The 57,841-nt window shown below is 49.3% G+C and overlaps 1 protein-coding gene across 3 annotated transcripts; it reads right to left on the minus strand.

Annotated features, from left to right (window-relative positions):
• Nucleotides 1-363: 363 nt before the first annotated feature.
• BCL2L1 (BCL2 like 1) lies at nucleotides 364-57,300 on the minus strand. 3 transcript variants are annotated; one of them, XM_028735576.2, is made up of 3 exons: nucleotides 57,131-57,300; nucleotides 50,227-50,897; nucleotides 364-3,240 (listed from the first exon to the last, which is right to left on the minus strand). In XM_028735576.2, exons 2-3 carry the CDS (start codon nucleotides 50,770-50,772, stop codon nucleotides 3,103-3,105), a joined length of 684 nt encoding a protein of 227 aa, XP_028591409.1. In that variant the 5' UTR covers nucleotides 50,773-50,897; nucleotides 57,131-57,300; the 3' UTR covers nucleotides 364-3,102. The 3 variants fall into 3 exon arrangements, with proteins under 3 accessions (XP_028591409.1, XP_028591410.1, XP_028591411.1); XM_028735577.2 differs by lacking the exon at nucleotides 57,131-57,300 and adding an exon at nucleotides 52,374-52,530; XM_028735578.2 differs by lacking the exon at nucleotides 57,131-57,300 and adding an exon at nucleotides 51,181-51,342.
• Nucleotides 57,301-57,841: the final 541 nt, after the last annotated feature.

Here is a 57,841-nt window from a genome sequence, read left to right on the forward strand (position 1 = left end):
CCAGCTGTTTTTGGACTACAACTCCCATCATCCCTAGCTAGCAAGACCAGTGATCTGGGATGATGTGAATTGTAGTCTGAAAACAGCTGGAGACCTCAGTTTGGGAAGCATTGATCTAGATTAATATCCTAAGATTCTTGGCTTTTGCCTTTCATTTAAGTTCATCTGCCTGCAAAGACATGGGAAGCCATCAAAGGCAGCAGAATGGGACTTTATGACCTAGCACAGCCTTCCTCAGCCAAGAGGCCTTCTCCAGCCATTTTGAACCCGAGCTCCCATCAGCCCCAGCCAGTGCAAGGGGCTCTCAGGGGAAAGGTGATATAAGAGGCAGCAGGAGAATCCCAAAAAGCAAACCAGGCCAGGTAATTCAAACACCACAGTTTTATTGGTGGAACTGAACTTTCATCTTCAAATCAAACTCTTTCTCCTAATAGGGGGTGCAGGTGGGGCCTGAACACAAGAGGGATGGGCGGGCGAGCTCCAGGTTCAACATTCACGCTTTAATTCAAAGGGGCCAGAGAGGGCGAGGTGGGGGGAGGCTCCCGCTGCCACATGCGTGGGCCCCTGCGCTCCCTTGCCCAGCTCCCGCCACGTCCCGTCCTCGTTGGCCGGTTTTGTGAAAAATGAGGTTAACTGGGAGGAGGGGAAGAGCACAGTCAACACACATAAATACAGACATACAGTTAACAAAAATAGTATTATTGTATTCACAACTGAATAAAAACTACTCTCCGATATATACAGCCGAGCATGTACAGGGTGGCGGGGAAAGGGGGCAGGCAAGCCGCACAAGGGATTCGGACAGGACAGGCGGGGACTGTGAGGTTATGTCATAAGCGGACTTGACGTTAGAGCAACCCAAGGGGTTCAAAATGGTGCGACCCACAGAGGGAGGGACCAGGCATTTTGCAAGGGGCCTCCACCCCACTCCCCCCCGAATCAGAACCAGGAATGGGAGCTTGCGCATACCCCCCCCCAACCAAGCCCACCCCTCCCCAATTCCCTTGGCTGCTGCAGAGACCAAGAGAGAAGCAGACTCCCCATCCCCAAAGGAAACATCGCTTTCTTTTCCTCTCCCTACGGCCATTTCTGAGTGGCCTGCAGAAGCGGCTTCTGAGCACAGCTGGCTTTGAACACCCAAGGCCCCCCCAGGGCCCCATCCGCCCCCTTCGACCCTGCGGACCAAGGCCCCATGGCCGCAGCTAGGAGAGGGGTGGGCGATGAATGTAAAGCACTGAGGTGGCGCCATCAGGCAAGGCCCAGCCTTGTGCCTGGGGCTGCCCTGCATCTAGAACACCCACTCCCCGCTCTAAGGAAGCCCACTGTGCTAGACCGGCCGCTGCCCCCCACCCACACAGCTCTCCCACTTGCAGGGAGGGAGAAGAAAAAGTGCTGGCGTGCGCACGCACACCAGCTAAATCTGGGGTGGCAGGCAGGGGGTGGGAGAAGCAATTTCTGCCACTCTCTGCAGAGCCTTGGGGAAGCGGACGCACGCCCAGGCAGGCAGGCAGGCAGGCAAACACACACACAGACAGACACAAACCACCTCTTCCCATCAAAAACACTCTCTGCGCAGCCTGGTCCAGCACACGCTGTTGATTTTTGCTCTTACTGGAAGTTCTCTGGGCTGCCGCCAGGGAGAGTCCCCGGAGAGCCAGCCTAGCAATTAGCAGCTGATCATAAACACCTTCCAGAGGCTGCTCCGGCTAACGGACTCTCGTCTCCCTTCCTGGCAGCCGGTCTCTCTCTCTCTCCCCCCCCCCCGCCATCTTGCGCCTGCTCTTTCCTTGTAACCGGCAGAGGACGGGCTTCTTCTCATTGCAGAGGACGGGAGGGGAGGCGTCTCTTTCGAGAGAGGGGGGCAGGGCCGGGGAAACGGAGACGTGGGCCAGGACCGTGCCCAAGGGGCCAGTGCAGCCATCCCCCAGCCACACTGGGGACTATCAGCCACCCCAGAAGGCCGAGCAGGACAGACGGGGATGGGGGTCATTACTGAGGGCTTGGGAGGGAGTGCTCTGGGCGTCAGTCCTCACTGCCAAAAGCTCCTTCCAAAGAAAGAGGCTTGTCCGCCCCCCTGCACATGACTGGCCTCCATTTCCTTCAGGTGTGCAAAGCAAACACTGGCCTGCATCCTGTGAGGTGCTGAGGATTAGCACAGGGCTGGGGAGACTCCCTTAGAAATAAGCTCGGAAGGGATGAACACGAGACCCTCGGCAACATTGAGACCCCTCTTGACCGTCCACTGGGAATAAGGGGAGGCGGATAGGTGGGGAATAAGAGGTTGATAGCGGATCCTGCCTTTGACTGTTCCCATTCCAGGTCTCCCATGCACTTGCCTCATCCTTCTTCCTGCCCAGCTAAGCACTGTCCCACAGAACAAAGGGGTCCCTCAGAGGGGGCACCCCCTTCTCCTACACTCACTGCAGGGTCCCCTCTTTGGTCATGGGAGGGGAACCCTCAACGCACTCCCACATGCAGGAGGCTCCCACGCAGGTCAGCACAAAAGGAGTCTGTCTCCATCGGACTTGCTGACCTGGGAGGGTGTTTGCAGCGCTAGAGCTTGCTAACCCAAAACGACCCACGTGGCAGAACACACACACACACACACACACACACACACACACACACACTTCCTGGAAGTAAAGCAAACAAGAGCCAGGCCTGCCTTAGGGGGGCTTTAAAAAATAATAATAATCAACCACCAAACGAAATACCAGGAATGTGAGTAAAAGTGATTAAAAGGAGCAAGGGAAGGCTGCTCCTGGGGGCGGGGTGGGGGTGGGGGTTTGGAGGCACAGCACCCAAAGGTGAGGTGGGGAGGGATCCAGGTCCCTACGCATTGGAACAGTAACCTGGGGTTGCTTGGAGGTGTCTGTGGGGCAGGAGGCACCAGAAAGAGGTCTGTGAGTTGTTGGGGGGAGGGAGAGGATGACACCTGGGGTCAGAGTGGGGGGTTTGCTACACGGAGGCCCAACCCCCCGTCTCCACCCCCCCTGGAATGATCGCAAGGCTGAGGGACAGGATGCACAGCGCGTCCCTCGGCGACGGAGCGCAGGCCGAGGTGGGTGGTGGCGGCGGCGGCAGCGGAGAGTCCGTCTCTGGCTATTTGCGGCTCAGGAGGGAGCCGAGGAGGACGACCCCGGCCACGGTGGCCCCCGTCCACAGCCACTTGTTGAAGCGTTCCTGGCCTTTCCTGCTCTTGGCCGCGGCGTCGTTCCCGTAGAGGTCCACAAACCTCTCCTGGAAAAGAGAGAGAGGGAGGGGGAAAAGAAGAAAAACGAGGGTGAGATGTGAAGCAAGGCAAAAAGTTTCACTGACAGCTGAGATCATGGGTGACAGAATGAGACCAGGAAGGGCAATAGCTCAGGGGCTTCACCTGCAGAATGCCCCAGGCTCAGTTAACAGCAGCACCTCCAGGCAGGGCAGAAAGAGACCCCCTGCCTGAGCCTCAGGAGAGCAGCTGCCAGTCAGTGTAGGCAGTACAGATCTGGAGAGACCAATGGTCTTACTCAGCGCAAGGCAGCTTTCTGTGCCCTGTGTTCCAACATGCATGAAAACAAGGTTCTTCCTATGTGATCAGGAGGCGAGGAGGACTGCTCTGGCAGCTCAGCAGGGAAGAGAGCCGTGAGCAGGACTGAGCTGAAGCACCACCTCAGGTCTCCAAATAGAGGAGGCAGAATGATATGGTGCAATTTAGCATGTGCTCTCAAGTGGGACATGGTGAACAGGAAGCCCAGGTAAGGCTCTGTCACAGCACATCCTCAAGGAACGGACAAGTGATGCGCAAAGTTTTACAAACCACTATTCATTAAAAAAAAGTATCAGAGAGGTTAGCGACATTTGTACATGAAAGCATACGGAAAGTTGGAATCAGAAATCAGCAAACTGTTGTGGAAAGATGTATTCTTAATGGCCTGCTTAAGCCTGAGAATCATAGAGAGATGAGACAAGCCTCCGTCCACCCACCCACTTCACATTTCTTCATCTAAAGGTTAAAAGAAGCCACAGTCGAGAGCCTTATTTTCTGGAGTGTGGCTTTAACTTGGGTGCAGCTGACAGCATAAACTGTGTCGTTAGAACTGCACAAAACTCACAGCAAACAAGTACCGAAGAACAGCCTAAGAGAAGCAGACAAGAGGCTGCAGTGAAGACACCCAAAATCCCGTCTAAGGTGCCCTGGAAATCTCCTGCGCTGACCAAATAAGAGGCATTGATGGCCTGGAGAATCTTGGTCCTGCATTCCCTGATTTGCAAACTGGCCTCTAACAAGCAAATTGCTTAGGAACGTCGAGGGGACTCTTGAAGGATCCTTCCTCAGTATCTGTAACGATATCAACAGCACTTCTAGCCCCTGATCCTACAATTGCGAATTATCTGAAACCAGGATTCACTCTACTTGCCGTATTTTTTCGTGTCTAAGATGCCCCCGTGCATAAGACGCCCCCCCTATTTTGGGGGCCCCAAGTTAAGAAAACACCCCTCAACACTACCCGTGTATAAGACGAGCCCCAATTTTAAACCTAACTTTTTGGTAAAAAAAACCCTAGTCTTATACGTGGAAAAATACGGTAAGTTTTATTTTTATGTCTCACATTTGTCACACTGTGTGTGGTGATGGGAGAAGGGCAGGAGAGAGGAGAGACCTCTCCAGACATTTGGAATACGGTCCACCAAGCCAGGGCCAATTGCATTCCACACATCAATGACTGCATGGCCTAATAAGCACATAATTTCCTCTGACTGCACAACTGAATATCCTGCAGCATCTCAGTTTCCTTTTTTCTGCTTTTTTTTTTAAGCTTCTAGTCCTTAAGCCTGCAGAAATTTGAAAACTTGGGCAGTGCTTGGTGAAAATGCCAGAAGCTATGGGGAGTTTGAGCAGGGCTTCCAGATCCTTAAAGGTTCAGGGCTGAAACAGATGCAATAGAGATGCAATAAGCCCACGTCCCTTCCCAAAGCCAAGCAGAAATTGTACAACAGAATAAGCAAATATGGGAACATGCAATCTGTACAATATATGTGGGACTGAAGGATCTGGGTTTTGCCCCCACTGTCTTTTGGGTGGGCACAATCCTTTCCCTTAAAGTCCCTGCGCAACCCTTTTCGGCAAAGCCATCCCAGGGGAAGCAGTTTGCTGCGGAAAACGCTTGCTGATTCTTTTGGATCAGCACTGCAGAAGGGTGCTGGGCGGGGAAGAGACAGGGAAGTGACATTAGGCAGTTTCTTAGCAACGGCTCAGAATAGATGCTTTTGGTGCTGACATAGTCTATCTCTTCAGGCCCCTTCTGCCCCGTCATTGGGGAAGGAAATGACTGGGAGTTTGCTCTGCGTTTCGCAGGGGTCCGCTAGGCAGACTTGGCGTCTGAAGGGAACCAAAAACCACCAAGCCCAACCCACTGCACAAAAACACAGGACCCCCAAGCCCCGGAAAACCCAGGCTCTTAACATATGATCAGTAGAAGGATGAGGCATGTTTCTGGCCCCCTGGTGGGAGTGGGCAGGTTCACTAACACAAGCGGTACCATGCCCCCCACCTAACAGAAGGATGTAACTGTCTTTTGGGGTGAAGGATGAATTTCTGCCGTTTCCCCTAATGGATATGAATTTGATGACTCTGCATTTTTATACAGAAAGTTTCAAGTGTTCAGAAGACTTTGCATCCCAGTGATCCTTGCAAGGTTAGCCAAAAAGGGCTTCCTCTGCTGAAACCTGAAGCAGTTGTCCGGAGGAACTTTACGGAGGGATCAAGGAGCTGTTATCATCTGCGGGCAGAGCAATAGGGCTCTCTGGAGTCTGCTGTGAATTGTCTGCAAGACTCTTGAAGGACAAAGTCTTCCGCTTCTGCGGTGACCTTCATGCCGCAGTGACTGCAGAATCGGCTGAGGTGTCCAATGTCCGCTCTGAGCGAGTGCTGTGGCATCAGTTTCAGTGGCACGGCGATGATGTAGCAGCAATGCATCCGCCAACGTGAACGCCTGACCTTTGCCCCTCGTGGCTGACTAAAACTAGCTGGGTGCATGTGTGCTTGGCCAGATGGGCCCAGGATGTGCTTAAGGTGCCATTATGTGAGCCGTCTTCGAAATTCCCGAGGCGCCAGGCACATTTTGCGAGTGGAGCAGGTCCAACTGCAACCATGTGGAGATCTCTGCATGCCAGGTTGGCAACTGACATCTCCATCTAGCCGGCCCTTCCAGCTTTTGTAATCAGGCAAGCAGGAGAGCTTATTTATTGCACTTATATCCCACCTTTCTCTACTAGGACTACCGTATTTTTCGCACCATAGGACGCACTTTTTCCCTCCTAAAAAGCAAGGGAAAATGTGTGTGCGTCCTATGGAGCGAATGCAGGCTTTCGCTGAAGCCTGGAGAGTGAGAGGGGTCGGTGCGCACCGACCCCTCTCGCTCTCCAGGCTTCAGGAAGCTATCCGCTAGCCGTGGGAGACCCAGCTCTCCCACGGCTAGCAGAGCGCTGCATTAATCCCGAAGCTTGGGGCGTGCGGAGCTCAGCGCGCCCCAAGCTTCTGGGTGCCGGCAAGGTCTCCGCTAGCCGTCTGCAGCAGTTCCCCGCAAGGCTCCCCAAGCTGTGGATAGCAGCCTGCCGCCCAGCGGGTGGGGCGCCCTGAAGCAGAGCGCCCCTCGCGCCAGGCATACATCCGCAGCGTGGGGAGCCCTGCAGCAGTTCCCCGCAAGGCTACCCAAGCTGCGGATAGCAGCCTGCCACCCGGCGGGTGGGGCACCCTGAAGCAGAGCGCCCCGCGCGCTAGGCAGACATCAGCCAGCCCCACAAGCTCGGGGGACAGCAGGGAGGCGCAGCGCCACTATCCCGCTGTTCCTCGACCTGGTTCGGTTTCCCTGACCTGCTTTTGGGCGGGAAATAAAGGGAATTTTTTTCCCCTTTATTTCCCCCCCCAAAAAACTAGGTGCGTCCTATGGTCCGGTGCGTCCAATCGTGCGAAAAATACGGTATTCCTCATGGTTCGCTTCCCTTAGTTATTTCCTACAATGACCCTGTGAGGTAGGCTAGGAGGATGTAACTGGCCCAAGGTCACCCAGTGAGCTTCATGGCTGTGAGGATTTGAACCCTGATCTCCCAGGTCCTAGTCTGACACTCTTAACCACTGCACCACCCTGGCTTCCTAGAGTACTTCTGCTATGAGACAGCTACATAAATAAATATGGGGAAAGCAAAATATCACTTAGAGATGGATCTGAAATATTTTCCTTGAAGCTTGAATTTGTTTTATTCTGGATTGTTTTATTTGATGTTTTAATGTGTTGCAAACCACTTTCAGATTTATTTATTTTTAAAATATAAAGCGGTATAGAAATGAAAAGACTAAAAATCACCACAACAATAAATTCAACTAGTGAGGGGAAATGGCACCTAGACATTCCATGGTGGTGACCGCAAACTAGGTTTAAGGTGCATTTGGCAATGAGCTTGTATATCTAAGTTTCTAACACTGTCATCTGATGAGCAGGGATTTGGTAATTCTGCTGTTTTGGCTGTGCAATCCTGTTCCCTGTGCAGAAAAAGCAGAATTAAACCCATCAGCTGGTAAAACCAGTGGTGTCAGCTGACAGGTGGGTGACTATGGTTTGGAGAAAATGGCCTCATGAGCCAAACTGGACTCCCTGGCAGGCCAAGGTTGGACCACAGGGCAGCGATTCCTCACCACTGATGCAAATGGACAATTGCCAAGAAAATCCAACACGGTCACATCTGACTTCCAAAGAGAAAGCTTCCCAAAAGTGAGGGGACTGGTAAGAAGGAAACTGAAAGGAAAAGGACATATATTTTTATATTACACACACACACACACCATTGTGTGAGTGCTTTGCAAAGAGGGACCTGCAAAGCAAAGTGCTGAAATGACAATCCCTAGTGAGTGACTTCATACAGCATACTATGTACCAGCCTTCTCCAATCTGGTGCCCTTGAGATGTTTTGGACCACAACTCCAATCGACACAAGCCAGCATGTCCCCTGCAAATGTACCTAAATACTCCCCAGTTCATTGTCTGCAAATGGGTGAGAGGAACGTTTTGTTCCGCACTATCAAGCTGTCTTGATTTTATGTACATGCTGCTGTCGTTTTAAATTGTTTTTATGTAGGAAGGATGAAAGTTGAATGTCCAAAGAATGTTTTCTCCCTGAACATTTGGAATATTTGTGAACATTCCAAGCTGTCTAATCAGCTCAGTTGCTCAATATCGCTAAGTGGTATACAGAAAACTGAAGCAACAACAGATAACAAACAAAAAATATTACAAAAATTCACAGGTACATATAAAAATGTCTACATTAATATAAAGTCACTAATACAGTGGTACCCTGGTACTCGAATGACTTGGCTCCTGAACAAACCGGCTCTCGAACACTGCAAACCCGGAAGTGATTGTTCCAGTTGTCGAACATTTTTAGGAAGCCGAAAATCTAACACAGCTTCCAATTGAGTGCAGGACGCTCCTGCAGCCAATTGGAAGCCGCGCCTTGGTTTCTGAACCGTTTCAGGAATTGAATGGACTGCCAGAACGGATTAAGTTTGAGAACCAAGGTACCACTGTATATATCAGGCTTCCTTAACCTCAGCCCTCCAGATATTTTGAGACTACAATTCCCATCATCCCTGACCACTGGTCCTGCTAGCTAGGGATCATGGGAGTTGTAGGCCAAAAAACATCTGGAGGGCCGAGGTTGAGGAAGCCTATTATATATAAATCAATATCAATTCATTATCCATCTGGCACACCCTCCTTCCCAGCCTCCGCGTTCTTACCCAGGGTGCTAACAATCTCCCAGCTCACCCACAAAACTCTCACAAAGAGAAGAGTTCCTGGAAGTAGTGGACATCACCCTAGTCTCTCACTCTAGACTTGTTTTTTACAGGCAGCTCAAGGTGGAGGATACTTCTTCAGGCTGCCCACAGCCGTGTCCCATTCAGCTGCCGTTCCAGGTACAGTAGGTTAGCTGAATTTCCCAAGGGGTCCAATATGTGAATTAATGCCTGCAAATTATTTATTCCACAAACGAGGCACAAAATCGGTACAAACTTTGAAGTGCTTATAGACACAGGCTGGGGAAGCACAGTACAGCCTGGATTTCAGGACGGAGGATGCAGCTACCGAGAAAAGGCAGAAAGGCTACAGGCACTTGGAACACAAGACCCATCACGAGTGGGGCAGTGGGAGGAAAAGGCACAAGCTGGAGGCAGGAGACACACCACGAGGCCTGGCCGTGCCGAAAGCAGACAAGCTGTGCTCAGTATGAGGTTGCAGGGAAGAGAAAGCGGCACTTTGTTCTGGCCGAAAGAAACACCCGCAAGGCATCTGACCCACTTGCCAAGCTGGGGGGCGGGGAAGACCCTGAGGACAAACACCACATGAATCCAGCGCTAGGACAAGTCACCCCTTAGTCCAATGATTGAAAGATGTGCCAGGATAGCCCACCAGAAACTGTACTGCACACCCCTGGCCCCACTGAGATGTTCACCACAACCCTGGCTGCCCTACAGGCGCGTCTTTTCGCAAAAAGCACAGAGGAACGAGAGAAAGAAGTGCAATATTATCCAATTAAAAATAATAAAATAAAATAACAGCCAAATTACAATCCAATTTATTGGATTATGGTTTGACGGATTTGTTAACTGGATGTTCTTATTGGAAAACTAATAAAAATGATTTATAAGAGAAAGAAAGTGCAATATTATGCACCCTGCTGATTTCATACATCCCTTGAGCGTTTGATGAAGCCTTCCCTTGGCCTCTGCTACCAAGCGCCTTCAAGCCTTTCTGCTGAGGTTCTGCAACCCTCTCCAATTTGGCAAAACGATTTATTGAGTCCGGGGCCCATATGCGAAGGGCTGGTGCAGCCCCAAGGAGGACAAGGCCCATGACTTCATCCCACAGAGGATATGGTACTTCTGCTAACGCAGCCCAAAATAGCCAGGCCTGTCGCCTGTCCCATCCTTCCTTGCCACAAGATCTGTCATATGTCTGGCTCATTCTTAGTTGGTGATCTTTTATGACCCCCAGATCCTGCTCAGCAGCTAAGGTCTCCACTCTCAATCCCCGGTCGCCACCGCTGTTGGCCAGCTGCACATTTGAACATTGCCTTCAAGTTCAGCAAACAGTCAAACGACAGCAGAGCGTTATCCTCCTGGCAGCCCAGCGCTGTTATCAGTTCTTCCATGAACCCGGCGGGGAGAACAAAGGAGCCACAGTGCCGTCTCTGGGGCTTTGCCCAGCCTTGGGAAAGTTTCCCAGGATGGCATTGCAGAGAGCAGTGGGGTCGATTTCCTTGGCTTTCGCCAGCTCTCCTGCCGAGGGACGGAATGCAGAAGAAGGTGCAAACCTGGGCGGTTCTGCAAAGCCGCAACAGGCAGAACAACAAGCTGACTTACGATGCATTTTCCGGGAACCAATCTTGGAACAGGGAAAGCAATACCTTAAGGGAGCCATACTTTGCGGAGTATGTGCAACAGTGCAACATTTGTTGTTGTTTAGTCGTGTCCGACTCTTCGTGACCCCATGGACGCCAGGCACTCCTGTCTTCAACAGTGTAACATCCTCACAGTCAACTAACACAGAGCCTACACTCAAATGTCTGGATCTGGGATGCGTGCTGCACGCATGTGTGTCAAAAGATGTTGCTTCTAGTCAGGTCTCATTCGTGACCTGCCATTGGAGAGCTTCACCATCACCCCAGCCTCATATTGCAAGTGAGAGATGGTCAGCAGCCCTGGGCTTTCTTCTTTTCTGAAGTCCTGACCACTTGAGGCCAGCTATGGATCCCCCCCTCTTTTATGCCCCACCTCCTCATTTAGGAGGTCAGCTTGCTTCAGGCTAGTGGCGATGGCTGTTACCTGAGATGGCCCCACTTCTAGGAATTTCTGTGCCTACAGAAAGAGACCTGCCTGAGTCCTGCTCTGCAGTCATTTAGCAAAGTGGCTTAGAGCTTCTTGCTGGGCCCTCGGTGAGAGGCTGTTGATGCAATGAAGCTGTGATTTGGGGCTGTTGGGCTTTTCCAAATAAATCCTATGCTGTTTTCATTTTGGTTTTAAATGGCTTTTATGCCCCCTCTATAAGCTTTTATGCCTGCCTGAAAGACAAAGTGTGACTCATCAGATAGGAAGGTAGGTAGGTAGCACCCAGGAACACCATTCACACTGACCTCTCACCTGCCCTTAAAGTAATTAAAGTTAAGAACATAAGCACATGAAAAGAGCCTCGCTGGATCAGGCCAATGACCCATCTGGTTCAGCATCCTGTTCTCACAGTAGCCAACCACATGCCCATTAGGGGAAACTTGCATGCAGGATTTGACCTTGCTTCTTGCAAGCAGAAGCATCGAGCCTCTAACTGTGGAGGCAGAGCATAGCCATCCTGGCTAGTAGTGACTGACAGACCTCTCTTCCATGAATTTGTTTAAAGCCATCCAAGTTGGCGGCCATCTCTGCCTCCTGCAGGAGCGAGTTTCATAGTTTAACTCTGCGCTGCATGAAGAAGTCCTTTCTTTTATCTGCCCTGAATCTTCCAGCTCAGGAGCAGAAGCACCTCTGGCTGGGTCCCTCTCCAGCCTCTGAGCTAGGCAGGCATTATTGGGATTGTTCCCTGGGCAGATCAAGGGCAGCACCCGTCATTTAACAGACCTGGAAAAGCAGGGATGTGCGCTCCATATCTCCCCCTCCTCTCTCCACCGCTTTCAGAAACCCGCTCCCCCTTTGCAAGACCAAAACCTCAGCAGGGTTCCCCGGGCTTCCTGCAGAACTGCCAAAGAACTGTGCCACACACAGCAAGGCCACCGATGACATCAAGAGCTGCAACCGTTGCCAAGGGTGCTGGGAGGTGTTCCCAGCCTTGAGGTCACAGGGGCGACCGACAGACAGCTAGCTCGCCCAATGGCTTGTGTCCAAGATCCCCACTTCGGAACGCACAGAACTCCCTCCCTTTTGTTGTCATAGCATCCCCGAAGCATCCCAGCAGGGTCTTCCGCCATCATTTGGTCCCAGCCCACTTTGGCAACCCATGTGAACAAGAGGCTGGAGCCCCTTCCCTGGAAGGAAACGCTTAAAGGATTTGGGGCATTGGGCTTTGTAAAAACATGACTTTAAAGAGCGTGGGCATGGCAGAATTTTATAAAACTAGGCCTGGTGTGGAGTAAGCAGGCACAGTTTTTCTCCCTCTCTAAAATATACCATCAGCATCAGCAACAATTTAGTTATTGCCTTCTACACTGTCATCTCAAGGTCATGCACAATAAAAACAGCAAAAAGAAAAGTTTGAAACTCAAATAGTACTAGAACTGGGAGTTATCCAATGAAGCCGACTGACAGGCGATTCAGAATAGTCCAAAGAAATAATTAACTTGTGCACAAGAGGTCATGATGACCAATAACTAGGTGAGGTGGTTTGGGGGGAAAGGCTAGGCCTAAATTCTCCAACCTGGTGTGCTCCAGAGATTTTGGACGACCACTGGTCGCAACGTCCTACACCTGTGCTTGCTGAGACCGACTGGAGTTGTGCTTCAAAACATCTGGAGGGAACTAGCTCTCAGCTAGGAACGTTTGTGGAAGCCAGGTCTTTCAACAGCTGGTAGCCATGATAGGGAAATGGAGCCTCCACACTCAGAAACTGGCTACCAGATGCTGGGCACAAACCACAGCAGAGGCCTATAGGCTGCTTGCAACGTTTGTGAGCCTGCTAGGGGCACCTGGTTAGCTACTATGAAAAGCAGGATGCTGGGGCAGGTAGATGCCTGATGCAACAGGGCTCTTTTGCAGCACTTCCCGCCTCCACTCCAGCTTGCTGTAATCCCCCAGATCCAATTTGGGCCCTCTTCCACCTCATCACTGGTCACAGCGCCGGTTCCTCAAGCGTTGCCAGGCCAAGTCATGGGGGTCTGCGCTTTCAGCAATCTGACTCAAGCAAGAGTGGCTGCAGGGAGCCCCAACTGATGCCAGCCCTGCCTGCGCCCATGTGCTGCTCTGGCCATCTGCCTCAGGTTGCCAGGTCTCCATTTGGCACAAGGAGGTCTGAAAAGAGCCGTGTCTATGGCGTTGCATGACACTCGAAAGCCCCCTAAGCCCAGAGTGAGCCTGGAAATGACAGGACTCTGCGCTTCTCTTTTATCATGCGCATGATGCTTTCAACCTGCTGTTTTAATAAGGCTCTCATTGACAGCAGTTTAGTAAAATAAAGCACTACCATTACAGTTTTGCTGGTGAGGAGCAGAAGCTAAGAACTGCTTTGCAGGATAAGAACAAGGGCTTCAACAGTGTGGGCAGATCATAGCCATTCTGGCTAAAGCTATCAATGGCCCTGCCTTACTCCATAAATGTATCTGATCCTCTTTTAAAGCCATCCAGGATTGTGGCTGACACTTGTCTCCTGTGGGAGGGAGTGCCATAGTTTGACTATTCCCTACTTGAAGAAATATTCCTCTGTCCTGAATCTTCCAACATCCGTGCACTGAAAAGACATCTTAGGTGGATACTTAGGTAAAGGTAAAGGTAAAGGACCCCTGCCAGTTAAGTCCAGTCACGAACGACTCTGGGGTTGCGACGCTCATCTCGCTTTACTGGCTGAGGGAGCCGGCATTTGTCCACAGACAGTTTTTCCGGGTCATGTGGCCAGCATGACTAAGCCGCTTCTGGCGAAACCAGAGCAGCAGACGGAAACACAATTTACCTTCCCACCAGAGCGGTACCTATTTATCTACTTGTACTTTGACGTGCTTTCAAACTGCTAGGCTGGCAAGAGCTGGGACCGGGCAACTGGAGCTCACCCCATTGCGGGGATTCGTCTAGGGCAAATCATTATCTCTCAGCCTCAGACCTCTAAGGAGAGAGCAGCAAACTACCCCTTTGGGCTGTTGTGAAGATCAGTTCACCATATAACACTCCTGGGTTCTGATTTAAGAGGCACAATCTGTACCTCCATCTTCTTCTGTAGCTCCAGAGAGCGCTTACAACACAGCTGAGCTGGTATAGGTGCTGCACAGCTGTTTGTGCATCCTGTGATTTTTCAGATCATAAAAGGGGACAAGCAGATGGTTTTCTATGAGTATTCCCCCCACCCTGCCCTTTGCACCTTGGCCAATGTTGCAGGTGCTTCTGTGGGAAGCGAGCATTTGCATCCCACTCTTCAGCCAAAAAGTCTCCCAGAGCAGCTTACATACGATCAAACTGACCACTGAGCAAACCAGGACGGCACTTTTGAAGCAGATATCCTGACTCTTCTCTTCCGATCTTACCCTGCCCACACTCACACAGAGTGTGTACACAGAGTTGAGATACCATTCCCACCCATATAAAGCAGCCTCCCTCCCCACCCACTAGCCTGGTGCCATCCAGATGTTCTGGACTACAACTCCCATCAGTTCTGGTCATAATAATAATAATAATAATAATAATAATAATAATAATAATAATAATTTATTTGTACCCCGCCCATCTGGCTGGGTTTCCCCAGCCACTCTGGGCGGCTTCCATAGAAACCAAAAATACACTAAAATCACACATTAAAAACTTCCCTGAACAGGGCTGCCTTAAGATGTCTTCTGAATGTCATGTAATTGTTGATCGCTTTGACATCTGAAGGGAGGGCGTTCCACAGGGCAGGCGCCACTACCGAGAAGGTCCTCTGCCTGGTTCCCTGTAGCTTTGCTTCTCGCAATGAGGGAACCGCCAGAAGGCCCTCGGCGCTGGACCTCACAACAATGGGGGTGGAGACGCTCCTTCAGATATACTGGGCCGAGGCCGTTTAGGGCTTTAAAGGTCAACACCAATACTTTGAATTGTGCTCGAAAACGTACTGGGAGCCAATGTAGGTCTTTTAAGACCGGTGTTATGTGGTCTCGGCGGCCGCTCCCAGTCCCCAGTCTAACTGCTGCGTTCTGAATTAGTTGTAGTTTCCGGGTCACCTTCAAAGGTAGCCCCACGTAGAGCGCATTGCAGTAGTCCAAGCGGGAGATAACCAGAGCATGCACCACTCTGGCGAGGCAGTCCGCAGGCAGATAGGGTCTCAGCCTGCGTACCAGATGGCCATAGTAATCGTTAAAGAAATTGGAGTTCTTGTTGAAAAGAAAAACGTGTATATTCTGCTAAGAATAACTGTTTGAAGCTAATAGTAAATTTAAATACAACGTGTAAGTACGATAATTTTAAGGCAATAGTAAATTTAGATACAACGTTTAAGTGAAGAAATAATGTAGTTTCAAATAGTTTATTTGAAGAATATACACGTTTTTCTTTTCAACTCTCGAGTAGGAATTATTCTTTCTATTGAAACTTGTGGCCAGAGCTCTTGGTATATCTTTTTCAGTGCGTACCAGATGGAGCTGGTAAACAGCTGTCCTGGACACAGATTTGACCTGTGCCTCCATGGACAGCTGCGAGTCCAAAATGACTCCCAGGCTGCGCACCTGGTCCTTCAGGGGCACAGTTACCCCATTCAGGACCAGGGAATCCTCCACACCTGCCCACCTCCTGTCCCCCAAAAACAGTACTTCTGTCTTGTCAGGATTCAACCTCAATCTGTTAGCCGCCATCCATCCTCCAACTGCCTCCAGACACTCACACAGGACCTTCACCGCCTTCACTGGTTCTGATTTGAAAGAGAGGTAGAGCTGGGTATCATCCGCATACTGATGAACACCCAGCCCAAACCCCCTGATGATCTCTCCCAGCGGCTGCATATAGATGTTGAAAAGCATGGGGGAAAGGACAGAACCCTGAGGCACCCCACAAGTGAGAGCCCAGGGGTCTGAACACTCATCCCCCAACACCACTTTCTGAACACGGCCCCGGAGGATGGAGCAGAACCACTGTATGACAGTGCCCCCAGCTCCCAGCCCCTCAAGACGGTCCAGAAGGATGTTATGGTCGATGGTATCAAACACCGCTGAGTGATCCAGCAGAACTGGTCAGCGCAGCCTGCAAAGGCTAAGAGATGCCTTTCCCCACAAGGCATGCTTGCAACCTGGGGACTCAACCCTGATTGCGTTTACAGTGAGAGCAGAAGCCTCCTCAGCCCCCTAACACCCAAGATGCTGAGGGGTGCAGGTACGGCTCTCGGATTTCCAGCCCGGGACCAGTTTCCAGGCAGGGACCAAAAGCGTGGCACCATGTCTGCAAAGCGGCGAGACATGCAGGGATGCACATTTGCAGAGTACAGGCTGGGGAGGGGGGAGGAGAAAGCGGGATGTCAGCAATGCTTAGGTTTCAGGCAGGCAGGGAGATGCTTTCCCTGCAGAAGACAGATGGATAGAATCACGTTGTGTTGAAGAGGGAAACGGAAAGCAAGGCAGCCTGTCTTGTGCTGCGCATCAGACAGGGGCTGCCCTCGCAACAAGCACCCCACCATCTTGCTCTAGTCCTCCCACTTTCATATAGAAATAGACAAAACCTGTGTGATGTCACTGCATCACACTCGTGGTTCCCCTCTCCGCAGCAGGGGCACAGAAACTCTGGGCAAGGTGGCCAAGGAGAGCCTGGCTGCTGGGTCAGGCCAACGGGGACTTGCCTGGCGCAGCATCCTGCTCTCCCAATGGCCAACCAGATGCCCCAAAGAGAAGCCTGCATGCAGGACCTGAGCACAACAGCACTCTCCCCACTAGTGATTCCCATCAACCGGTATTTGGGGAGCCACCACTGAAAAGTCACCACCCTCCGCACGTCCCTTGGAGGGTGCCTAGAACAAAGGGGCTCAGATGATGACTGTGGGGCCCGAGTTGCTTCATGTGAGTAGAGGCAGTCCTTGTAGTATCGGGGTCCTGGGCTGCATAAGGTTTAATAGGTCAAAAGCGGCACTTTGGATTGGGACTGGAAACTAAGGAGGCTTTTCCTAATAAATGAAGAACCAATCTGATCATTTCTCAAATATGAGTATTTAAACTCCACCTACCAAATGTAGGCATTCCATCTTCACTCGATGAAAACCAACTGCTCTTGTTCACCTGGCAGCCCTACTTTGAGTTATTTTTTGCAACTTTCTGGTTGAGTGTGTGTGTGTGAGATAGAGAGAAGGTAGGCTGAGAAGCAGTAAGGAGCAATACTGGAAATAAGAATGGAAGACAAAATTGTGCATGTTCCCATATTCTCGTACTTAGGCTGCAGTCCTGTACCTGCTTAACATGGGAAAAGAAGCCCCACTGAACTCAAGGGGACTTACTTTTGAGTAAACATGTATGGGATCCTGCTGTCAACTTTGCAAACTGTCATGTGTGCTGCTTGTTGCTAGCATCCATTTGTCCTGAAAGACAATGGAATGTGCCTCCTCTGCTTGATAAAAATAGAATTTAAACGTATTCTCTCTACAGGTAAATATATATATATATATATATATATATATATATATATATATATATATATATGCAGGTTTTGGTGTCCTCGGGTATCTTCCCGTGTAAAAGTTGGGGTGTCTAGGCGACGTTTCGACGAGGTCTCACTCGTCATCTTCAGGCTGGTGCTTTCGGCTTCTTGTTACTGGAACAGAGCAGGATCTCAGTGTTTGAGTTCCTATAAATACTGTTGAGGAGGTATGGTGTATAGCCTCCAATGTTCTGGGCAGAGAGGAAGTTCCCAGGCTAGTGTGCCTTTTCTTCTTTTGTTCCTTAATTGCTTGAGGGATATCTTGAGTGATTTCTTGAGTGATATCCTGAGTACCACTTAGGTGGGTCATTAGGTGTGGATTAGTTGCTAAAGCCTTTGTGTCTTGACCTCTTGAACTTTGTGAAGAGTTTTTCTGAGAAGATGGGTGTACTACATTTAGTTGTGCTCTGGCTTGGCTTCGTGTATAGGGGCGAGCTGTGGTTTTGTGGCCTGTGCCAGCCAGATCTGTGTAGGGATTGCAGGGGGGTGCAGCATCCGGAGGTGCCACCATGGTTTGGCTACTGGATGGTGTCTGTAATTTATCTGTGGAGAGGGTCTGGGTTTGGGTCTGGTGTGGTTGATTGGTGATGGCGTTCTGTGTGCCTCTGGATCTGGTGTCAGTTTTTGTGGGGAGGGCTAATTTCCAGATGTCTGGCAAGCGGGATGTGTCGTCACGCTTGTTCATGTTGTGAGGGTGTTTCTCTATCTCGATGGCTTCCATGATTATTCTCTTGTGGTGATGTTCCATGTTAGAGAGCAATTTGGAATCTGCAAAATTAATTTCGTGTCCTGTTTCTTTCATGTGTTGGAAGAGAGAGGAAGTTTTTTCTTCTTTTTTGACGGCATTCTTGTGTTCTGCGATACGTGCATTTATTCGTCTGTTTGTTTGTCCAATGTACGTGGCTGGGCAGACTTTGCAGGGTATTTCATAGACCCCTTGGTTTTCCAACTGGATTTTATCCTTGGGGTTTCTGAGGATATTGGCTATTTTTTGGTTGGCGCAAAAGGCTGTTTTGATATTGTGTTTATGGAGGATTTTGCTAATTTTATCTGTAGTGCCCTTGATATAAGGAAGGAGGGCCATGCCATTGTTTTCTTCTGTGTCTTGGTTTTTGGGGGGTGTTTCTTTTTGGATTAGCTTCGTAACCCTGTTTTGCTGGTATCCATTGGCAATTAACACATTTGAGAGATTCTGTAACTCAGTTGTCAAGTGGTCTTTGTCAGCCAGGCGTTTGGTTCTGGAGATGAGAGTCTTGGCTACGGAGTTTATTTGTGCAGGGTGGTGGTGTGATTGTGCATGTAAGTAGCGGTTGGTGTGTGTTTTTTTCCGGTAGATAGTGTGTCCTAGGGAGCCATCAGGTTTTTTGTAGATTAGGACGTCAAGAAAGGGAAGTTGGTTGTTGGCTTCTATTTCCATAGTGAATTGTATTTTGGGGTGTAGGCTGTTGAGATGTGTGAGGAAGCTGTCCAGTTTTTCCTTCCCGTGTGGCCAAATTACAAAGGTGTCGTCAACATATCTGAGCCAAAGTTTGGGTTTGTGTTCTGACTTGTCTAAAGCATTGGTTTCAAAGTGTTCCATGTACAGGTTTGCGATGACCGGTGAGAGGGGTGATCCCATAGGTGCTCCTTCTATCTGTTTGTATCTTTGTCCATTGTGGATGAAGTACGTGTTGGTTAGGCAGTGGTTGGTCAGGTCCAAGATGTATTCGGGGGGATTGTATTTGTTTTGAATGGCTGTCAAGGCTTCATTAATGGGCACTTGTGTGAAGAGAGATACATTTGAAGATGACGAGTGAGACCTCGTCGAAACGTCGCCTAGACACCCCAACTTTTACACGGGAAGATACCCGAGGACACCAAAACCTGCATTCCTGTACCCGTGAAAATCTACGAAAGCATATATATATATATATATATATATATATATATATATATATATATGCAGGTTTTGGTGTCCTCGGGTGTCTTCCCGTGTAAAAGTTGGGGTGTCTAGGCGACGTTTCGACGAGGTCTCACTCGTCATCTTCAGGTTGGTGCTTTCGGCTTCTTGTTACTGGAACAGAGCAGGATCTCAGTGTTTGAGTTCCTATAAATACTGTAGAGGAGGTGGTGTGTATAGCCTCCAATGTTCTGGGCAGAGAGGAAGTTCCCAGGCTAGTGTGCCTTTTCTTCTTTTGTTCCTTAATTGCTTGAGGGATATCTTGAGTGATTTCTTGAGTGATATCCTGAGTACCACTTAGGTGGGTCATTAGGTGTGGGTTAGTTGCTAAAGCCTTTGTGTCTTGACCTCTTGAACTTTGTGAAGAGTTTTTCTGAGAAGATGGCTGTACTGCATTTAGTTGTGCTCTGGCTTGGCTTCGTGTATAGGGGCGAGCTGTGGTTTTGTGGCCTGTGCCAGCCAGATCTGTGTAGGGATTGCAGGGGGGTGCAGCATCCGGAGGTGCCACCATGGTTTGGCTACTGGATGGTGTCTGTAATTTATCTGTGGAGAGGGTCTGGGTTTGGGTCTGGTGTGGTTGATTGGTGATGGCGTTCTGTGTGCCTCTGGATCTGGTGTCAGTTTTTGTGGGGAGGGCTAATTTCCAGATGTCTGGCAAGCGGGATGTGTCGTCACGCTTGTTCATGTTGTGAGGGTGTTTCTCTATCTCGATGGCTTCCATGATTATTCTCTTGTGGTGATGTTCCATGTTAGAGAGCAATTTGGAATCTGCAAAATTAATTTCGTGTCCTGTTTCTTTCATGTGTTGGAAAAGAGAGGAAGTTTTTTCTTCTTTTTTGACGGCATTCTTGTGTTCTGCGATACGTGCATTTATTCGTCTGTTTGTTTGTCCAATGTACGTGGCTGGGCAGACTTTGCAGGGTATTTCATAGACCCCTTGGTTTTCCAACTGGATTTTATCCTTGGGGTTTCTGAGGATATTGGCTATTTTTTGGTTGGCGCAAAAGGCTGTTTTGATATTGTGTTTATGGAGGATTTTGCTAATTTTATCTGTAGTGCCCTTGATATAAGGAAGGAGGGCCATGCCATTGTTTTCTTCTGTGTCTTGGTTTTTGGGGGGTGTTTCTTTTTGGATTAGCTTCGTAACCCTGTTTTGCTGGTATCCATTGGCAATTAACACATTTGAGAGATTCTGTAACTCAGTTGTCAAGTGGTCTTTGTCAGCCAGGCGTTTGGTTCTGGAGATGAGAGTCTTGGCTACGGAGTTTATTTGTGCAGGGTGGTGGTGTGATTGTGCATGTAAGTAGCGGTTGGTGTGTGTTTTTTTCCGGTAGATAGTGTGTCCTAGGGAGCCATCAGGTTTTTTGTAGATTAGGACGTCAAGGAAGGGAAGTTGGTTGTTGGCTTCTATTTCCATAGTGAATTGTATTTTGGGGTGTAGGCTGTTGAGATGTGTGAGGAAGCTGTCCAGTTTTTCCTTCCCGTGTGGCCAAATTACAAAGGTGTCGTCAACATATCTGAGCCAAAGTTTGGGTTTGTGTTCTGACTTGTCTAAAGCATTGGTTTCAAAGTGTTCCATGTACAGGTTTGCGATGACCGGTGAGAGGGGTGATCCCATAGGTGCTCCTTCTATCTGTTTGTATCTTTGTCCATTGTGGATGAAGTACGTGTTGGTTAGGCAGTGGTTGGTCAGGTCCAAGATGTATTCGGGGGGATTGTATTTGTTTTGAATGGCTGTCAAGGCTTCATTAATGGGCACTTGTGTGAAGAGAGATACAACATCGAAGCTCACAAGTAGGTCATTGGGATGTAGGTTTTGCTTCTTTATTGTTTCTATGAACTGGAAGGAGTTTGGAACGTGTGAAGAGATGGATTCTGCATAGGGCTGAAGTTGCTTGGCGAGAAATTTAGCGAGATTTTGTAGAGGTGAGCCTATGGAGCTGACTATTGGTCTGAGTGGTGTTCCCTCTTTGTGTATCTTGGGGAGGCCGTAGAGTTTGGGGCATCTGGATGATTTTTCTCTGGGGATGATTCTTAGCTGGATTTCTTCACTGATAGGAGAGGCTTTTATTTTGGATTTGGTGGTTTTTTCCAGATAGGTGGTGGGATCTGTTTTTATAGGTTGGTAGGTAGGGTCTTGGAGTAGATTTGATAGTTTTGCTTGGTAGTCCGATGTGTTCATCACAACAGTGGCATTACCTTTGTCTGCTGGGAGAATGATTATGTTGTTGTCTTTCCTCAGGTTGGTGAGTGCTTTCTGTTCTTCTTTGTGTAAATTGCTTCTGGGTGGTTTGCTGGAGCAGAGGATGTTGGTGACTTCAAGTCTGATTTTATTGGCTTCATCTGGGTTGATTTTGGTACAAAATATGGAAAGCAAGTACAACTAAAATAAAGAAGGTCTGGCTATAAGAATAAAACAAGTATAACTACTTTAACATGGTTTAGGGGTCAGATTTGCACTATTATTTCAAGAACAAAGAAGTATCAAAGGAGAACTTGTTTTAAATAAATGATTTAAATTGCCTCTTTCTTCTTGCTGATTTAAACCAATCCACCCTGTCTCTAATTAAGCAACGTGGAGAGTAAATGGAAAATTCTAAAGTCAGGAATAACACCTATCCTGAAATCATTTGGGGTCAGTTAATGTGACCCATCCTCTCTTACAGATTTTGGGGTGCTGGATCCAAATGTTAATGCCATTTGGCCATCTGACACTGCCTTTTGTGGGAAAGAACTAAGCGCTTTCATATCTTCAGAGAGAAAATAAGATCCACAAATCATCTGGGTTGCAAACACATGTGAGAGAAGTGACTGATAAAGAATGCAATACCTGTTTGTTAGGGTTGGTTTCTTAAAATTTGACATATGTTAACATTCACACACACACACACACACACACACACACACAGACCCCACAATGCATTTATTACATCACAAAGGACTCCAGGGTCATATGTAAGTGCTCTCACTGTAGACCTTGTGGCTAAAATTACAAGGAATTGTGAAGTTCCCTGCAACTTCCTCTGAACTCATCAAGTTAATTTCTGAAGAAATAGTGGAAGGATGCCAAAAGACTGATGTAACCCTGTCAAAATACATATTAAAGGCACCTGAAAGGAATATATGAAAAATGACCAGTCTACATTCATAGGTTCTCAGAGTAGACTTCTTATGACATTTCCCAACTGCCACAAATGATATCAACAGGAAGCAAAACGTCTGATGTCATCATAAGTGATGACCAAAACAATGCTTCAGCCAATCAGGAAGGAAGGGAAGTGCATGTTTCATAGTAAAGTGGCTATTTTCCAATAAAAGAAGAAAGCACTTCGCCGAAATCCGGAAGAAGCTGACTCAAGAGTTATACCATATGCTTTACGTCAGAAGATCCTTGTGTATGAGCAGCCAAGGAAACGTTTTTTTGGAAATACCTATGATTAGACAGACATGTGCCCCATGTCAACTGAGTCTAACATTACACATCCACCTCTCCAAATACCTGTGCAGGCTCTGATGGCTTCCCACAACAGCAAGGATTATTGCTGGCTTTCCTGGACACCATGAATGGAATAAGGATAGGACAGTGAAATGCGGCCAAAACATGTAACTTTATTATTATGATTTATTAAATTTCTATACCACCCTTCAACCGAGGATCACAGGGTGGTATACAACAGCGTTCCCCAACCTTGGGTCTCCAGCTGTTTTTGGACTACAACTCCCATCATCCCTCACCAGTGGTCAAGGATGATGGGAATTGTAGTCCAAAAACAGCTGGAGGCCCAAGGTTGGGGAACACTGGTCTACAATATAAAAACACAAAAATACATACCATAAAAATAAAAACAATAACCCTCCATTATTATAATTATTTTTTAAAATAAAAATAAGCTTGATGAACAGACAAAGTTACTTGATGGAAATAAATAAACAGCTTCAGAAGACTTATTAACCTTTGATATTTGGGTACAGAGACCCAAGCATTTTATCAAAACGAGACTGGTCACAACCATTCATGAACCAGGTGAAACTAACCTAAGACTACGGCTGGGCTGGACCAAAAGCTTATCTTTCTCTGGTTCCCATGCACAAGACTCTTTTGAACAAAACACAGGATATGGGATGAATTTAAAAAGAAAAGGTGTCCATCAACACCACCAACTGCAGCTGTACTATTTCAACCACAGTTTAAGAAAAGCGAGACTATAGAATGATTTGCCAACTGGCATAAAGGAGGTTTGGAGAAATTTGCTGATTGGATTGTGGACAATCAGATAAAGTCCACAAATCAAACGAAGGAAGGTTTAGGCCAGGCATCCCCAAACTTGGCCTTCCGGATGTTTTGGGACTACAGTTCCCATTATCCCTGACCACTGGTCCTGTTAGCTAGGGGTGATGGGAGTTGTAGTCCCAAAACATCTGGAGGGCCGAGTTTGGGGATGCCTGGTTTAGGCAATATGGAATTTATATTATTTTAGTATTTTCGGATTAAAGACTTTTGAAAAATCGCTGGATGTGAATTCAAAAGAAGGATTAAGGCAGTTAAATAATTTTGAAAAATTAATATGGCAAAAAGGGACAAAAAAATCCCAAATATATATGGGCCTAGGACACAGAAAGAGAAAAGATTACTGGGACATTAATCCCAAAGGATATCTGGATTTTTTTCTTTTAAATATAAGGTAAAAGGTAAAGGTACCCCTGCCCATACGGGCCAGTCTTGACAGACTCTAGGGTTGTGCGCCCATCTCACTCTATAGGCCGGGGGCCAGCGCTGTCCGCAGACACTTCCGGGTCACGTGGCCAGCGTGACAAAGCTGCATCTGGCGAGCCAGAGCCACACACGGAACGCCATTTACCTTCCCGCCAGTAAGCGGTCCCTATTTATCTACTTGCACCCGGAGGTGCTTTCGAACTGCTAGGTTGGCAGGCGCTGGGACCGAGCAACGGGAGCGCACCCCGCCGCGGGGATTCGAACCACCGACCTTTTGATCGGCAAGTCCTAGGCGCTGAGGCTTTAACCCACAGCGCCACCCGCGTGCCTTCTTCTTTTAAATATACTGCATTATTAACATGGAGAGATGCAATTAAACTTTGGGTGGTGTGGTATCTAATGTCATCTCAGATATCTAGAATATATATATGACAGGAAGAAAGGACAAGATGCTTGAAATACGGAACAGATAGAGCAGATTTTATCCACCGCTGGTGGAATTGTTCCGGGGCTAAAAAGTATTGGTTTGAAACTGCATCTGATATAAGCAATAGAGAAGCATCTCCCCTCCTCTGCGTGTTGCAGCCAGGGAAACTGCTGCTATGGAGCAAAACTGTGACCCTGCAGGCGGCTCAAGCTGGGAAGTTTTCTCTGGCTCGGAACTTTATTTGCGCCAGAGTAGAATTCAGGGGTTTCCAGCGCTTGCCACTCCCTTTCAGAGAAGCATCACCAATCCCCTGAAGCTTATTTCAGGGCCTTAGCCTGGTGAATTTCACTGGCGTCTCCACCAACTCCCTTTGCCCTGCGATGGCCACCCTGCTGTACTTTCAAAGGCAGGGCTTGTCTCCGATGGGAGCGTCCCGCACTGCTAGAATCTGCATCACCACCCAACTGTGACAGACATGCCATTCACGCTATGCTTCAGTGTTTCGTATCCTACCCCATGCCTGTACCTTTGGCAGGTATGCCCGCACGCACACAAAAAAGATCCCAGGAGTTTTTTGGGGGGAAAGCAAAATATCTGTAACAGCTTGGCTACTTATATTTTGCTTTGTTTGTTTGCTTTCTGCCTCAGAAAAGAGCTCTGCCTTGTGATACAAATAAAAATCTCCTGCGCGTTCAGGTTAAGCAGTGGGGAAATGAATGGGTCCTCACGCAAAGGCCGTTCCTCTGCATCAGCTGACCCCGCCAGAACAAAGCCGTTTGCCTCCCAGGTGCCCCTGTTTGCCTTTTAGTTGCTGTTGCTACTGACCAAGAGGGTGACTCTTCAAGGACACATCCAGCTCTTCTTTGTAGAGGCACCTTCTTCTCTGTTCCCTGACTGGGCTTGCAAGGCCCTTCTGCACCCTGCATCCCAACAAGCCCCTCCCCACACCAGCTCCCCATACACTGACATCTCTGCTTCCGAGAGGGAAGCTCCAGTCCTTTGTTCTCCGTGGGACCAATAGTCGATAGTCTGTGGGACAAAGGAAGGAAAGGGAGGGAGGGAAGAGGGAGGAGAAGACCCAGGAAAACCCTTCTTTTTTGAAGCAGCTCCTTCAAACAATAGCCCATTGTTCCAGAACCCATCCGACCTGCCACACCCCAAATACCCTTTGGCTGCTTGCTCCTGAGGAAGGGCACACACAAAAAAGGAATCACTTGAAGGTTCAGGGCCAGAGCTGATGACTCTGGAAAGCAAAGACTATCAGAGCTGCAGTACAAAGCCCTTTGGCATGGCCAACAGTGCTTCTTCCCATGAGCTGATTCTTCTGCAAGGAAGCTGTCACTCTACTGCTGCTCCAAGCTAACTTTGTCCGGGCACCCGCCAACTTTGCTGCCATTACTGGGTAACCATTGCCTGGCCGGGGAATCGAAGAGGGGGTTTCTGTATCCACATAGTCAGTAGTAACCTAATGCTTTTTCCAGGCACCCGCCAACTTTGCTGCCATTACTGGGTAACCATTGCCTGGCCGAGGAATCGAAGAGGGGGTTTCTGTATCCACATAGTCAGTAGTAACCTAATGCTGACAAGCTTACTTCAGCGCCTTGTCTCACAAGTACAAAAAATATTGCTTCCATCAGAGAAGTGTTGTAGCCCAGTGGAAGAGAACATGCTCTGCATGCAGAAGATTCCAGTTTCAGCCAACGACCTGATTCTGTTAAAGGCAGCTTCCTATATGTTCCTATGCTCCCAGAGGAAGCTAAAGGGAAGTTTTTAATGTATGATAAAAAGGTAAAGGTACCCCTGCCCGTACGGGCCAGTCTTGTCAGACTCTAGGGTTGTGCGCCCATCTCACTCAAGAGGCCGGGGGCCAGCGCTGTCCGCAGACACTTCCGGGTCACGTGGCCAGCGTGACAAAGCTGCATCTGGCGAGCCAGCGCAGCACACGGAAACGCCGTTTACCTTCCCGCTAGTAAGCGGTCCCTATTTATCTACTTGCACCCGAGGGTGCTTTCGAACTGCTAGGTTGGCAGGCGCTGGGACCGAGCGACGGGAGCGCACCCCGCCGCGGGGATTCGAACCGCCGACCTTTTGATCGGGAAGTCCTAGGCGCTGAAGCTTTAACCCACAGCGCCACCCGCGTCCCTATGCTCCCAGAGGAAGCTAAAGGGAAGTTTTTAATGTATGATATTTTAGTGTTTTTTGGTTTCTATGGAAGCCGCTCAGAGTGGCTGGGGAAACCCAGCCAGATGGGCGGGGTACAAATAATAAATAATAATAATAATAATAATAATAATAATGGTGATGGTGCTTTAAAGATGGGGATAACAGTTGGGAAGAGCAAAAGGAAATTCCAATTTCAACTAGCTCCTGTGCATGCTCTCAGCCTAAGAATCATTTACAGTGGAGTCTTGTGATCATGCTCTGTGTGCGTTGAAAATGTGGCAGTTTGCCTTGCCATGCAATAATCTTCAACAGGAAGAAAGCTCCCATGTGAAGAGATTATTGCCATACCAATGAGTTGTTTACAGGTTATCTGAAACCACAGTTCATTCAGGCACAGAAGTGCAAAGTCTTAGAAGTTTATTTCTTTGGGGGATTTTCGCCATATCAGTAAGACTGTCCCCACCCCATGGCTTACAAGCTAAAAGGCATGACACAAAAGGAGGAGGAAGAGGAGGAGGAGGAGGAGGAGGAGGAGGAGAAACTAACTCAGGCACTGGTTCTTAGTTACCAAGTTCTCAAAATGACCAGTTGGAATGGAAAATAATTTCAGGGGAGGAGAAGCCCAAAGTTCTTGATCTCAGCCAAGCCGACAGAGGGGCTGTGTTTTCCTTTGTTGCAGCCTGATGGAATGGAGTTGCCTTCTCAACAGAACTGATGGTGGCCATCACTTCCTCTACTACAGCCTGAGGAACCTGATGCTGAAAAGGACTCCTACTGAACTATCAGTGGTGAGGTGGTCCTAGCGACTGGGGAGTCTAATGAACTTAGCAGAGGCATCCTGAACAAAGTGGGGGAGAGCAAAACCCACTGAAAAGGAGATACGTAGCCAAGCTGAAAGATAGCAAGCATAATGGGCGAGGGTTTGCACAGGGGGCCTTCTTCCTTCATCTTCACACTGCTCCTCTTTCCTCACTCTAGGCAAGTACTGTATTGCTTCCGTGGGTCTGCCCAGCGCCTAGCACACAGTTGGCACTAGATAAATGTCAAAAACTTTTAACAGCTTGGGAGGGGAAGAAGAGGGGGCATCAGACGCAGAACACTTCAAGGCACAAGAAAATGCTGGGGAGCAGCCAGCCGGCTTGGCTTTGTACAAGTTTTTGATTCTAGATGGTACTCGCGGAAATCAAGTTCCAAGAAAGTTCTCTTTCTGAGAAACAGAGCTCTTGCTGAGTGGGAGATAAACGCCTTCCACCAAGAGCACTATCAAGAGCCGCCAGCTCAAGGGACTGGGGAGGGCAGAGCTGCGCAAATGACATGCCCCCCCCCCCAACTTCAAAACTAGGCAACATGCAGGCAGCAGGCTGCCCCTTGTGCACACCAGACAATGTCCCAATTCTATTTTCTGTGGGTTTGGCGGAAGGGAAGGCCCATTCTTACAATGCATTTCCCTTGCATCATCACCTCTTTCCTGGATCCGTGCTGATCTTCCCTCCCTTAAGGCTTATGTCCACATAAGGTTGGGCAATGCCAGGGAGGCTGAGCATGGGGGACAGGGCTGGCTTACGTGTCGCACTCCTCGACAAGAAAAGCAACACTCTACTGTCATTCTGCAAAGCAGTACGCACGCTGATGATGCACTGAGGACAATCGCAATAAAGCGGAGATTGTGCAAAAATAAAAGGCACCCGCATGCCAAATTAGGCAGGAGCTGCATAAGGATGCACAGCAGGGGGGCAGCATTTCAGTCCGTGTACATTTTTATAGTACAGAGCCGAGGCAAAGCAATTAGCCCCACTTTCAACTAATGCTACTTTCAACACAGGTAGTAATGCTGTGCCCATGTCGCTTCCCAACAGAGGTGGTTTGTCACGAGACAACCTGGGAAGGCTGCCTCGGGTGGCAGATTTGGGGTGCCAATAAAGGTGCTATCCATGAATTCACCTGGACAAGTTCTAGTGCTCAGCATCTTTCCATAATTGTCCTGCTCTTTGCTTGTGCCACATTTTCTGTGGGGTGTGAATGCTGTGCTGTGTATAATTATTTGCAGAGACTAGTTGGGAGGGAAGCTAGCACAGCCATGGGTACCTTTACTGCTCTAGGATTCCAAAGCACAGCCACTGCTAATATGTGCTAGAAAGAGCAATAAAATAAAGTCTGGGATAGCTCCCTGAGCAGAGCATGAGAATCTTAATCTCAGGGTAAAAGGTTCGAGCCCCATGTTGGGCAAAGGATTCCTGCATTGCAGGGAGTTGGACTAGATGACCCTCATGGTCCCTTCCAACAATACAATTCTAGGGTTCTATGACGATGCTACAAGTGTTCACAGAAGCTGCTTAGTTCTAAAGACCGGACAGCGGCATCCCCACATACTGCTGTAGCTGAGCATGCTGGGAGAAAATGATACCTGGCTGTTATCAGCACAACACTCAGACCTTACTGTGATCTAGAAAGCAGTTCTGAGGTTCATCACAACTGCATTTAAGCCCCAATGAGATGGGGGTGAAGCCCATTTGCCCCCTCCCTGAGTCCACACAAACATCTCAAAACACATTCTGAAAACCAAAAATGCAGAGTGGGGCTAGCAGGAATAGGTCCTCAAACTGAGCCAGCCTGAAGCCACAGAATGTAGCAGAACCCATGTTTGACCTTTGGATTCTCCAGCCCAGAATTCAGGACCCAAGACTTGTCTGGACAAGTCCAGTTACATCTACCCTTCCCTTTATCTGAAAGGAAATGTTTGGAATTCCTGAGTTACTCAGTCAATGACTCGTGGTAGCAACAGCTTGCCTTGCTACACAGAGGGTGACTAACCCACATGTCAGTTTGCACACTCACTTGCCAAGGGACAGGATGTCCTGCAACAGGCTGCAATTCTAAGTGGGCTCACATGACTGAGCTTTTCACTCCGTGGCAGAGAGCCACATGGATTCTGGCGCAGCAGAGTGCTCCAAGGAGTCTTTTGGTTGCCGGCCTACCTGAGCTCCACAGAATGGAGGCGTGCCAATCTCAAGACGGCCTTGCAACTGGAATGCACAGTGTCGAGACACTTAGTAAGAGTGGGACGCTGCCCAAGCTTTGTGGAGAAAGGGTGGGGTGAAAGTGTCATAATAAAAACGGCTAAGCAGATGAAAGAGAGGGCAGAGTTGGTACAAAACACAAAGCAGCACCTTCCTCCTCCACCTCCTGCTGCTCATCACAATCCTCAACTTTCTCCTCCAAGAGCCCAGGTTGAAAAGATGGGATGAAGTTGTGTAAACCACATCTGTGCTGCTGTGAGGTCCAAAGGATGAAGAGTTGGCACCAGATACAGAAGACATGACTTCAAATCCCAACCTCTTGCAGCAAGGACAATAATTAACTTGCAATCACAGATTTATAAAATGTGGGAGGCAGGATCCTGGGCCTGATCTAAGAGTGCTCTTCTGAAATCCTTCATATACTTATTGTGGGATAGGACAAATTGCTTTTAAAAAAAGGGTATACTTTGAGGCCAACAATGCAGTGGAAAATCCTCATTTCAGGGAACTGGCACCAATAGGACAGGTGCAAGGAGGAGCAGGTACCTGCCTCTCTGTCTCTGGGCATGTGAGTTGAGTGTGCAGAACAGAGCATGGAGCGATGTGTTGCACTGCAAGGTGTGCATTGGATGTGTGCATGCGGCTCGGTCAGCAAGGTGGGTGGGCGTCAGGTAGCATGGAGCAGGTGCCTGCTCTACTGCGATGGTTTTGTGGAGTGGGTGTGTAGCACAGGAAGAAGAGCCCCTCCCGCAGTGAAGGAAGTGCCAGCAGTTCAGAGCAATCGGGGAGGTCCGCGGATCAATGGAGTCCAAGCTGCAGGAGAGGATGGGACAGAGTCCAAAGGCAAGCGCCAAAGGCCTTTCACACAGAACATTCTCTGCCGAGGAGGGAAAACAGGCTGGTCCGAGCACCACGCCTCAGCGTGTCAACACAGACGACACCCCTGCTTCCGCCTCAGACAGCTTGCAGAAGCAAGGCAGCAGCACACACAGGAAGCTTGGGGACTTTCTGCAGCCCCCCTCCTCAAAGACCCAGCAAATGACAGGCAACTCCAAAGCAACTGAGCGCTTGCAAATGCAGGAAGGCTCTTTGCTGCTCTGCAACAGTGTGCTCAAAAGAGAGAAAAATGTGACGATCAAAAGACCCCCTGAGCCATCCACGGCTTAGGGAAATGTTTATAACTCTCTTCCTGTCTCTCATAAACACTAACAACTGTTGTCACTATGTGTTTTGGTTAAATTGGTATCCCATCCTTCTCAGGGTGGCGCCTTTTCAGTGTCCCCTGGTCTCCGACCACAGCTACAGGAGGCATTCTGGTGCCCGTCCAACCAGCCATGAGAAGACCTTCCAAAGCCTCGCCTGCTCTGGCAAACGTACAATCTGCCACTCAATGCTGTTTGTTTCAGCACATTCCTGCCCAAAGGAAAAGGTGTGCAATTGGACAGGGGCCAAATTCTTCCAAAGATTTTGCACCTGGCGGCGTGGCCCACGCCTTGTTGAATCTGTCACAAAAGGTCTGATGTACCACAGCGTGGGCCTCCATGCAAGGGGCTTGACCCACAACTGCCCCGAAGTTCAAAGGGCCTTTCCCTCTTGGACAGAGATTTGGCTGGGATGGTCTTGGCTGCCCACCAGGCTCCCTCCATACTTCCAGCAGGCCCTGGAATAACCACATGGAGGCTGAAATCATTCCCCGCCCTCCTCATTATCCTTCAAATGTGAACCAATGTGTCTTTGTTAACAAAGAGCTTACCAGCTAGGCGTGGAATCGGAAAACCTGCCAAGGCAAAATCCTGGCAACAAGGGCAGCCCCAGGGGGCAGCCAACTCTGCTTTGGGACAAGCCTGCTAGGTGAAAGAAAGAAAAGAGGTGGGGCGAAGACAACAGAGCGCTTCCTGGAACGCCAAAAGACAAGGTAGTCTCAGGGCTCACAGCTCTATTCTCGTGAAAGTGCCTTGAGAGAGAGGGTTTCCCTTGCCTCTTCCAAATGGTCCCACTCTACCTCTTGCCCAAAGCCAAGGGCCAACAGCTACCAATTATCTACAGCTGCAAACGCCTTTTAATGCAGCAGTTACGAGAACAAGCTGGGATATCACCATTTCAAATATTATGTCAGGCACAAATTTTTGGGGATCCCCCATCTCTTGGCCCCAGGCGCCACCACCTGCAATGACCGGATGGCCAACCTTATAAGGCTGCTGCAAGGAACACTGCAACAAAGTACTGCAGGGAAAGCCAGGGAAAAAGTGCTATGCATGCCTACCATTACATCCTTCCAGCCTATAAACCTCTTTTTCTCTCCCACCCTGGCTGCCCGCCCCATATCATTCAAGGACTACCACACCTCAACAGGCTCCTCAGCTCAGCTCCTTGCAATGATTTCCTCCCCCTCTTCACATATATACAACAGAAGCAGGATTAAAGGGGAGACACCCCAGTGAGCCAGCCCTGCAGGTGCGAATGCTTCTGGGACTCCGTTTAAACTGTTATGCAAATGACTGACCTACATGAGAGCAGCTGGTGCATTTCAATGACAAAAGAGGGAATTCTGGGCTCAGCAACCCACAGAGCAAACAAACCCTGAGTGGTGGCAATTAAGCTGAAAGAGATGCAAAACTACAAAGGGTTAAAACACTAAAAGCTACCCACCCTCCCCCTCCCCACTTTTTTTTTCCTACCACCCCCTGTGCAAGCCAGCAAGCAGCTTGGCTCCCATTCAGCCTTTACCATTTGGGGTTAGGGCTCCACACCACTGTGGGTGTTCTAAGGCAGGCATCCCCAACCTTCGGCCCTCCAGATGTTTTGGACTACAACTCCCACCATCCCTGACCACTGGTCCTGTTAGCTAGGGATGATGGGAGTTGTAGGCCAAAACATCTGGAGGGCCGCACATTGGGGATGCCTGTTCTAAGGCACCTAGAAGGAATTTGATGGAGCCACAGCTACTCCTCTCGTGCCTCCCCACACCAGACACAAGAGGGATGCCAGCACAGAGCAGGCTGCCTGTCAAACTGGTTTCCTGAGACAGCGCATTCAGGTTGCTCAGAAGCCACTTCAGATGTGCCAAAATGTCTGGTCTGTGTAGGCAAAGACAAGGAATCAGAGAGCGGAACTCTAGGTGTGAGGATCACACAAGCATCTGGAGCAAGGGGTACACTCTGCATGTGAAGGCAGGATAGGACCCGATCCAACAGATTCAAGTCACAAGAAAGCAGATTCCAGCTAAACATCAGGAAGAACTTTCTGTGTAAGAGCTGTTTAACAGTGGAAGGGTCTCCCTCAGGAGGTAGTGGACTTTCCTTCCTTGGAGGTTTTTAAGCAGAGGTTGGATGGCCATCTGTCATGGATGCTTTAGCTGAGATTCCTGCATTGCGGGGGTTGGACTAGATGACCCCGGGAGTCCCTTCTAACCCTATATTTCTAGGATTCATCGGCTTCCAGTTTGCTCCCTATTTCATCTACGTCCAGAAGGTGATAGATTAATCATTACACACAATACACTAAAGGTGCCCACGTGCCTCAAAATGTCACATTTTTAAGGTTATAAACTCATTTCTTGGATATTTCAATAAAAAAATTTGACTGGTACCTGCCAGGAAGGCTATTGTGATATAGAACTGACTGGAGAGGCCCTGCCCCAGCTTCCAACTGCAAGTAGGACCTTTCCTGTGGTGGCCCTGTTTTTATAAAACCGTCTCCCAAAGGAAGTTGGCAGTATTCAGAAAACAAGTTGAAAGGATGGCACAGTTTTCAAAAACGGAACTGTCCTTGGTATGCCCTTACTTTGCTGATGTGAATGTTCACGATTTCAGCCGTTTGTGCATAATAAATAATAAAAACATGGAATCAAGCCGCCGTCCGTCCACAGAGCAATATGCCCAGGTATAACTGCCAATACCGCTAAGTAAGAAAAATGCAATTTGGGGAAATCGATTGTCAGTGAGCTGCACAACAACTGCTGCACCCAACTTGCAGAGGACATTCTGGGTGCTATGACAATGCAGACACACTGGTAGGTGCGGGGGGGGGGGTGGCAGCGAGGGAGAGAGGGGCTTCGACACAAAGGCTGCACATGTAGGTCGAGCTGGAGATTAGCACCTGCTGGGGATGGGGCGGTGTTACCATTTATCATTCCAGTTAATGCCCTTTGGAAAACATTTGCTTTGCCCCTTCTTGCCCCCCCCCCCGCCCCTTTTATGGACATATGGCGTCTGAGCCCTCCCCTCTCGCTCACCCGAGACAAGCACAAAGGCGAGAGGCACATTATTCCATAATGCCTACCTGCATGTGACAGGGTGACATGCAAAGCACAGAACCTCCCCTTGTGTAGGCAGAGGCACCTTAAGCCTCTTATTATTTCTAATGTCTGGATCCTTTAACAAAAAAATAAAAAGTGAGCGGAGTGCTTAACAGCCTTTCTGTTGGAGCAACTCAAAAAACCAAGAGCCCTGCAAGGTTGCTTGCTGCTCCTTCTACCTGACTCCCTGGGAGACCGAAGCCAAGAGGCGGCAGTTTGACAAAACCCACAAATCAGCCCATGGCAGGAGGTTGTACTTGAACCCACATCTCAAAGTCCAATTCCGTGTTCAGGGCTCCCCAAAGGAGATCACGACGGGTGGCGAGGAGCAGAGTTGGCAGCTTCCAACGCAAAGGAGGAGAGGGGGCCGGGAGACAGTAGCCCATCCTGTGGGCTGAGGATAGGACAAGAAATTACAGGCTTTGTTTACAGCAAAGGAAGAACTTCCTAACTTTAGGATTTTTCAGACTGCCAAGAAAGTCACTTCTTTGAAGTTTCCAAGGAAAGCATGAATAGGTACCTGCCATGGATTCTGCCATTACAGGATATCCAGCAGAACCAGGGCGCTACCAACACCATTTTCTTTTTGTGTTTAAAAGTGACAGGAGACGAGGCAGACAAGGAGACAGGCTGCCTTACAGTGAGTCCAGCTACTGGTCACCCAGCTCAGGAACTGTCTACACCAGGCATGACCAAACTTGGCCCTCTAGCTGTTTTGGGACTACAGTTCCCATCATCCCTGACCACTGGTCCTGTTAGCTAGGGGTGATGGGAGTTATAGTCCCCAAACAGCTGGAGGGCCAAGTTTGGCCATGCCTGGTCTACACTACACTCTCCAAGGTTCCAGAGGGGTGACATTCCCAGCCCTATCTGGGATTCTGAAGAGTGGACCAGGGACCTTCTGTATGTGAAACAAACAGTCTGCCACTGATCTACCACCCTTTCCCCACGGGAAAAAAAAGGTACAAGTGGATTCTATCTTGCAGGATGGGCTTACTGATAAGTCCTGGATCTGAAAAGGCTGGAGACTAGGTGGCCCATGTTGCAAGGACACAAAAGAGAGATCTGTAAATCAAAGAATCATGGAATTGTAGAGTTGGGAGGGACCCCCAAAAGTCATCTAGTCTAACCCCCTGCAATGAAGGAATCTCAGCTAAAGCATCCATAACAGATGGCCATCCAACCTCTGCTTGAAAATCTCCAAGGAAGGAAGGTCCACAAGCTCCACTGTTGAACAGCTCTTTCAGCCAGAAAGTTCTTCTTTTCTTGTAACCTGAAGCCACTGCTTCGAGTCCTACCCTCCATCTTCCACGTGACAGCCCTTGAGTGCTATGGAATCAACCAATATTAAGATTTTACAGATGGTGAACATGCCCATTTCCACAATGTGGGCCCACTGCAACTTGTCAGCAGGATGCTCACAGCTGCCATGTTGGAACCAGGACTTGTTAAGTTGGGCGTCCCAGCGACACACCATCTGGCCGTGGGAAGGGTGTAGAGACAGGGAAATCAAGCAGTATCCTCCTTCCCCCAGCCATTTTCTTCTTCTTTGGTGCTGCAAGATACCATGTGAGTGCAGCTCCTTGGGAAAGCGAGCATGTGGGCACACGGAAGCCGAAAAGGAGGATGAGCAAAATGACTGGCATCTCAGCCTGACTCAGACAAGCTCCCCTTGCTCACTCGCTCGCACGGCCAGGGCAGCTGCAATTCAGGGATGGAGCTTTTGCTCTGCCTACAGAAGGTACTGGGTTCAAGGTACACAGGGGTGGGGCAATGTCAGAGGAAATCTCAGAAGCAGATGCACGAGGGTGCAGTGGCTGAATACGTTCCTCAAGGGGTTGGGGGGGTTCAATGTCCCTGCCACTACCCATGAATAAGCAAACCACAAAACCTTATGCACAATAGGGGACATTTCACCCATTTGGTCAATCTCCACAGTTTAGATGGGTTGGAGAATTCATCATGTCTTGGCGCAGAATCTGGACTGCTGGGGCAGTGAATTTTATTTTCCTCAATGTCAAGTACAGTGTCATTCCTAGAAATCCGATACTTGCATTTCAACAGCAACCCTTGGCAGCTTGCACCGCCTGGGCTCTAGGAACCTTGTAGAGGTGCCTTTGAACAGGAGTCCTTTTTCCGCAGGCTGCTTTGCTTCCCCAGAGGAGGAGGAAGAGACTGATCAGGGTAGGCAGCTCCTACATTTAATTTCCAAGCACAAGAGAAGCTTCTTTTGTTCTGAGCAAGACGTGGGTGCAACTTTTCCACATTTAGGAGCCTTAGATCACCAGGAAGAAAGACAAAGATCTCAAAGTTCTGGAAAATGTCTTATAGAGTTCTGGGATCAGACCAGGAGCTGGGCTATCTGAGCACAATGCAAGCAGTGCTGAGCTCCCTTTCCTGCCCAGACCAGCTGCTTCAAGGCTGGAGGTAAGTTCACAAGCAGATGGCAAACACTCTCTTCTCTATAATTCAGTGCAAACTGATGCCTTGTGTGTGTCTGGAAGCTGAGCCCAGAATGCCTAGGGCAGATGCAGGCCGTAACCTAGAGAAGCTGAGAGGAGGGCCAGTGCTGAGCACATTGGGCTCAGAAAGAGCTTTTGGCCTTGGGAATCTTGAGAGGGAGAGGTGTGTGGGATCTTGTCCCCCCCCCCCCGACTCCAGCTTTTATGTCTCCTGGTTGTTGCATCTCTAGGGCAGGGGTGGGGAACCCTAGCCCTAGGGGCCAAATGCAGCCCACCAGGCTTCTCTCTGGTTCTCAGGACTCTCCCTAGGTCACACCCCTTCAATTATACTGTTGCCTGTTCCTTGCTTGGATGGAGAGCAAGGTGAAGGACCCCTAGACGGTTAAGTCCAGTCAAAGACAACTATGGGGTGTGGCGCTCATCTCGCTTCAGGCCAAGGGAGCTGGTGTTTGTCCACAGACAACCTTCCAAGGTCATGTGGCCGGCATGATTAAACTAAGGTTGCCAGACATCCCCGTTTCCTGGGGACAGTCCCCAGATTTACAAACCAGTCCCCTGACAAAATCCATCTATTTAGTAGGAAGTTGAAAAGTGTCCCCGGATTCATTGAAAAAAATCTGGTAACCTTAGATTAAACCGCTTTCTGGCACAATGGAACACCATGACGGAAGCCAGAGCACACGGAAACACCATTTACCTTCCCACTGCAGTGGCACCTATTTATCTACTTGCACTGGTGTGCTTTCGAGCTGCTAAGTTGGCAGAAGCTGGAACAGAGCAACAGGAGCTCACCACCGTCGTGCGGATTTGAACCGTCGACCTTCTGATAGTCAATCCCAAGAGGCTCGGTGGTTTAGACCACAGTGCCATATGCTGGATGGGGAGCAGAGAGATCTGTGTATGTGGGCAGAACAGAGAGAAACCTCTGGCTTGGTGTGACAGGATTGTATCCTACTGTACAGAGGTTAAGAGCCACATCTGTTGCTGTGCTCACCTTTGGCATTTGGTCCTCGGAAAGTTGCAAAGGAAATGTGGCCCTCAGGCTGGAGAAATGGGAACACCTACAACCCTTCCCTAAAGTGGATGAGGAAAACAAGAAGCTGCCCTAAGCAAGGTCAAAGGAAATGGGGCTTTGTGAGATCATCCCACTCCTATACCACCCTCTGAAAGAGCTCTTTTTCATTGCAGAAGAACTTGTCCCAGGCACTTCTGGGCAACCATGTGATTTAACTGGACCACTGAGAGTGATTGGAGTTTAGAACTCACTCTCAGTTCCTGTTAATGCCACATGAAGCCATCACTTCCAGGGTGATTCAGCACATGAAGTCATCCTCAGCACACAGAACACTGGTTGGGAAGAAGAGGGGCTTCCCCTCCTCAAGTACATACAAGGCTGTGTGTGTGTGTGTGTGTGTGTGTGTGTGATTCCTCTGCTATGTGTGGCTCACAGATATCTTGGCTGTTCCTTAATATATTCTCCATCACAATCTACTAGGTCAACCAAGAGCGATCACAAGTCTGGAGAGGATGTCTTAATGACTGCTCCACCTGCCCAAAAAACTGGGGAGCACCCTTCCAACAGAGGCTTGCTAAAGCCTAGGCCTGAGACTTAGCTGAACTCTCTGCATCCCAAGGTTTGGGCTGGGAAACCTGTTAAAAACTGCAAGATAAAATGCCTCATTGCCTTACCACACCTGCTTAATCCAGGCCCATAAAATGAACAGATCTGGGTTTATAAGAGATGTGCACAAAGTGCAATCCTATTCTTGCTTACTCAGAAGTAAGCCCTGCTGTGCTCAAGCAGGATGATTATCAGGTAAGTGAGCATACAATCACAGCATTAAGCTCTTAGGGCAGCCTTTGCCAACCTGGAGCCCTCCAATTTTGTTGGACTACAGCTCCCAGCATCACAAAGCTGTTCCGGCCGTGGCTGCTGGGAACTGCAGTCCAAAAGAACTGGAGTGGCAACTGTCTTTAGGGACAAGGCAAGATTAAATACTCAGAACTGCGCTGTATGTTTAAATTGCTATCGACAAGGACCCCGGTTGGTGGACCAGATTCAGAATGGAAATAAAGACACATACAAGGAACTGGCTTTTGCTTGTGGTCCACGATAAGCCGTGCCTGCTGCAGAAGGGATCCAGGCTTGCAACGGTTAAAGCCAGAGCCAGCTGACACTGAGTCCACAGGGTGCAAAGTGCCACTGAATCCGAGCCACCGCTGCAATTCCCTGCATGCCTCAGAAGGGAAAAACACTGCACTGAACACCCCCCACACCTCCAGGGATCCTTGCGCTGCAGCCTGGTTAACTCCCCTCTGCATCTCATCTGCTTTTCCACACACACACACACACACACCCCTTTCTCCGGAGAGGCTGCAGCAGAGAGTGGCTCCAGCTCCCCATTACGGGAATCCTAAGAGATGGTGCTGGCGGAGTCCACGTGAGCCGGCTCCCGGGAGCAAGCACGTGTATCTGCACGGATGAGCAGGCAGCGCGCAAGAGCGGCGCTGGGTGTTCCTACCCGGAGGCTGTCCTCCCTTTCCCTAGCCTGCTCTTCTGCTCAGTCTAGTTAAAATAAAAAGCAGGGGATAAAAATAAGTCAAACGCCTAAAAATACAAATACAAACACACACACACACACACACACACACACACACACACACACACACACACACACACAAAAAGCACTTCGCTTTCCGCGCAATAACTGGGTCAAGCCAGCTTTGCGGCGTCGCGGGTGAGCAACCCAGCAAGCCTCGTGGGGTTGAGGAGTCACTTCGGTGCTCCCTCCTGAACCACACACCTGCTCCCTATAACCCCCAGCTGGAACCATCTGTCAGCTAACAGCCCTGCCCCGCAGCCATCCCCTTTGCGCTTCTTCTCCCCCCCCCCCAGCTGTTTTGCTTGTGCGGCAAAGTGTAACTTTAACGCAAACACACATCCCACCGGCCGGCCCCCTGCTCCAAACCCAAGCAGCACAACAACAAGAAGCACCCAAGAGGGCAAAACCCCAAGGCAGTTCTGCCTGGCGAAGAAGAGCCCCACTCACTGCCTCTTTTTCGGAGAAGGCAGCTATTGCTGGGGAGGTGCAAGAGAGAGCAGGCTGAGAAAGGGTTTGCACCAAACAGCATTACTACCAGGCACAACGTGAGCGGTACAAGACCAAAGGTCCATCAGGAGACCAGACTTGCTTCCGAGACAACCTACAGCATTAAACACCAACCCCAGCAGGAAATTGATACAGAAAGAGCTGCAGAGCTTATGTTCCATCCATCCCTCAGCTGACCCACGTGACTATTGCCAGTCAGATGAGATAGGGATCTTTTAAACATGAGGATTGCTTGTGTGAACACGAGTCTAGTCAAAAACACTGCTGAGCGTCTCAGACTTCTCTGACAGCTGATGGAAGGAGCTGCAATAGCAGTGAGGAACATGATCTGAGGAGTCTCTGGCTCAAGTCTAGCATCAGCCGCAAACTCCTACAGTGGCTATAGGAAAGCCACTCCTTTTCAGTTTCAGCCCCACCGGATTTATAATATGGGGACAGTGCTCATCTTGGCTTTCCTTACACCAGCCGTCTCCAACCTGGTGCCTGATGGAAAGCTTGGACTGCAACTCTCTGCAGCCTTGCCCAGCCTTGCATGGTTCTTGTAAGGATTACTGTGATAATTCTGTACTGTTTTAATGGCCTGTTAAAAATGGGATTTATATTGCTGCACACCAACCTCGTATTCTATGAGAGGATGGTATACAACAAAGAAGACGAGGGCTTCGAGCGCACTCTATAAATGCTGTTATTCGGGACCAATGGTGATTCATTGTGAAGAACTGAGGGTAGCCATTCTGCAAGGAAGGGCACTGACCTTAGCTAGGAACCGTGCTGCAATGGTTTACTCATTTATTTGAGGCATTTCTACCCTGCTTTCCAATGTTCAAGGTGGCTCTGCACGCCTGATGGCTTAGAATGCTCTACTCTCTGTAGAGAGTAAACGGTGTTTCCGTGCGCTGCTCTGGTTCGCCAGAAGCGGCTTAGTCATGCTGGCCACATGACCCGGAAGCTGTCTGCGGACAAACGCTGGCTCCCTCAGCCCATAGAGCGAGATGAGCACCGCAACCCCAGAGTCGGTCACGACTGGACCTAATGGTCAGGGGTCCCTTTACCTTTACCCTCTGTAGAGCAGGAAGAGATCAGCCAGGTTAAGTAGGGAAAGGGGCAGAGGCAATGGTTCAGTGAGAGCATACACTTTGCATGACTTAGAAGGTCCCAAGCACAGTCCCTTCAGTTAAAAAAGATCTTGGGGATAGCAGGGCTGGGAGAAACCCCTTCTAAAGGCCCTGAAGAGCAGCTGGAAGTGAGACTGGACACTACTGGGCAAGAGTGGTCAATGGCTTGACTCAGGATATGAAGGCTTCATATTCAGGAAGAGAAGCAAAACACTGGGAGCTGCCTTAAAAAGAGTGTGGCCACTAGTCCATCAAACTCAGGCGTGTCTTCACTGGCTGGCAGCTGCTCTCTAGGGTTCCAGACAGGGGTCTCTCCTGGCCTTACCTGAAAAATCATAGAACAGAACTGTAGAGTTGGAAGGGACCCTGAGGGTCATCTAGCCCAACCCCCAGCAATGTAGGAATCTGGCCACAAGATGTTGTGGATTGAACCTGCGACCTCCTCCATGAGGAACAGATACTCCACCACTGTGCTACGGCCTTCCCCAAACTGTTTGTCAGGATCCGAAGTCACTTAACCAATTTTGGCCAATGGCTACTATAGAAATGCTGGAATCCACCCTTGAGCCACACCTATGAGGTTCTCTTCAGCTGTGGAAAGCTCAGAGCCACACACAGAAAGGCTGAGCGCCAGTCGCTCTCCACTCCCAAGTCTAGCAAGGCCCTATGGATGCTAGGTGACCCTCTGCTTCCTGCTGCTGCAGCAATCTCAGGAGCAGCACGCTCACATTTCACTGTTCTCCTGCGTGTTTGCTAAGATTTTTAACCAAATTTGCCCACCCCCATGTAAAAACTCCAGAGCAGTGATCTCAGCGTCTTAGAGAAAAGGTTCTGCTCTAGCAGCTTTCCAGATTTTACTCAATAATTTAGGGCAATGGAGTGGAGAAGAAAAAAGGACAGGGAAAAGAGTGAATCGGCTGCCTCCCACCCCCAGCGTGTGCCCCCGGGGCTCACAGAGCATGTTCGCATCCTTGTTATATAACGGTGGGTTACGTCACTTTCTGAGGCACAGCCTGGCGTGCCAGGCACACAGAGCTTCCTGCTCTCTGAATGAAAACCCGGCGCCTGCACACATCAGCCACCCTGTCTCAGCAGCCAAGACAAGATGCAGCTCCCCGTTCAGGGGCCCGGATTCTGGGTCCAGGGTCAGCATCATCAGGATGAAGAGGGTCTGTGGGTGCCGAGGGCAGTCAGAAGATGGTGCCCGAAATCCATCTTTAGTCAGGGGTCTCTGGCAGCAGCAATTCTACTCTGCACTGAACACTTGAGAGACTACCTTATCCCATTAGTCACTGTCTTCTGCGTATTTCCTCCTTAAAGTCCCCAAAATGTCAGAAGCCCACTCCACAGTGACTTGGAGCAAGCCTTTCAGGGTGGCTGCTGCTCTTGTTCTATGGATCAGTATTCCTGTCAAGATAAGATAGGCACCCACTATCTGTATTTTCCGGAAACTACTGAAGACATTCTGTTTCAACAAGTTTTTCCAGCTAGATGAAAGGTCTTTGCCTTAGGTGTTGATTTTGTGTTGCTTTTAAATCTATACTCTGCTGTTCTTGTGCTGTTTTTTAAAAAACGTTTTAGCTGTTTTTAAGGATATGTCTGTAAACTGCCTTGGGACATATATGTGGAAACCAATTCAGAAATTAATAAATAATATAATAGCAGTGGTTTCCCCCCACACACAGACAGACAACACACACAGGGAGAGAGACAGAGAGAGGCCTTCGCAAGGCTCACAGAACTAAATGCATTCTCGTTCACCGAACCCTCCTCTCTGTCCACACAGAAAATAAATTAATTTGTGCAAAAATTCAACAACCTAGCCCAGGAAAATCAGGGGCCCCAAACCAAGGCTAAGAACCAAAGTGAGGGGTTGAAAAGTTAAGGTCTGTAAATGTTCTTTTCCATCCTTCACATTTTCTGAGGCAGGAATGCTATTTGGGAAAGGAAATGGTTGGGGGAAGTCATTCCATTGGCATTTCCTGAAGAGCTCGACAGAAAACCCTCCCACTTCCGAAATCAACTTGGGTGGCTGCCAAACCTGGGAAGAGAGCAGAGACTGAACAATCCCATCTTTCTGCCTGCAATTATCTGCGGCTGGCGACTAAGGCTTCCCACTGTCTCGGCCAGCGGCAAATGGGTTTTCCTGGGAAACCAAACTCAGACTTCCCAAAGAGGCAAAAGAAAATAATTGCACAGAATTCTGGGGTTCAGTCTCAGTCTACAGAAGAGCTATAGCAAGGGGTGACTTGGTATGTTCTAAATTTAGACGCACTGCATGAAAACAGCACTGTCGTCCAGGCACATAATGATCATCAATCAGGACAATTCTGAGTTTGCAGAGAGACCAAAGCTCTGAGCTGCTACTCAGCACCAAAGGTCCATGGGACTGAGGGAAGACTTGCAAGAACAGAGCAGATAGCAGTAACAACCTTGCGCAGATGGTTAATAGAAGCTTGGACAAACAGTCAGTAAGAATGGTTGCAATTGATAGGAGGTTTGCTTCCAAGTCACCTCCTAGTGAGACTATCGGCTCTTGCAAAATCAGACATGTCAGCTGTAAGATGATGCTATTACTGTCCAGGGGTTGGCCTGACATCAACAGCAATGTCAGCCCCCACCCATTGTGCCTACCCCTGGTACCAGTTTCCAAGCCTTTGCGGAAACAAAATAGTTAACCTTCCCAAATCGCTGATGAGGTGAACAAAGAAGAAACCGGTAACAGTAAAACTAGGATTCTTTTGCTGCCACGAAGACTACCAAACTGCTGGCTTCTCAGGTAATGAATGTCCAGGATCTTTTCTAGCTAAGACCTGAAAGGAGGAATTGGAAGGGAGAACCTACTGGACAGGATGCAAAACCCACCTCCAGGAATCTGCACCAAGGCACCACCTTGCAGGAGTGCCAGCAACTCTGCCTGGGTTAACAAGCTGATCCCAGTAACATCCAAGTGGTGATTTCTCAACCCCATAGCATGACCGTTGCTGCACATGATGTGTGCAGTTGCCATGTGCCAGAATAGAAGTGGCTGCATTTTATTGGCAAATGAGTCAGCTCTTTGACTTGCAAAATTGCGATGTAAATTGGTGAGTCTTAACGCTACATGTGTGCCCCGTCAAACAAGTTGCATTCATGCTCCAAACATCCGTGCCAGGCAGACCATGGCTGACAAGAGAGACATAAAGGCAAGCAGGCATGCGGATTCTCCCCAAATCGGCATGCCAGGATTAAATGAACTGGTTCTGGTGACAACTTTAAACAAACTGGACGTTCCCGACAGAACAGTCTGAGTTGTGCAGAATATGGTTAGAAGGTGTGAACGTTGGGAGTTCATCTTGCTACAGTGCCTGAAATCACAGACACACCTTGTGCATACCTTCCCACATACCAATGTAAAGGAAACAGAAAAATCACCTATGCACCAAAAAAAAAGACACTCTGCCCACACACCAGTTGCCTTAGAGGACTGAGCTTACAATAGGCAACTGAGTTTTACCTGCACAGATTTAATTATGCATTTTACATTTATATCTTGACTTTCCTCCAAGCAACTTAAGGCAGCAAACGTGGTTCTCTTCCTATTTCATCTTCATAATGAATGGTGTGTTTGGAACCCACTGCATGAAAAATGCACCATCAAGACCATGGGTGCCAATTTGTCTTGCATTCCTATTCCAATCCTCTAAACCCAGCCTTTCCTCCACATGACAGCTCCCATTATAGATACAGGGGTGGGGTTACTGTTTTTATTTGCTACTATGTAATGTATCTTTAGGGACGCGGGTGGCGCTGTGGGTTAAACCTCAGTGCCTAGGTCTTGCCGATCACATGGTCGGCGGTTCAAATCCCCGCGGCGGGGTGCGCTCCCGTTGCTCGGTCCCGGCGCCTGCCAACCTAGCAGTTCGAAAGCACTCCCGGGTGCAAGTAGATAAATAGGTACCGCTTACTGGCGGGAAGGTAAACGCCGTTTCCGTGTGCGGCTCTGGCTCGCCAGATGCAGCTTGTCACGCTGGCCACGTGACCCGGAAGTGTCTGCGGACAGCGCTGGCCCCCGGCCTATAGAGTGAGATGGGCGCACAACCCTAGAGTCTGTCAAGACTGGCCCGTACGGGCAGGGGTACCTTTACCTTTACCTTTAATGTATCTTTGTGTTTTTATACTGTAAACTGCCCTGTGGTCTTTGGATGAAGGGCAGTGTGGAAATTTAATTAAAAATTCCTGACCACTGATTGGTCTTGCTGACTGAGGCTGTTGGGAGCTGTGGTCCAAAGGTTGTTCTAACCCCTACACCACACCGGTAGTGGCCATGGGCACACTGTTAACACCAGAACTGACCACTCTTCCCTCACCTTCACTTTCCAGTTGCTAGATCTAGGCTTGATCCATCCTCTCAGGCTTTTTAAGGCTGCCAGATAGCTTGCTTTACTGCTCCAATGCCCATGTACTCCTGCTACAGCCCATGCATGACAACAGACCATTTCCTGTTACATACCAAAATCCAGCCTTGGGCACCAAAGGGATCCCACCTCCCTCACCTTACTAAGAAGGCCAAAAATGCTGCATGCGAGGTCTGCAAAGGCAAGGGAGGAGAAAGACCAGGAGAGCGCTGGAGACCCCTTGCTGGCTACCTTACACACACACCCCTCCCAATGTGCCTCTGTTTATCTACAAAATTTCCAGAGCAACTTTCATCTCCTATGAAGAGTGATCAAATAAAGGCATTGTCCCACCCGCTTTGAAGTGTGCTGCTCCCCAAGCCCTCTCCAAAGATACTTTCCAAGACATAAAATGCTGAGCGACTCTGGGGAATGCGCACGAACACACGGAGCCTGCTCCCTGCCAGGGGCAGGCCTGCCAGAACATGCAAGCCTCTCTGTGGGTCTTTCTCGCAAGCTACGCCCTTTCCACAACAGCATTGTTTGAAAGGGCCAGGCAGAGGCTGCTCCCCAGGCCCCAAGAGAGCGCTAATCCCATGCTAACAAGGCTACAGCAAGAGCAGGGAGAGACGTGCACATTGGCTGAAGGCTTACAACAGGGCAGCCTGTTCAGGGCCAGTGTGAAGGGGGAGAGAGACAGAGCTCACCTCTCGAGCCCAGAGATTTTCCAGGCTGCAAGCACAGTCAGGAAGTTAGCACAAGGCCAATCCAGCCACTTCTATTACTGTTAGCAAAACGCCCCTCATTCAGACAGGAGGCTTGTGGGTAGGAAAGGGGCTTGTCTACTGCAAAGAAATGAGCAAGTGAGGAAAGCGCACCTGTGTGCAATCTGCACGGAGACACTACTGACCCTTCTGTGAGATCACTGTCAGGGAAAGAATCACAGAATTGTAGAGCTGGAAGGCACCCCAATGGCCATCTAGGCCAACCCCCTGCAAATGCACCCCTCAATAATTAAGACTCAAATCTTCGAACTGCACAGTCTTGCCATCTGTTTCTCGGTCACTCTAGAGCATGACAACTTATTTCTACTGATTGCTACCAGAAAAATGCCTGTCGTGATGACTGGAGGACTGTGTACTTGGCTGCTTACTGGAAGCTCCCAGTCATCACACAGGCCAGCCCACTCAGGGCCAGGGGGGACGAATGCATTGCTCTCCCTTCAACAGTCTTATTGACTTGACTTTTTCCCAGGGCAAGCAGCCATTTATAAAATTAAGGGGTATATGCTAAGACAACATGAAGTAGGGGACCAAACCTGCTCCCCAGCACAGGTGAACGGAGTTCCTGGCAACCAAGCCCACTACTATCAATATACCGTATTTTTCACCCCATAGGGCGCACCTAGTTTTTTGGGGGGGGAATAAAGGGGAAAAAAATTATTTCCCCCCCCCCCAGGCACGGGGCTGGGGCAGTGGAAGCCCAAGCTTCCCCCGACCCCAGTCCCCAGAACAGGCTGCTATCCGCAAGCCTTGGGAGCCTGGCGGGAACTCCCGCGGGCTCCCAAGGCTTGCGGATAGCTTCCTGAAGCCTGGAGAGTGAGAGGGGTCATTGTGCACCGACCCCTCTCGCTCTCCAGGCTTCAGCGAAAGCCTGCATTCACCCCATAGGACGCACACACACTTCTCCTTCATTTTTGGAGGGGGAAAGGTGCGTCCTATGGGGCGAAAAATACGGTAATCCACCCTGAGTTTGGGTTCCTGGTCACATTGGAGAGCAACAGCAAGTGGAATAAAATGCTGGGAAATAGGTGCATTTGCATCCTTCCAGGAGTGCCAAGAATAATGCATGGACTTCATAACAAACTCATCAGGGAGAAAAAGAGAGAGACACCAGCCACATTTCCAGAGATCTGAACCCAGCTCTTCCTGCTCCAAGTCAACCCTCTGCCCACAACATTCACCAGTTCTTAATTTGCCAAATGCCTTCTAGTCACGGCAGCCTCACTTGCAATAATTCTGTGAGGTAGGTAATGAATATTATTCCATTTTTACAGATGAGGAACAGAGGCCAAGAGCGACATGCCCAAGACCACACATGCTATTTTACTTTTCATTTAGTACTTTTCCATCAAAGCCATCTCCAGTTGGTTCATGTTAGGGGTGGGGACTAGAGCTGTCTGTTCTGGATCCAGGTGCAATTATATGATCCACTGGATCTCAGTAATTCCATGATATGTGATGGGAGTCTGACCTTCTTAGCGGTTAGTATGTTAGAGAAACTGGGTAACTCACTGGATGACTCTCTCTCTCTCTCAACTTGACCTACCTCACAGGGTGCTTGAGGGGGTAAAATAGGAGGGGACGACATACTGCAACTTAAGCTCCTTGGAGGAAGCATGGAACAAACATCAAAGAAAGAAAGAAAACTATTCTGCAGTACTGAAAAAGTTATCCCCATGGACATGGTGGTCCATAACCTTTCTGTGGCCACCATTATCTACTTCCCCACCTTGCACCATTCATTTCCACCAGCAGAACTATGTAACAATACCAGAATAGTGAAGGAGAACCTAGGAGACAACAATGTTGAGATCTGAGCAGCAGGAACCAGTGGGTGTGCCCCCCAGAGCAATTCTGCCCCTCCCACAAATGCTGAACAAATATTTGCCCAAACAATGCATTTGTCCTTAGACATAAAAAGGGAAGACTCCCAGCAGGCGGTATTAGCTGAGTTGGGGGGGAGGGGAAGGGGGATCTCAGACTCCCAGCAAGCTGGGGCCAGTGACTTTCCATCAGCGATTTAATCTAAATCCCTCCGGGGAGTTCGTTTACAAAATCAGATTACATTATCGCCTCGGTCTCCAGGATACAGCCCAATCGTCACCAGAGCGACAGGGATATGGAAATCTCCATTGGACCAAGGACTAATCTCGGGAGCTGGAGGGAACCAGGAGAAGAGGAGAGAAGAGAACAAGAGATGGGGCCAGCCACCAAGATGGAAGGAAGAGGAAGAGGAACCAGTCGGGTCAGTTGGGGCAGACACACCCCAGGTTGTGCCCCCAGGACGACTGCATTCCCAGCATTCCTGAGTAATACCCCCCTCCCCATGCTCTCTCTAGCTCTCTCTCAGTTTTCTCAACACTCACTCTATCCAGCCTGCATCCAATACTGGACTTCACTCCATGCGCCCATTAGGTTTTATCCCTTGCTTGCTGCATTTACATCTGGGCAGCTGAGAGCTGCCACACAGAGCCTTGAGTGGTACTTAAAAGTAAATTCCCAAGAAGTGAGCATTAACCCACCAGGAGCTTTGTTTAGGTTCAAACCCAAGGATGTAGACAATGCAGCAGGTGGGACCTTGAGTGAAACAGCCAGCAGCTGATTTTTAACAAGGATGCATTTTCAACTGAGCCAGCAACACCGCCAGATGCAGGGAAAGGGCTCCATGGCCCCCTTGGTGTGAGCAGCCGCGGGGACTGGGTCAAGGGTCTCCCGTTATTCTGCATCACAGCTACTGGGAGTGAGCAGCTGAGAGACGTCACTGGAGGATTCTGCCAACGCGTCTGCTGCTGATCACTCTCCGAGGGGAAGAGGGCATTAAAGTCTCCTTAGCAGATGAGACACAAATAAAGAGGGCTGGGGGAGGGTATGCAAGGGGTCCAGATGGGGAGTCTGACTGAGCCTCCAGTGACCCACCCCTACTTTAACATAATGCAACCGCCCTGGAGTTAAAAGCAGCCTTGCTATTAGCCACTTGCCCATATGCCCAGGCTCCAACTTGGTCACTAATTGCTAGGCCCATTGTTCAGACCGCCCTACTCTGCACAGGTACATGGAGGCAGCCTGGCTAGTAAAAGTTTTGGGGGGAACTAGGAAATATGACCCAGAAGCTGTACGCCGGCTCCCTCGGCCAATAAAGCGAGATGAGTGCCGCAACCCCAGAGTCGGCAACGACTGGACCTAATGGTCAGGGGTCCCTTTACCTTTACCTTAGGAAATAAGGCTGGCCTGTTTACAAGGAAAGATAAAACTAATTTTCCACCCGTGATGAATGTCAGGAATTTGTTTTGAGTGTTCCAACAAAGCACGAGCTTCTGAGTGGTATGAGAGCTCCCTATGCCAGCACTGATTTGCAGCAGTTAACCCATGTCTCTCTACCAATTGCACATTCTGGGTGTCACAATCACTGTACAGGGTCTTCCTGTCAAGCAAAGGAAAAACACTAGGGAGTTGCCAGACACTTATGCAAGGCCACACCCAGAGCCACACTAGCTGCTGGCAAATCCCATGACCTAACCTTTTCCATAGCACATTCATGCTTGGGGCAAGCACATTGGCCATGCACCAAACTGCACTCCCTGGGAAGGTGATTATGTGTGGCAACACAAACAGTCTATTTATCCACAGTTGGGGTTAAGGGACAGAGGAAAAATACAGGTTTGAGTCTAGTCATGACCAGCAGTTGTCTCATCACCCCTTCACTGGGTACCTGTGCCCTGGAAATGCACCTCAATCATGCCAGACAGCAGGATAGGCAAGATGTCAACCAACCTCTTCCTTAACCTCAAGGCTTACCCCAGGTTCCAAAGATTAACTTTGACCCCTAAAGATGAAGAAGACCGAGGGTGGTACATTTTATCTGAAAGCAGCCTTCAGCCCCTGTCAGGGTACAGGTGGGATATAAATAGATAAGGGGATAATAAACTAGAAAAGAAATGGAAAGTACCTTTGAGGCTTTGATTAGTGGGCTATGAAATGCTCTAGTGAACAACAGGATTCAGAGGCAGGCCTGTGGGTGACCTGAACCAAGCCAGCCTGAACGAGAAAAGGAAAGACAGTGGCTAGTACCTACCCAACTACACAGCTGAGGAAAGAGCCCTTGGTACCATGTGTGTCTACATACTTGGCATTGCAGGGGAGAAAGAACAGGAAACCTAATATCCATCAGGAAGTGTGAAATGGAACAAAGATACAATATTTCAGCCCTTGGTGGCCATTTCCAGCATCTGGTTATCCAATGTTGCATTGGCACCTTGCCGGAGAAGACACTTGGCACCTTTCCTCTACTGGTGCCCTCCACATGTTTTGAACTACAGCTTCGATTAGCTCCAGCCCATCAGCATCCTCAAGTTCTGCCTCTGATGCTGCTAGAAATATAAACTGGCCTGTTTCATACTTAAAACTACGAAGGTGCCCTTCCCACCACCACCACCACCCTTTGCCAAATGCTTACCCAGCCGCCATTTTCTTGGATCCACGGGTCCAGGTGGTCCGTCAGGTAAGTGGTCATCCAGCTGACAATCCGTCCCACCAGCACTCGCATCTCCTTGTCAACGCTCTCCACGCACAGGGCCCCTCCGAAGGAGAAAAATGCCACAATCCTCCCCCAGTTCACCCCGTCCCGGAAAAGTTCATTCACCACCTGCTCAAAGCTCTGGTATGCTGTGCCAGGGGTGATGTGGAGCTGGGATGTGAGGTCACTGAAAGCTCTCCGGTACCTCAGTTCAAACTCATCGCCTGCCTCTCTTAGCGTCTGCCTCACGTCCAACCTTGGGCTGTCTTCAAGATCACTGAGGATGCTCGGGTGTCCAGTAGCCCCATTTACGACCGGGCTGGTACTTTGATGCCAAGACGGACTCCCATTGGGGACGCTGTCCATCTCGTCTCTCAACTCAGTCCTGTTCTCGCTGTCCTCCTCCAGCTCATCCCAGCTGTGGCCCCTCTCTGACAGCTTGTAGGAAACAAAGTCTACCACGAGCGCCCTGTTATTGCGTGACATCTTCACACCTGAAGGTGTCTCAGTAAGTCCATGGTCCAGAATGCTAGCCAACCAGCACGTTTACCGAGCGAGGATGCTGCTCCTTTCCATCTTTCTGGCAACCAGAAGAATGCCAAGCAAGAGAGCTTCAAGGGAGAAAGAGCAGAAGGAGAGAAAGAAGGAGACGAAACTGTTAAAAGGACCAGGCTTCCACTCTGTTTTCCTGGCATGCACGTAGCAGCAGTCCCTTACTACTCAGGGAAAGTCAAATATTCATGAGCATCTCTGTGGCTCATCCTCAGACTTAGTCATATGAGCATCTGTATAGACAGCCAACTCCTCCCCTTCCCCCGGCCACTTCACTTTTCCACTAAAGCTGGTCCCAAATCTCATGCACAGGGTTCACCCCCCCCCAAACAGATGTTTTACCGGGCTCAGGTGCTGCCTGTGAGGTCCTTTCCCCCAAAATTCTGTGCAGCATGGCCAGGACACTCAGTACCCAGGTGGTCTCTCTGCCACATCTGAGATCAATCTTTGGAAGCAAAACCAGCTCTGACTGGAGTGATCCTGCAGCCTGCCAGGCTGGGAAGATGCAGGCAAAGAAGGTTCCGAAAACCCAAGAGGGCTCCCCCTGCCACCTTGATTGAGTGCTGCGGCTCTCCTGCAGCAGCGAAGCATAGAGATCCCTCCCCCTGCATCTCCACCTCCCACCATCCCCGGGATCTAAGCACTTCCTGGTGCTATTTTTAAAGGGACAAGTACTGGATGAAGCTTCTCGGCTGTATTTGCTTGCTCCCCAACACGGACCCAGGAATTAACAATCAGGACGCCACCTTTTGCCCCTGGTCAGTAATGTCTCTCAATAGCCTAAAACAAAAGCAGAGAGTAAACCGGGGAGAGAAGTTTGGGGCTTTTTTTAATTAAAAAACAACTTCAGGGAAGGATTAGAAGTTGCTTTCAGGTTGATCACCTTGACTTAGATTTCAAGACCCTGAAAGGTGTGGGGACTTTGATTACACAGCCTCTCCATTTTACACTGGAAAAGCGGCTCGTTTTTCACCCCCTCCCTGCAGCCTGCTCCGGCAGCAAAGTCAAAGGCAAGAGTTTTCTTCTGCCTTCCTGAAATACTAGCTTAAGTACTCTGCGCTGGCTTAAACGTTAACTGCAAAGGGTTGCAGCTGACGAGCAGAGAGGCACAGCAGACCTCAGCCGTTAGCGCAGCTCCAAAGCAGAATTCTGAGCACAAACTCCCACCACAAACAGACCCACTTATGGGAATGAGTCATGCATGAGACATATCCCCCAAATTGGAAAGCGCAGGCACGCACAAGGCAAATGACTGCGAAGAACCAGGCAGAGGGGGTGATAGCAGGCGGCAATTGTGCCCGGCATGGCAAAGGAGCCAACTTAATGTTGAATTTGTATGAACAACCGGTCGGTGGTATTCTCTCTCTCTCTCTCTCCTGCCCACCCCAACCCTATTTCCTCCTTTGCAGGAGCTGGGAGAGGCAGGGCAGTCACAGCAGCATCCCCTTCCTCCTTCCCAGAAGGCCAGCTGGGCAACAATAGCCAGGCTATCCCCTACTGGGAGATGTGTCAAAAGGAGCTTGTGCAGTACTCACCCCCTGGAGAGGGAGGACGAGCTCAGTTCTGGGAAGTCTTAGGGGAAGGAGGAACCCAGCCAGCCGCTGTGCAGTGAATGTGGCGGAGGAGGCAGCAGCAGCAGGGATAAGTTCCAGGCACTGGCCAACCCGCCTTGACATCACCATCGCCCCGCCTCCTAAGGGCTGGCCAAACATTCGAGCCAGCCAGCCCCCATTCCCAGATTGCAGGAGGCCTGAAAACATCAAAGCTCAGCAGATTATGAAATCTCCATTCTGTTAATTGAGCCTTCATTCAGGATTTCTTTTTGCATGTGCGTGCGTGGGAGAGCGGATTTTTGTAGTTAAAATCCCAATTTTTCTACCATTCACTCTAGCAGTATGGCACAAGCCTGTGTCCAGCACACATCTAGACTCCTTCCGCGTCCATCACAAGGAGGTTATGGGGTCTGAAAACTCCCTCTCCCCAATCTTTTATGTTCTTCTCCCGCAGTGCCATCTGAATAAAGGTTAGTCGGAAGCGAGCCCTTCTGAATCCAGCAGGAATTTGCTTCCTGGTAACCCTGAAAGTGCTTTCTGTAGGGTTGTACCACATGTGGGGAAGTGCGACAGTGGCTTCTTCAAAGGAGAGGTAACTAAATGCCATTTTCACACAAAGACTGAGGAAGAGAAACCTTCATTCTCACCAGGCTAAAGCAAGATTCCCTAACCTGGTGCACTCCAGATGTTTTGGACTACAATAAAAACAACTCCTATCAGTCCTTGGTCAACTTCCCCAGCCTCCTGAGCCCTTATTTCCCAGATCCTTACTGCACACAAGCCACTGCTAGGCCCTATGTGGCCTTTTCCCTGGACAAAGTGGGGTTTTTTATTTCCCTCCCAGCAGCTGTACTCTTTAAGATTTCCGTCTCCCTCTCTCCTTTGCTGGGAAAGCTACACAGGCAGGCTGAAATAAAAGACTCCTGGAGGGCACTCAGTACCTGTGATGCAATCCTGTCAGAGCACTGTAGAGTGGTCCCATGCCTCAAGGGTGTGGAGGCACCTGTGTGCCTGTCTTCCAAGCCTTAGCCAACTGCAAATCATCCTGTCCTCCACAATGAAATCATCGAAAGTTAGAGCTGCTAACTCGAACACACAGAGAGAGAGACTTCTCTTAAGACCACCCTCTATCATTTTCTCAGGACCTTCAGCTAAACACCCTGCAGGCTACTGGGATTCAGCAATATCCGCATCTTTCTTTTCTCTCTCCTCCCCAAACATGCACAGAGCAAAGGGTTTGGCTCTGGACACACTCACTTGCAGGATGAACTCCCTGTCTGAGAACTGTCCCATCTTGGGGGAAAGGGAAAAGAAAACCAGACTCAAAAGTTTACTGCTGGGCCTTAGGTTCCCCTTGTTCTCTGTCAGAGTTCCCCGTGTGCCAGAATGACTTCTTGTCTGCAGGGGTGTGAGAAGCCAGAACGTGTCTCCCAAAACTCAAATCAAGAGGTCATGGGTATATCACTTTCTCTTTTTCTTCTCTTTTCCCACCTCTTTGCTAGTTTCAATTGTGTGCCGTCTCAAAATTAGATTCAGGGTTATTGTTTGGCCTTGGCAACTCTTGCGCTCATGCTGCTTATCTGCACGTGAGATGGATAGAAAAGTGCTAATTAGAAGCTTCATACTGTACTTTTAACTGAGCTTTGCAAGCAATCTGGACACTGTTTCCTGTACGTACATACCCCACTCTGTGTGAGGCTCAAGAGGGGGATAAGGCTATCAATGGCTACAAGTGAGCTACCTCCAGGATCAGAAACAGCATGACCCTGAATAGCTGTTGCTGGGGAATAACAGCAAAAGAGAGAGCCATTGCCCTCATGTCTTGCTTGTGGACTTCCCAGAGACATCTGGTGGGCCTCTGTGAGAACAAGGTGTTGCACTAAGTAGGTGTTCAGCCTGATACAGCAGTCGGGCCCTTCTTATGGTTTTAAGAGCAAAGAATGTTGCTAGAGTGAAGGCAGAGTGAATTCACTCAAGAATGATGTATAATTTCTTTCTAATGCCTTTGTCATGGGTTCATCTAGCATCTCTGCTGCATCTATTGTAAAACATGTGTGCCTCACTAGAATTTCCGTGAAAAAAGGAAGAGCAGTCTCACTGATCAAACTAGGGCCAACTTTCTGATTCTGTGGGTTTTCTTCTCCTTGCTTTCCTTCAGCTCCATCCTGACTATCCCATCCTCAACCCGCAAATCTCCACATTCACCATGTGCTTCTTTTACTGCTCTTTTTAATTTTTTACTTAGAAGAGATGCCACATTTCATCAGTTTTTTTTCCTGCCCATCCCAAGCCTAAATGAATTTAAATTGAAAACACTTTACAGTCATACCTTGGTTCTTGAACGTCTTGGTACTTGGACATTTTGGCTCCCCAACACTGAAAACCCGGAAGTGAGTGTTCTGGTTTGCGAACGTTTTTTGGAAGCTGAACATCCAGCGCAGCTTCTGCAGCTTCCAACTGAGTGCAGGAAGCTCCTGCAGCCAATTGGAAGCTGCACCCTGGTTTTCGAACCGTTTCGGGAGTCGAACAGACTCCCTGATCAGATTAAGTTTGACAACCAAGGAATGACTGTATTGATTTGGCATATCAGAGTCTTTCAACAATATGAAAAGTCCTGTTCCACTACCAAAGACAGCTTTCACCAACCTGGTGACCAACATGCTGATGGGATTTGCAGCCCAAAATACCTGGAAGGCACCAGGTTGGCAACGGGTGACTTAAAGCATCATCACCCCATTAGATATGGTGGAATTAAAAGCCAAGGGGCACAACAAGAAGTGCTCAGATCCCATGTCTGGAACTGGCAATTCTCTGTTGTCCCAACTATAGGATGAGCAACCCTGCCAATGATGTCTCCAATCCCAAATTCAAGCAGTTTCTCTCTGGAATTTTGGTTGGAGAATTGAAAGCTGGGGAAGGGGCACATGTTCAGTCCCTGGCATCTCCTGAAAATGATCCCAGATCCTAAGGCTGGGAAAGATGTTGAAGAGCCACTGGCATTTGGAGTAGACATCACAGGGCTGTGTAGTTCCACAGCTAAGCTCAATATAAGGCAGCTTCATAGGTGTACAGGTGCAGATCAGGGAACCTATGCCCTTAGCCCAGTGGTGGCCAAACTTGGCCCTCCAGCTGCTTTGGGACTACAACTCCCATCATCCCTAGCTCCCAGTGGCCAGGGATGATGGGAATTGTAGTCCCAAAACAGCTGGAGGGCCAAGTTTGGCCACCACTGCGCTAAGAAGACTTCGGCAAACCACACTATAGTTCCATGCACACTAATGGCATAGATCAACAAAATGGGTATGACAGTGACCAGCTTTATGGGTTCAAGGTGAAAACCTGCAATAAATGATTATTGAGGGCACTCTGTAGATTACAAACTATGTCACCTGGTCCTTTCTCACAGATCACAGCTCCTCACACCTTCTTTTTACACACTGTTCCTCAAACAGAGCTGTCTGTATATGTTGATTCCATTCCGATCAGCTTAACCCCTTAACAAAGCAGAGAACCAGAGGGAGAGGAAACCAGATAGCTTCCCAAGCCTGCCTTCTGGGAGAGCTGTCCAAGACCAGCTCCCTGACTACTGCACACCATTGAACCCTACTGCTGCCTCACATTTACTGAGTTCACATGAGTCAGTATATTGCACTGGCTAAGGCACAGGCAAGCAGCCTGTGGTCCTCAGGCATAATTTCCAACACCCTCTTGCTCAGGTCAGACCTGTGGCCAGAATGATGTGTCGCAACCCGTTCAGCAAGAATGAAAAGGGTAGCAGTCCCACCAGCTATTAGCTTCTGCCCGGCCAAAGTTAGATGATTTCTGCAGTGTTTCTCAAACTTGGATCCCCAGCTGCGGTTGGACTAAAACGTCCATCATCCCTGGGTCCTGCTAGTTAGGTATGGTGGGATTTGTACTCCAACAACTGCTGGGGGACCCAAGTCTGAGAAACACTGTCCGATAAGAACGGAGACCTCGTCATTAATAAAGAAAGAAAAAAGTCATTTTTAATTTCTTTCTCTCTAAGTTTTATAATTGCTTTCAGTATCAGGAGCATAAATGATGTTAGTTATATTAATTTTGTTGTTTCTTATATTGTGGTTGTTTGTTTGACTTTTCTATTATTTGTTTGTATGTTTGCTTATTTGTTTGTTTGTCTGCTTTCCCAAAAATGTATTTATTTTAAATCAATAAAGATATACTTTAAAACCATATATCTTAAAGGTAAAAAAATAGAATAAAAATAAAAGAAAGAAAAAAGCTGTCCGATCTTGGGTGAGACCATCAGACGACATTCCTGATGGGGAGCCATCGTTTCTCATCCTAAAGGACCTCACAGGGTTGTTGTAGTTGGGGTGAATCCTATATGCCCCTTCTCCGCCCCTTGGAGGAAGGTGCAAAACTCACAGCGCATAAAAGGTCTCGCTTCCCCCTTTTGCAGAGAGCATCGCATCCGCCCTGACCCGTAACCGCATCCACTTCCTTCCCCCGCGCCCCTCCCCCGCTCCCCATTCATCTTTCTCCGATTCAACTAGGACAAAGCCCAGCCCCGCCCCCCTTCCAGAGCTGAGCCAATCACAAAGAAGGGAAGGCGAAGACGCGCATGCCCGGCACGCACTGCTTCCCCATTGGACGAGCCTCCTGTCACTCCTCTCCCGCTCGCCGCCCTCACCTCAGAAAATGCCAAGGAGCCCCGCCCCCTGCCCCGGTTCCCTTTACCGGCCTCCGTCCCCGGTTACCTCAGGGAAGAAGCGGCCGGCAGGAACCGCCGAGAGGAAGGCGCCGAGAGGGCTGGGCCGCTCCGGCGCCGGCGGAGCTTCCCTGCCACCCGACGAGGCGGCGGCTTTCTCGGCGGTTCTGCCTCGCTCCTTGACCGGCCGGGCGAAAAGAACTGGGCATGCGCGAGCAACCGCTACTTACTACTCGAAGCCGCCTTGCGCATGCGCGACTCGAAGCCGCGGGAAAAAAAAAAGGAATGGTCTGGAGTGCGCATGCGGAGGAATGTGACGCGAGCGGGGAGGGGGGTGCGCTCTCGCGAGGGGTTAATGCGCCTGCGCGAAGAGCGGCGCGCCAGGCAAAGGAAAGGCGTTGGCGCCCTCTCTCGGCCGAAGACCGGCATCGCGTGGGAAAAGAGGTCGGCGGTGCTGATATTGCAATGACTGCCTCTGCGTGGAGAGACGCGCTTGGCAGAGTGGCGTTGCCGTGATTTTCTGCGGGGTTTACAGCAAGTAAGATCTAACGTAGTAGCCTAAAGGGAAGTTTTCCTTCTGCCCATACCTGCTGCATTTTGGGGAAGCCTTGCACCTCTTTTTCTTGCATTCTGGAAAGTCTCGCTTACAATCTGCTTCTGCACAAACTGTACAAAACTGTTCCAAACACCAGGACATTCTTTTCCTTGCTCAGTCCACCCTAAGTTCATGATGACTTGTTCTTTATGCCTAGCTGACCAC

This window comes from Podarcis muralis, chromosome 5, assembly GCF_964188315.1.
Source record: "Podarcis muralis chromosome 5, rPodMur119.hap1.1, whole genome shotgun sequence".
Classification (NCBI taxonomy): domain Eukaryota; kingdom Metazoa; phylum Chordata; class Lepidosauria; order Squamata; family Lacertidae; genus Podarcis; species Podarcis muralis.

What these genes read in the sequence shown, in the direction of transcription:
- BCL2L1 (XM_028735576.2), bottom strand. Translation starts at nt 50,772, where the DNA reads ATGTCACGCAATAACAGGGCGCTCGTGGTAGACTTTGTTTCCTACAAG. An exon ending in TCCAAGAAAATGGCGGCTGG is followed by an intron (nt 3,241 to 50,226) that starts GTAAGCATTTGG and finishes TCTCTTTTCCAG; the next exon opens with GAGAGGTTTGTGGACCTCTA.